Source organism: Argiope bruennichi, chromosome 1 (assembly GCF_947563725.1).
Source record: "Argiope bruennichi chromosome 1, qqArgBrue1.1, whole genome shotgun sequence".
NCBI lineage: Eukaryota > Metazoa > Arthropoda > Arachnida > Araneae > Araneidae > Argiope > Argiope bruennichi.
The window spans coordinates 30,703,884-30,757,979 of record NC_079151.1 but is presented as its reverse complement, the minus strand read 5'-3'; the positions used below and the strand labels follow the sequence as shown (position 1 = coordinate 30,757,979).

General features: G+C 29.8%; 2 protein-coding genes across 3 annotated transcripts; both read left to right on the top strand.

Annotated features, from left to right (window-relative positions):
• The first annotated feature begins 8,217 nt into the window (after positions 1–8,217).
• LOC129967970 (transcriptional repressor CTCF-like) lies at positions 8,218–30,664 on the top strand. 2 transcript variants are annotated; one of them, XM_056081927.1, is made up of 14 exons: positions 8,218–8,305; positions 12,288–12,526; positions 13,627–13,908; positions 14,046–14,153; positions 15,185–15,454; positions 16,398–16,700; positions 17,989–18,600; positions 20,043–20,309; positions 21,871–22,104; positions 23,512–23,722; positions 24,230–24,319; positions 25,187–25,342; positions 26,367–26,530; positions 28,231–30,664. In XM_056081927.1, the coding sequence occupies exons 2-14, from the start codon at positions 12,290–12,292 to the stop codon at positions 28,345–28,347; spliced, it is 3,051 nt and encodes a 1,016-aa protein (XP_055937902.1). In that variant the 5' UTR covers positions 8,218–8,305; positions 12,288–12,289; the 3' UTR covers positions 28,348–30,664. The 2 variants fall into 2 exon arrangements, with proteins under 2 accessions (XP_055937902.1, XP_055937901.1); XM_056081926.1 differs by lacking the exon at positions 8,218–8,305 and adding an exon at positions 10,478–10,558.
• An 18,955-nt stretch (positions 30,665–49,619) lies between these two features.
• Positions 49,620–50,228, top strand: LOC129972189 (uncharacterized). Its single transcript, XM_056086222.1, has one exon. It carries the CDS (start codon positions 49,620–49,622, stop codon positions 50,226–50,228), a length of 609 nt encoding a protein of 202 aa, XP_055942197.1.
• The last annotated feature ends 3,868 nt before the right edge of the window (positions 50,229–54,096 follow it).

Below are 54,096 nucleotides of genomic sequence, written 5' to 3'. Positions count from 1 at the left end.
TGTACACAAACTGCAGAAGCATAACCACACTGTCTATTTCGCTCCACCTAATTAAAGGCATTCCGCTTAAATTTGAATGACTGTGATTTTATCACCGAGACAGAAGTAGTGGGAACTGATGTTGAATCCTAACGGCCATCACCGGCCACGGTACAACCCTTCCTATGGGAACCACGTCCCGTCATTGATATGAGGTAGCCGATCTCCACCATTTCTGTACTCACCAGGGGGACGAGAACCAACCACTATACCGAAAGCTTCACATCCTCATTTCTGAAATGCCCCCCACTCAGTGAGAGCTGCAGAAGTATAATCAAGCTGACGAATTCCCTGTTAAGAACGAGGTAAAAAGAAATGAAAAAAAAAAAAAAACACGAAGACTGATAAAAGTTTTATTTTTCTTTAAATTTCCTTTACCTGGAGGTATGAGATGGATTTCAGTAAAACTAGCATGATTTGTGGACGGAACAAAATTATGCTATTTTAAGTGCAATAATTTGGAATTATCAGTAATTACTGAGGGCGAATAATCGCATTTGGCTTTTTACAAGGTTAGACATTGTATGAGGTGCTACAAGATTCAGCAACTTGTTTAAATATGTTGGAATTTCATTAAAATAATCGGCAGTGGTCTCACAAAAACCTTCTCGTGGAAAAGTGTTATGCCAGAGAAGGTCTTGCATGGTATTAGCGTACAATAGTTAACTTTGGCATGAATATTACTTTTTTATTGAATCTATCTTGTTGTCATTGGCGAGTTTAATCCCGGCTTGCTGTTAATAGTATCAGAAAATCCATTTTATGTTTCAAACACGTTTTCCCCAACCGATTGAAACAAAAATTTGACACAAAACTGCAATTGTAGTTACAAAATTCCGTATCAAATTCGATATATTTTAGTCGGCAAGTCTTTGAGTTATCACATTTACATGTTTCCGAAAGTACAGAAAGACAGACGGTCAACCCCCTGTTTGATTTGGCTCAAAATTTGTAAAGGCGTCTATAGTATGGATGTTAAATCTGTGCACCAAATTTTATCCATCTAGCTTTCTTCGTTTTATAGTTATCGTGTTAAATTATATTCGAACAGCCGGACAGACAGACTTCCTCTGAATGGATTTTGTTCAAAATTTCATAGAAATACCAAATTTCATCCGTCTAACGTTTTTGAATTATCTTTGTCACAGACAGACAGACAGACAGACATTTTCTAAGAATGCGTTTTTTCGAATTCGGGGAAGTCTAAAACGTGGAGATTCATGTCAAATCTCGTGTACGAATTTTTTGTGGCAACTACTATACTTTCTCTATACTACGTATACATGAAAGTAAAAAAACATGGAAGTATTTATTGGACATATGACACTTTTCTAAATACAACCCTTTACATGAATGTGTTCTCATCGAACCAGATTTAGATCTGCAAAGAAAAGTATTTATATTTTAAACTGTCTTAAAAAAGATTTCAGATTTAAATATGACTTAGAAGCATAGAGCAATATGGTGCATTTGACCATTCAGAAATATCTGTCCTAAAGATCACTTTAATTTGGATATAAGCTCAATAAATAAAAATGCAGATTTAGTGCATCAGTTTAAAGATCTGTCAATTAGTTCTCAATTAAAATACGTTTTTATTTACATATTATTAAATAATATTGAAACTAATATTTAAAACAATGATAGCTTTTTGTCTCAGAAACATTTGACATAACGTGTAATAAAATCTCTTACTGTATTACTTGTTTTTCGTAGTTTTAATTATAATGATTGCTTATGATTTCCTTTACAAGATCAATTTTTTTTCTCGATCATTGCTTTAGTTCTCAAGTTATTTAAACAAACCACAATAATTTGGTGAGATTTTAGAACTCGATAATCTTTTGCCAATCATTTGGTCATAAATATATTGAACCTAATTTATTTTGAGTATTGCGGTTTGTTGTTTGAAAAATTTCGAATTCATTTGTCGTACCGTATTTTTAGGTTCAACCACGCGCAACTGTATGTAATATGGAATATTGTTTCAGTTAAGTATATAAGCAACTAAAGGATACACAACAAAATATTGAAGAAAAATGAGAATTTCTCTTACCAGAGGATGAATGCTGTTTGATTCTCCCCATCCTATTGGGCGCAGAAATGATGTGAGATTAGTTAGTCCCTACCGATGATGGGACGTGCATACTACGGGAGGGGTTGTACCGTGGCCGATCATTCATAATTTCCCTTGCCTTTGGGCGGGTCGAAATAGCTGTTTATGATTATCGGAGGGCGAATTTTAATTTCATAATTGGTTTTGAAAACTACAATGTCTGTACAATTAATACAGTTTAAAAATGAGTTTAACTTTAAAGCAATTACAGTTTGAATATTCTTAGCTTCAAATAAAATAAAATGTATTGTCTATTTTAATTAATTTACATATTTTATATTTATGTTTCTTAAATCAGGAATTTGCTATAAGTTTGAATACGGGGGAGGGGGGATGGTCTATCCTACCAATTTCCCAGCACTTCTGCAAATACCACTAAATTATTGGTTAAAAAAAAAGATTGAAATTTGGCCACGATACTACGCAATTTAATTCCAATCATGCTTCATTCCCTCTTTAGTCAAAAAAATATACTGCTGTTATTGATATTCTGTTTTCATAAACAAATATTCTGGATCTAAAATAAAATTCTGTAGATAATCATCCGTCTGAACTTTCGAAAATAAATATAAAACATTTCCTCCTCTATTGTTGAAGGGTCTCTTGGTCGAAGCAATTATCAGAATTGCATCGTTGCCCGAGGAGCATCAGGTGCAAGGGGATGCTCTCGTACCCCCCCCCCGCCCAACCTACTTGGCTTTCCAATAAATTTCCAATTAGGGGGTAAAAATTCTGTAACACATGATGGGGCACAGCCTTCGAGATCTGATGGTATGGTGTATTATAAGATGGCGAACTTTAATCAAAGCGACAGGTAGTTTAACCATCCCAAATCGGAATATTAGAGTCAGTAAATAGTGAAAATAAAAGCTTTTTGATATGTTACTTTTTAAAGCTGATTGTGGTACAGAAAGCGTCGGTTCATCTAAGTGATAGAAATGAACAGAAGAAGGAAATATAAAAACAGTCAGGAGATATGGTTGAAGATAAATATTATTGCTGTTGCTTTGTGTTTGAATATATTTGGATAATATTGCTAATTGCGGTTGTTAATGTAAATGTTGCAAATTTTGTAAATGTTTACAACAGAATTCCGCGTGATGTTATAATGAACTATCGGAAGTGGTCTCACCAAAACTTTCTCGCATACCCTCTCATGAAGGTGTTTCCCTGAGAAAGCATTAGATGGTTACGGAATATTAACCCTTTATTTACCTATGGTATTTTAAAGTACCGTTTAAACCCGGCTGATATCTTTACAATATGACTATTTTTTCTAACAGTATTTGAAAGAACACGCAGAACGTATTTCCAATAGAAAGCAGTAGATATAAACTAAAAATAGTATTAAAATATTTTATTATTAATTTAATTAATTAAATTATTTCAATTATTTTTAAAAAAAATTTCTTCTCCCTGGGTTTATTCTGTACTGAAAATTAACTTAATGTTCAAAAATAAATTTGAAAAGCTGATGGTAAAATAATTCGTTAAATAAAAGAGTAACCTTTGGCGCGAATTTAGTATTTTGATTGATTAAAAATGCTGCAGTCGAGTTTGGTTGGCGAGTTATTTAGCAATTAATCCCTGGCATGTGGTTAATAGTATCCATAAACCAAATATGTGTTTTAGACACGTTTTTCCCGACCGATTGAAACAAAGATTTGACACAAAACTACGACTGTATTCACAAATTGCCATACCAAGTTTGATATATTTAAGTCATTTGTTTCTTTATCTCGTTTACATACGAAAGTACAGACCGACAGACGATCAATCCCTTGTTGGATTTGGCTCAAAATTTGACAGATGTCTACATTGTAAATGCTAAATCTGTGTACCGAATTTTATCTATCTAGTTCTCTTCGTTTTTTAATTATCGTATTATCTTAATATTCGAACAGTCGGACAAACGGATTTCCTCCGATCAGATTGTACGAAAAATTTAACAGAAACCTGGAAATTTGATACGAAGACTGTATACCAAATTTCAACAGTGTAGCTCAAAGTTTTTTTGTCTGTCACAGACAGACGGACATTTTTCAAAAATGGGCTTTACGAACTCAGGGAGTTCGAAAAATTCTTCAAAATCTCGAGTTCATATTTTTTTAAAACAATTATTATGCTTTCTCTATATTACGCATACGACAAAGTAAAAACGAATTTAGATTAAAGAAAAGAATTCGAAGTGAAAGAATTTTGAATTTTTGTTTAATTCTCAATACCCGATAGTTGTTGAGACCCAAAATTAAGAAGCGTGGCCATTTCATAATTTGTAATGTACTTTGAGGTCTAAAGCAGATCACATTTAAATAACATGAAGGAATTTACTTCCGAAAATTTTCTCCAGTTTGGGAGCAGCCCACTTGATCGGTAGGCCCATCTCTTGGCACATCTTGAAAATCTTCAAAGATTTGACTTTCGGTATGACCTCCGATTTGGGAGCTGACAACTTGTCTGGTAAATCCATAACTTGGCACATTTTGAAAATCAATATTGATTTCACTATAGAAATCGTTGTCTTGTGCAATGATGGCTGTAACAGCTTCATACTCAAGGCAGTAAATTTATTATTTTTGAAATGCAGAACATGAAGACATCACATACTTAATTAAAAGCAGCAAAATAAAAGGAAAGAAAAAAAAAAAAAAAACGCCGCGGCAGCTACAACAAGTAACGTAGCCATAATAAAGTTTTTAATGAGTAGTAAAAATAGCAGATTCCACAAATTACTAGATTTGCAAAATCATAACTGATTTCCAACAGAAAACATCAGATTTCTTCTGTTACTGTATTTTTGACCTTGTTTCATATTGTTGGTTGAATAAACATCATTACTATTGTTTCAATAATAGATATTGTAATTTTTTTTATGATTATTTCAAGAAATTGTGTTATGATTTAACAATGAAGACTCTGTTAGATGAGATACAAAGTATCTGAAATGGAAAGGCGATTAATGTTAAATTTAATGAAATATTGTATACAGTTCCTTTAGAAACTTAACGACATTTCTTTTTGAATTTTCAGAAAATTTTCAGAACAATTCATTAACATGGATATTGTATAGAACATCCCACATTTTGAAAAAATTAATTGAGAATAAGAGAATGAATGAATGCAAAATTTGGATTAATTTTTAAAATTAGTTAATACGTTTCAGTTTTTCCTGTTATTGCAGAATTTTCTTTAATAAATAAATATATACTCTATAAGAAATCTATCTGTTTACCGGTACGTGTATATATAATAATTCAAAAATCTCAAATTCCTAAGAGAACCAGGGGAGGGACTGTCGCACTTGTGCATCATACAAGCATCGAATTATAGCTTCTTATATGTTAAATTTAAAATTTCAAAGACATTATAATTCAATGTAAAAAGATGTACGATTATCTCTAGTATTCTATAGATTCTCAATTTAATCATGAACGTTTTCGAAACAGAAGGCATCATCTAATTAGATTACGAAAGAAAGAAATAAGTTAAAATAAAATTCTGATTTTTTTTTTTTTTAAAAAAAAACGCTTATGTCTTTCAATACTTTCTTACCATAGACTAATTTTCTATTTTAGGATATTATTTATTAGATGATGATAGGCATGCAGTCAAATCATATAACCATTTAACAGGGAAAGATTCATGTTTTGGTTCTGTTTTTGTTTCTATATAGAGGGTAGCCAATTTCCTTACTAATGAATGAGGATGCTTCAGCAGGTGATTGGAGGTACTATAAATATTTTCTTCTAATTTGACATGGACATCATAGTGACTTTGTGGAAGAATTTCGACTTTTTGACAGGAGGGTTGTTCTTCAGGACCAGATTCCACGAAAGATCTGTTAACTTATTAAATTTGTGGAAGATGAAACATTCTCCGGTAGTGTCGAGTGGAAGTATAATGAGATGATTGTCGATTCTCATGCCATCATAGCTGTCAAACAAGGTTGAATGCAATAAAGTCCACTTCAAAATGACCTTTGTGTTAACAGTTATAAACATGGCATTAAAACAACGAAAACTGAATGTGTCCAATGTAATGGAAAAAAAAATTGCATTTGGTTAGAAATTGGTTAGATGTTATAAAATGAACAAAGATAAAGTATTCTAATTATTAAAAATTCGAAGTCTAGATTTTAAGGAATCTTTACATTTCGAGCCTTCCTGAGTTCGAAAAACACATTTATGGAGTTATGTATGTCTGTTGGATACGATAACTTGAAAAGGCTTTGAGATAGAAGACTGAGGTATGTCGGTTTTATACGAAAATAAAGGAACCCGATCCGTTTACCGAAAGTTCGTTTTTGTGTCTTTTCAAGCCTAAGTGAGTCATATAATTATAAAATTCTGAACGAAATCCATGAAAGGGTTAATTACTTGTCGGTCGCGTTTACATAAATTCGCATGCAAACGCAATAGTTAAAAAAAAAAAAATCAACGTTCTACATAAATGAAATTTGTTATATGATCTTGTTACTTATAGCTCTGCATCACATTTTTAATTTTAATTGATTGAAAAAGAGGATTCCAAACTGCATACTTGATTTTCTTTACTAAATTTCGAAACATAATTTGCAATTTATTTACTGCAATAATAAGTTCAGTTTGTTTGTCTATTTCCGTCATTATAGTTATTTACCATATTATTTTAAAAATGTGTTATGTCTACTCTGCTATTCATTTGTGTTCAACGTTATGATTCATCTATATTAAGAAAATTATAAAATTTAGCGATCTGTGTAAAAAATGATAATAATAAATGTTGGATTTGCTAGAAGAATAATGAAGAACGAAAGAATCATAACGAAATTATTCTGCGAAGATTCATCTAAATACAACCTTATTTAAATACTATTCCCGATTTCCAAAAGTTTAATCTTAAAAATGACATAAACAATTAAATATTTGGTTTCCATGGAGCTCGAGTAAATTTCCCATTTTTGGCCTCCCTATTCGCTATATTACTGAAGTTTAGATTTTAATCCAGTTATGAATCCTGGATTTGGAAGGCCTAGGGCAAATAATAAATGCAGCATTGTTCTGAAGATACGAATGCTGATGATCATTTAAAAAAAAGTTTCTGCATTTTTAGATTATTTGATGGAATGGGTATTAACCCAAAGTTGAAAAATTCCTTGGGGCCCTAAATGGGATGAACTTTAATTAATTAATTTTATTACCAATATGGAGGATTGTTATGCCAGTTTTTAGATTAAAATTTAGTAGAAAACAGAATGAAAATAAAAATTGATACTAAAGCAATTGATAAATTTTAGTAATATTTCACATTAAAATAAAAATACTCTAGAGTTCAGACATCTGGACTAAATATTTATTATCAAAAAATTACTTAAAATATTGGATCGCTGCAATCTCACAACATATCAACAGAAGTTCACAAAATATACTGACAAGCGGTGAAACAAATTCAATCAGACTGGAAAAAGAGCAAAATTGCCAAACAAATGGCCAAATATCGCCCAAATTCAACATAATATTTTTATATTTAGCTGCAAGAATTGAAGAAGGATTCTAAGATGGTATCATGAAATCATTAAGCATTTGATCTCAGTCAAAGAAAAAAAAAAGATTATTGTTTTAAATTTCAAGAATTATTGTTGGTAAATAAATGCATACAAAGTTATGAGACAGAAGTGTAGGCAAACACATTAGTTTTATTTATTTATTTATTATTATTTTTTAGAGTCATCATGCTAATGTATATTGCAGGCAGCAACCATTGTTCCGAAGCGTCAAAATGTTTGTGAAGTAAAAAAAAAAATTGAATATTTATTTAAGTATGCTTAAATTTCCCACTAGACGACAGTTTAAACATGAAATATTATTGCAAAAATTTTACAAATTTGTAATTTTTCCTTATAAAATTTTATTTGTTAATAGCCATATGAAATTATGTAGAAATAGTATCGATGTTTTAGATACTCTTTTTTAAGATAATATTAAACATTACTATAGTGTCTCTGTAAAATTAAATAATTTTAAATATTATTAAAATTTAAATTTACTTTAATGATTCGATGAAAAATACGATTACAAGGTCATCGATTGCGTAAGACCGATCGATAACAAATTTCTCATGGAGGTAGAATTCGCTAACGCCATCCAGTGTTAAGTTTTGTCAAAATTTTAGGTAAGATACCTTATAATATTAATTTCATAACCAATTATGTGTTATTTTATCATTATAAATTTAGCTTTTGACAGCTTAAGACCTTTGCATTATGTTGGAAAGCTAATTAAAATGCGTTGAGGTTTGAATGAACAAGTTAGCGTCAGAAAATTTCACGCATTGTAATGCTACCTTTCATTTCACAATTCAACATCCCTTTTTATAAAAAGTTTCATTTTGGCCGGTTTCGTGTCTGAAATATAAGTTTCACTGTGTTTAATGTTTATGAATATTTATCTTTAACACTTACTTTGTTTTTACTTTAATTTTAAACATGCATTTAACGGTTCGAGAACCACTAAAATTGTCAATATGGCGCACACTCTTGATAGTAGCGAAATGATCGTTTATCTAAAATACCCAGCCTTTGGGCTGAAAAATAGATGGCGCTAATTGCGAGAAAAAACGCATGGCGCTGTGTGGATGTAATATCATCCTAAATCATACATAAATAAGAGTAAAATTGGATGAAATTTATTTTACCATTAATTGTAGGCGAATGACACCATTACTAAAACAAACGCGGAATTACTCTAAGTACAGAAAACATGGCGACCTACGTATCTGTATATGTTGCTAAATCATTATCGATTTTTTTTTTTTAGATTTCAAAATTATTATCACATTATAAATCATTATTATTCAACAATTCAGAAATAAACCGACCACAAAATAATTGAAATATCAAAATTATAGAGCATTTATAACCATTAGGATGAATATAACAGCATTCAACTTAAAATACTGTTTACGTTATACTTTATTTTACTTTTTCAAAATTGAATCATTAATCAGTATTAATGTAATATATTTATTCAAACATTTTAATATAACATGATAATAAGTTGAATTTTGCAATTATAATAGGTGCATCTGGAACACAACAGGAAATTCCTTGTTTAAGTTTTTAATTTAAATACACAGAAGTATCCGTCACATTAAAAATATGCAATACTTAAGAATATTATATCGCACAGACATAATTTAAATTACATAAGCTGAAGCTAGCATCTGATAGAATATTATCTATACTGCATAATTAAATCATTAATCTTTTAAGAGGTCTAACTGCTCAGTGTACTAATTTTAAATTGATGAATTTTAAAAGGCATTTACTAAAATAGGTGTGTTATATTTTTGTTTTCAAATTGTTTTTTTAACAGTGAGAAAGGATATTTTTGTATAAATGTTTTGTTTGATATTTTGAAAATTTTCAATATTTATATAATCAACTTCAAATTCAAGATCATTGATCATGCATTTTAGAATTTCATTTAGTTTGGTTGACAAGACACTTAACAGTTTCATTCTATCAGGAAAAATATTTATGAATAAACTTTATTAAATTTGATTGATAACAGAGAAAAAATATTATAGTGATATTATGTATAATATTATCAAGATTAATTTAATCTAAATGATATACAATACTCTTTACAGTTTTGAAGCAAAATTTTGAATATTCTACTTCCATAATTATCAATGATATTTTAATATAGAATAAAATGTGATCATTTAATATAATTTGTTTGTCTACTTGTAATTGTAAATAATTGCAGTTATATTTGAATATTTCAATTTTTTTTAATAATTTTATTGCAACTTCATTATGAAGCTGCCATGAATTCTTAAAATTTAATTATCTAACTTCGTCATTTTCATTCTGTTTCTTTTATTAACGTTAATGTTAGCTGTTAATTGCTAACCAGCATTGAAACCTATCATTAGTTATTTGCTATGTAAAGGTAAGACAATTTATTTTTTAGTACATTAAGTGGTTATATCATATATGAGCTGATAGTTATTTATCTGTATATTTTTTTATTAGATATTAAAAAGATATTTGTATTAATATTCCTTGAAATGGTTTTAAAATCTAATTTATCATATAAATCATGCCTAAAACCATTATATCAGCGTGCAGTAAACATTTAGCTAATCCATAATTTCAGACACAGAATGTTTAAAGGTAAAATAAGAATAAATGAAATATTTCATTATTTTTCTATTTTTTTCTGTTTTAATAAATATTGAAGATTGTATTAAAAGCTTTTATCCTTTGGTGCAAGGCTGCAGTTTATTCAGATTGTTTTTATTCCGTTCTTACTAAAACAAACTAGACAGTTCCTATGTTTAACTTGTTAATCAAGCATGACACATTACTTGGAAATTTGGATTTCAATGTTCTTATAATTGGATTTTATCATTCTTAAGGTTGGTTATTTTCTTTTTATATAATAATTCTCTAGTGCTTTTAATATTTGAAGTATATATTATATAAATGTATTCATTTCATTGTTCAATTAATCCATTTGTTCAATTCATTTTAATAATCCTATAATCAGACATTATTTTTCCTTTATAATGTTTTATTAAAAAATAAGTTTTGAAATTATTTGTATTTTTAAAAATTATTCTTAATGATAAGTCTGATTTGGAACTTAATATGTTGTAGTTTTGTCCAGCGAGTGATATGAAATTATTTAAATAAAATATCTAATCCTTAGACTTTTCCATTTTTTTTCTAATTTGCATTTTATTTAGGTGATTTTTATAAGGAAATTTTTATGTATTGTAAGTAAACATTCATTTTTTTATATTCATACTTAAAAAAATATTTCTAAGTACAGTTAGAGACCTATATCCTAAATTATGTTATGAAATTTATTTCCATTTTTTGACTTCTAAATCTGGAATTAAAATGAACAATGAGCAGGAATAGTCCAAGCAAGAGCTAAACTTGACGCAAAAATTATTTCTTGGCTGTCAAATAATTTATTACATTTAATAAATAATTTATTACATTTTTCTATGTATTAAATAGGAATGTACAAACGGTATAATGCAGTAGGGACATAAGGAAAATACAAAAATGTTAAATAATTAAATTATTTTTATAAAGTTAATATTTCAATCAATAAAAAAATTATTAATAAATCAAAAAATAATTGTTTCACGAATTTGTCAAATACATCTTGATTTATGAATTAATGGAACATATGCTTTTTTTACTTCATGTTTTTCATTGTCGTATAGCAGATTCGTACATTATCATCATAATTTGTTTTATGGTTTATTGAGATCAAATTGATTAAATATCTAAGGACATTAATATTAGATCTGAAATAGTTTTTAATTTTTGAAAAAGATCTTTCTGCAAATACTATGAGGATTGTTAAGACCTATGACAAAGTTTAGATAGAATTCAAATAAATTATTTTGAAATAAATGGGACTATGCAAGGCAAAATTCAATGGCATATTAATAGTCCAATGTTGTAAATTCATTATTCAATTAGAAGAGAAACTTAAAATATCTAACTCTGCCTTGATGTATATGAAGGACTTGCAAATTGCATGATAATATTCAAAATTATATGCATTCTGTATTAAAACACACACATTTCCCTTGTAAAATTGGTTAGCATATTAGGTCTTGTGCACTTGCACCATTCATGCCTTGGCTATGAATACTGGAAGTAATGGGAAGTTGGGGATATATAACTTTGCCATAACAAACCCAAAGATTAAACTACAATTTTTAATTCAATAAATTAGATTCAATGATGAAATATTTTATTTATTTAATAAACACATTCTTAATAGAGACTTTCTGATGGAATCTTAGTAAGAGTGCATTAATTTATATAATTTTATGCAGATTGTTATGACGGACTTTTGATTATTGTTTGGAATGAGAATCTAAATAGGAACCTTATTATCTATTTATCCAAATAGATTGAAATCTTATTTAAATGTGAATGATCTATATTTAGGGAACAATTTAGCTCCATTTTTCAATCACTGTCTCTCCTTTTATTTGTGGGTTCTAATTTTTTAAATTGCATATTAATTAATGAAAATTCTTCCTTTGTAATAAAATTAATAGATTTTTAATAATTTTTAAAGTAATTTTGGATTTTTAAAATCTTTTTTTTTTCTAGGAATGGATGAAAACGCTAGTGAACCAGAAGGTGGTGAAACCATTACAGACATTCAAAATTATTTGGCATCTTTCAATAAAGAAATTCAAGATGGAGGAACTGCAGGATCATCCACCGCTGCAGCTGCTTTGGAATCTACAACAGAAGGAACTGCTGCAGAAGGCAGTACAGAAACAGCTTTCTTCGTTGCTGCTCCTGGTACAGCAGCTGGAGAAGGATTCCAGTTTGAGCAAGCTGAGGTCTGGATAAATTTAGATTTGTTTTCAGATTTTATTTTTCTTATAAATTTTGTATTGGCTATTTATTTATCTTGCTGTATGAAATGCTGTATGCTGTAGATGAATTCACATTAATATTTGTTTGTTAAATTGTTGAAATATTGATAAGTAATGGATATTTTAATATAGTGATTCCTATAAAGTTTTAATTCACTGGGCTCTTGTATAGGAATAAAATATGTATTCAGAATTCTAAATGGATCTTGTTATGAATGATTCTCCAACATTTTCATTTGTCCTAACATTTCATTTTCGCTGATTTTGAGTTATAACTGAAAGTGCCCGACTTAAAACACATTTTTATTCGTATTACCAACTAAAAAAAATAGTGATTTCCCACTGAGGCAAGTATATAAACAGTCTGAATGTACTTCTTGCCTTGAGAGAATCAACAAATTTTGTCTGATTTTACATCCGCATAATCAGTATATATATAACATGATATAATGTGCATTTATAAGGTAGTGGTATCACATTACTACAAAAGACAGTGTGCAATTTAAGGTAATTTAGCCCGATACTTAAATTTTTAATGGTGCTATGATGTCATGTGACTTTATTAAGTAGGTGTATACAATAAAGAGAACTAATAAACTAATAACTAAAGGTTTTTTTGTTATGTAACACAATTTAATGTTTAAAAATGCATTATTGAGAAGATTATGAACATTAAGTTGTGTATAAGAGATTTAATTGAAATTACAACCGGCAATCTTAATGAACCAATTGGACACCAAAAACTGTTAACATTAGAGACATTATATGCTGAACTTCTGTTAATAATCTTCATTTTTTTCAGGGTGATTTGTTTCCTTTTATTTATGAGATTCTTGATACAGAATCACAAACTTTTATAAATTATTAAATGATATTAATAATTCCAAAGTTGAAAATAATAAAAGAAGTATAGAATTTATTAATTGAAAAATTGATAAATCAAATGTTGAAAAAGATAAGATGGTGAGAAAAATTATCTAATCTTATTTGATATGCCAGCCATTTAAAAAATTAAGTGTTAAGTGAAGAATTGTAAATATTTTTAATGAAAAACATGTTTGCAGGCTCCTTTTGGAACTACCTATTATACATCTTCTGATGGAACATATTATGCTACCACTACAGGAGACCCTAATCAAGCAAGCACTCTGGCATTTGCTACTCAGGCAGATGGTACCACTGTTTTGCCAGTAGCTGGACAAAGAACTGCATACCGTACTGTAAGCACAGGCGATCATGCTGGCTTACAGCAGATTGTATTAGCTGTAAGCGAAGCTAATTCAGCTGCTGGTACCAGTGGCACTCGGCAAGAGATAGTAGCCATTCCTGCGTCTCTAGCTCCACAGGTATACTAAATGCTTCATGGCCTTCTTTTTTATATATTGATTTTGCAATTTTAAAATTTTGAGTCTTGTTATATTTTTGCATATCCATTTATGCACTAAATGATAAGATTCTATATCTTTTATTGATATATTACTAGGCTATTGGTAATACTGCACAAGTTGGGGACCAACAGGCTTTTGTAGCAATGCAAGCTACATCGTCTCATGATGGACAGATAGAAGAGACCCAATCTGTTCAAAATCAAGTAAAGAAAATTTAAAATCAATTATGCATTACCATTTTGCAATAACTATTTGCTAATATTTTATTGAATAGTACTTACTTTTTAAATCAAAATATACAATGAATTTTAATTCCACAAATGTCCCAACCTTTGAGTAGGTAAAATACATGTAACAAAACAATGTTTGTTTAGCAATATGGGGTTGAAAATGAAAAGTACTACCAAAAAAACAACAAAACTGCTGAGAAAATTAAAAGAAAGCACTTTACATCCATAATATTACAGCATGTGCAAAAATGTTTAACTGGTCTAGAGACTTTTGTTTCATGAACAGTTACAGCAGCAACTGAGTTTTGCAATTAGGTTTCTATTTTCAATTGAAATCTCATAGACACTATATTTTCCTGCTTTGCTTGTATTTATTTACATTTACTTGTTCTGCCTATACTTTTCATATCCAACTCCATATTGTTTTATGAAAAATGCTTCTTTATATGTTTTTTATTTACCCTTTAAGTCGTGGGCCCATAAATTCAGGGACACCCTCTGTAATTTATGCAAATACAAGATCATTAAGTTATGTTTTTCCTAAATGATAAACTCCATTATGAATGTAATAAACTGTAAAAGAATGCGGCACATCTTTTTTTATATAATTTCTGCCATTATATATATATATTCCAATTTTTTTCCCCAATATCTTTTTCTTTCTCTTTTTTTCTTTTTTATTTCAATTAGTGAAAACTAATAAACTAATATTCTTTTCTATGCCAAAGTGCTTAAAATTTGTATTGCCCTTTTATAATTTCTTTTATTTGAAACATTATTTTTCAGTCCTGGCTTTTTCCATTTAGAAGTTTTTTCATGTATTAATGTAACTGTGTAAAATGAAAAACAAATGCCTGTAATTAATAAGAGCACCAGATAAAAAAAAAATTATTTATGCTTAATAGGTTTTTAAAAAAAAAATTATGATTATGAAAATTGAATTTCTTTGAATTAAAATTATTTTAAAATAAAAATTTGTAATATCTTTTTAATTTACTACTTAGGGGCAGTTGGCTACCTTAGTGACATCTGATGATGGAGGCCAGGTAGATTCTAAATCTGGTTTATCTCAAGTACAGACTATTCGCATGATTTTAAGAAATGCAGATGGGACAGAGACGGAACAGAATGTTCCAGTCTCTTCCTCTCGTGTGCCAACCTTGCTCACAAATGATGGACAAGAAGTGCAACTGAGTGATGAGAATCAATTGCAGATGATATCAACAATTGTAGAACAAGCTGCATCCAGTGGACTGGCTGATGGAAATAATCAGGTAATCTTACATTCCTGTTAAAGTAACAGATGATGAGTACACTAATATTTATTCAGTAAATGACTAAAATATAGGGATATTTATTCATAAAGTAATGATTAGAATGATAATTATTCATAAAACATTAGTTACAGTAATAGATATTCATGTTTGTATTTACAATATTTTGATTATTCACAGAAACCCAAAACCTTTTTATTGTGATGAATGCCACGGGGGCCATTATAAATAATATATTTAATATATAATAGATTTAAAAAGAATTCTTTTGATTGATGATTTCTATTGATTATTAATGAGTAAAGGAAACTGCAAGGTTCCTGGAGTTTATTCATTAGTTGGAAAGTCAGTATGTTATTGTTTTATCTATACTATACCAAAATCATTAACCCCGTGAGTGACAAAATTAGCTTTTTCTATTTTCCATATGTTCAAAAGCATGTAATTATATTTTTTGAAACATCCTTGAATAAAGTATTCTCAATATTTAGATGTATTATTAAATTGAAGAAAGTACAGTTCAGTGGCTTTATAAGTTTGTTTTTCTAGCCTGAAAGCTATAAAGAGGAAAACAGTTGTTCATTTAGGGATTGAATAAAAGATTTCAACTACTTTTATAAATTGTGCTGAATAAAAATCCAATTTGACATAATTGAATCTTTATCTAGTATTGTTAGTATATATGATATATATAGTACTTGTGTATTAACTACTTGTTCTATGTGAAAAAAAAAGAGATTTTTTAAAGTTTTCTACCAGTTTTATGTAACTGAATAGCAATTATTATAGTATGTAAGAATTGAATAAGAAATTCATTTATCCTGGAAAAAACTTTTTTTTTTATTATCTTCTGTTAAAAAATAGTTATTGAATATTTCATATGTATTAAATTTCTTAAAAGACTTAAACTAATTATTGCCTTTAAATCTTTTGTTCATTCTAGGTTATTCTCAATGTTGGTAATGCTTACCAAGCTGTAACAGTAGTGCCCACTAATGGGGCATCAGGAGAAGTTAGTTATATGTTCATTGTGGCTCAGTCTGATGATGATAAAGACCCTACTAAAGAGATGGATCTTGACATGTCTGTGTACGATTTTAATGAAGGAGAAAAACATGGAGAAATAGTTGCTGAAGAAGTTGCACCGGATGGCACAAAGACAAGGACTATTCGAATTACTCAGAAGAAAAGCCAGATAGTTACACAAGCTCACATGTGTAATTATTGTAATTACACTAGTCCCAAGGTTTGTGCTGTTGTAACTTTTATTTTGACTGGCATTTTATGGATACATTTAAATAATTTAAAGTGAAGAGTTTATGTATTAATTTTCTTCTTATAGGAAGCAAATGCCTTTCTTAATGGATATTTTCGTATCTTTGTAATATAATACCTGTTTGTCACAGTAAAGTTTCTTTCAATTCTGATTTTATTAACATTTTTCATTTTTTCCTTTCTATTTATTCAAATTATAAACATTTAACGACTTTGAATAATGTAGAAGTGAATATATTTGTTTTAGTTTAATGTCAGTTATTTCTGATCATACACTAGTTTTTTACCTCCATTTCTAAAAAATAAAATAAAAGCAGAAATTCTTATTTGCATTTAATTAACGGAATACCATATGTAGCTGTTTGTTTGTTTTTATATATATACTGATTATTTGATTTAGAGGATTAGGACATTCTGTGAAAAATTAATCGTATTTTAATCTGCTTACATATTTTTAACTTCATTCATTTGAATTTCTAAGTGATTTTTGAGTTCTCTTATCATATAGTTTAAGAATATTTGTGAACAAATTATTTATTAAAACCTTCAGTTAAAAAAAAAAAAAATCCTTTTTTTTATCATTAATTTTCTCCATCCTTTTAATGTAATTAAGTAATTTTTTAAAATTGTTTGAATATTTAAATTATTAAAAGGATTGATCCTTATTGGAATTATTTAATTCTATAAAACTTTAGAGGATGTATTTCATTTTTATTTTATGCCATGTTATTGTTTCATTGTATAAACTTTATATTTTTTGACATATTTTCTGGGTTCTTTCACCTCATCTGGTGAACTAGTGCGGCATGTTCACTATCGTCATATCCATGTAAAGCCCCACCATTACACAGAGTGTGATTATGCTTGTGTTGAGCTCAGCAAACTTATTTTAAGTTTACCAGCTAAATTAATCTCAGATCTTTTATTCATAAGAGCAACAAGAAAATATTTGTTTACCTTCAAATTGAATTTTTAAGGCCATTTTTAATAATAAATTTTACTCTACTTTTTCTCTTACCATACAATTTTCTAAATTCTTTATTTCTCTTATTTGACTGTCTTTATTATTAAGAGGCATATCACTTAAATACGGTAATTTTTGTAATGCAAATTTCTGACATTTGCAATATTATATTAAATACATTACATCATATTTCTTTATAAAATTGATTTTTATAAACATTCTTGCATTACTTTATTTAATTTTCTAGTTTATTTTACTTGGAGTAATAACTTAATACTTACCATTTGTATTTTAGCGGTATCTACTGTCTCGTCATATGAAGTCCCATTCAGAGGAACGACCCCATAAATGTGGTGTGTGTGAACGTGGCTTTAAGACATTAGCTTCTCTTCAGAACCATGTCAATACCCATACAGGTACTCGCCCACATTGCTGTCGTGATTGTGATGCTTCTTTCACCACATCTGGTGAACTAGTGCGGCATGTTCGCTATCGTCATACCCATGAAAAGCCCCACCGTTGCACAGAGTGTGATTATGCTAGTGTCGAGCTCAGCAAACTCAAGAGGCATATGCGTTGTCATACTGGAGAGCGACCATATCAATGTCCACACTGTACATATGCCAGTCCTGATATGTATAAATTGAAACGTCATTTACGAATCCACACTGGTGAAAAACCATATGAATGTGATGTTTGCCAGGCACGGTTCACACAGTCAAACAGTTTAAAAGCACATAAATTGATCCATTCTGGTAATAAGCCGTCCTTCCATTGCGATTTCTGTCCCACAACCTGTGGTCGCAAAACGGACTTAAGAATACACATGCAGAAGCTTCACACCAGTGATAAACCCTTGAAATGCAAGAGATGTGGAAAGACTTTTCCTGATAGGTACTCTTATAAGGTAAGGAAGGTGTTTTTCCTTTTATTTCTATAACAGTAAGTTATAATTTATCTGTATATTTGAAATATTGGATATTCATATATTAATTAATTCTGTGCATTCTGTATTATTACTGTGATGAAAAATTCAAGTACAAAAACTGATGTAGAAAGAATAAACACTGGAAGATGGAACAAGAGGCTACTTTTTTTTTTTTTTTTATAGTAGATTTGGTGTAACAATGCTATAGATTTCTTCTCAATTTAATATTCAGTAAAAAAAAATATTTTTATGTTTTGCTAAATAATGGCCTGAAAAAATAATTAGATGATTCAAAAATTTGCCAAATTACATTCCCCCCCCCTCTCTGGATGTTTTAGGTATGGCTTTAATTAGAATCTGAAGTATCTTACTATACTTAGAATCTAACAAAACTTGCAAATTTTTTCATATTATGTTTGTATTTGCTTGTATATAAGGTAAATATTAATATAAATAAGCAGAAATACTATGTATAAATCATGCATTAAATGGGAGGATAAAAAAATAAGAAAATGCATTTGATATTCATGTTATTTACTTTATATTTACTGCTCTATTATAAAATTAAATAAAATATAGCAAAATTGAAGTATAAATTTAAAATTCAGGATTTATGCTTACTGTGCTCTTGCACTTTTATGCTTCCAGAATTGTTGCAATCATAGGCATGCTGTGGTAAATTATTGTGGTAATGTGCTGACTCATTTTGAGAATATTTTAAAATTGGAAAAAGTATCATTTCTATTTATTTAATCGACAAAATCAAAGAATTAGCCACAGTCATAGCTTAAATTTCACTGATTTTTATTTCATGAAATGGTTCATGACCCTACGGAAGTCATCAGTAGTTGCCCCCCCCCCCCGACCATTTTTGAGAGAAATTGCAAAATACTTTCACTGTACATTCTATATGAGAAAAAACAATAATCAAACTAGGCTGAACCACTGTATTGATTTTGCTTATTTTTATTTCATATGAAAATTCATGAGCCCTAATTATATCATAAATCCTCACCAGTGTGCCTCCCCCATTATTTAAAGAAATCTCAGAATGGAATCTTGACACAGATCCTAGCTTGAACTATTAGAGCATTATTGTCAATTTATTTTACTATTTAGTATGTATAGCTTATTAGTCAGAATGTTTTATCATAAATGATAAGTTCATCAAAATTAATTGGTCTTGCTAGATTAATGATATTAATATGATTGGTAAACTGTTGGTAGTTGAATATTCTAGTGTTTACATATAGTATTTTCGATATTTTGAACTCTGTTATTGAATAATTTCCAAGTTTTATAATATTTAACAAGATTCAGTCTATTAGTGTGAGGCTCATTTTGATTATATTTTATTGTTAAAAAATTATTTTATAAAACATTAGAAACAAAAGTATTTATTAGTTTTCCTATTCCCGTAGCTTCACTCTAAAACTCATGAAGGTGAAAAGTGCTTCAAGTGTGATCTCTGCCCATATGCTTCTATTTCTCAGCGTCATCTAGAGTCTCATATGTTAATCCATACTGACCAAAAGCCTTTCCGATGTGATGAATGTGATCAAGCTTTCAGACAAAAACAACTGTTAAGACGGCACAAAAACTTGTATCACGATCCAAATTATGTTGCCCCTGCTCCCAAAGAAAAGACCAATGAATGTTCAGAATGTGGAAAAGCATTTAGACATAAAGTAAATAGAAGATTAATTCTATTTTCCTTGAAATCCTCCTATTATCAAACTATCCTTTTCATTGTTTCATGTTTGCTTGTCAAGGAGCAAAAGATTTTAAATGATTTTTTTTACTCTATTTTTCTGAAATTAAATTCATTCTGTTTTATATTTATATTAATTCTTTTTACATTTAAATATTTGTATTATATTGCATTTGTTTACATATATTGTACTTTTTTTTTGTCTATATTATCCTTGCATTAAATACATCCTTTTTAAAATCTTATCTTACAAAATCTATAAGCTTGTTTCTATTATTTGCATAAATTTTGGTGAGTAATTTTGGTATCATTGAATTCATTAAACTTTCAACACCACCATAAAATAAAATAAAAAGGTACTTATGTTAAATTCAATGAACTGTCCAGTCAGGCCAAATTTCTTAAAATTTGTGGACGAACATTTCGTCTTCACTAAATAAAATAAAAAGTTGCAATTTTCAAAATCAGATCATATTGAAATTCAAACTTTGGGGTATACAGACAGCATTTTCAAGTCTTATAAGGCTTCAGACTTCTGTGTTAAATGGAGATGTGACCATTTCAAGTCAAATTATTGGAATAATCATATTAAGAATAATCTGTTCTATTGGCTGATCTTCGTGATTATTATCATCAAATATCTTGGATTAACTATCAACAGAATTCAGTTCAAGTGTTCTGTATTTGTTCACATATTCTTATCTATAAAATTTTCAAGTGTCACCAAGAAAATAAAAAATTAAAATCCACCCAGTTTTGTGTCAAAGTTCTATACTCAAATGTTGTACTGAAAATATTATGTAGCTTGTTGTCACTTCCAATTAAAATAATTTTTATTAAAATATTTATAACTTTTTTCATATATGTTATGTTTCTATAATGAACTTGAGTCAATCTAATATTTATTAAATATTATAACTTTCAACACTATATTGATGAATTGGTATTTTTGCATCAGTTTGATTGTGGAAATTATTAAATGTGTCATTACTTTTTTATATCCCAAAGATTGTGATTTTTTTCACCTGTTACTCAATGTAAGTTTCATTGTAGTTGGAATAACCCTTTCTATTCAATAATATAACTCATATAATATATGAAAACTAGATAAGGGCTCGAATGTAATTTTATTATATGTCTGTTCTTCAAAGTGACATAGCAACAGGAAGGATATGAGTTCCAAGTGAAAATTTTTGGGATGGGAATAAACTGTTCCAGTAACTTATTAGTGCATTAGTGCATTTTAACTTATTAGTGCTTTTAAAATCCAAATACAGAGCCAAGTCCTTTAATCTTATCAACTATAAATGCTAATTCTAACATAAGAGAATATTTGAACATGATTTCAAAATAAAACAATTGAATTAATGTAATCTCTCTTGAACGTTTGAATGATGCTCTATTTACAATGTAGTTAGAAAAGATAACATTCAAAGCTTGTTAAAGTTATATATAAATAACAGATTTAGAAAAACTAGTAATCTTGCGTTTTAGATATTAAATATGGAAGATACAAATAATTCCTTATCTTTGTGCAGGGAAATCTTATTCGACATTTGGCTATTCACGATCCAGAAGCATCCATGGCTGAAAAAGAGGAAGCTTTAAGGATTGGTGAGCCCAAAGGTCCTGGTGAACAACCTGACGGTGAAGAGGAAGAGGTTTATTACATGGAAGAAGAGGATGAAGAAGATGTGGATGCTCCACCATTCTCTGGTGCAGTTACCATTTCAGACCAGGGTACAGTTCAACAAACTGAAGATGGACAACAGGTAAGAATAATTCATACTTATCCTTTTATTGTGATTAAACAAAATTTTATAAGCAGTCTATTCTTTTTACCTTTACTAATTTTAGGTTTTAAAATGTTATGAGATATTCTTTTAATCATTTGCACTTATATATTGATTTTGATTCAATATTTTAAAGGTGTATAATTTTAACATACTTCATCGATTTCTTATGAAAATAATTAGAAAAAAAATACAGATTAATTTTTAAGACTGAAATTAACTAAGAATTATATTTCCAAATCGTAAAATGAGCCTTTACACTTATATATGCATAACTTTGCTTTAATTATTCCGAGTAAAGGTATGATCCAGGGTTTTATGTATTAGAAGATATTCATTAGGACTAAATTATATTTTTTATAGTATAAATGTTGTATATTTTTCATTGGGTGTTTTCCCAATATTTATTCATATGATGGCCAGCTCTATAAGTCAATTATTGCAATATTAAATCTTTTATGTGCAATTTTGATATTTATGATATATGAATATAGCAATAACACATCTCACTTTTAAGTTATTTTCAAAAATAAGTTTTACTGGAACTTCTTTAAAACAGTGAACAATATAAAATACATTAAAATAATTACTTTCTATCAGGGAAAAAATTCTTCTGGAATTGGTAGATAAAATACTTTTATGAAATAAAACTATTTATGTTAATGATTTGCATCTGGATTAGTAAATATATATATTGCAATGTTATTATTTCTAAAATATAGTATTTGTCAGCCTCAACTATATATAATAGAAATTAATAAGACCTCTTTAATAATAATATTATTTTCATGATAAATATAATATTTTTGGTAATACGAAATAGAATATAAGCTTCATGAAAAGTAGGCTATATGTTTGATAAGAGAAAAAGAAATAGACAAATGCAGTTTATGAATACATATGCTATTCATTATGTATATTATAAGTTTATTGATTAATGTGCATTGCTGATGATTTTGTTAAGTAAGTTTTACTTCTTTTCATCATTTTTGAAAAATAAAAACAGTTAAAAATTGTATTTTTATTGGATGCAAGTACCTTTTTAAATCTTTTTTTTCTGCCTCTTCCTTAACATTGCTGAATTGTAAAGAATGCATATATGTTCTTTCTTAAGCCATGGTAATTCTTTTGGTGCTTGATCCATCACTTTGGGGGAATTATTTATATTCATTTAGTATGTTGCTGCTAACGGTGGCTAAATCTATTTAGATTTCCATAAACTAAATATGTATATGAACTGAGATTGTTTAGCAACACTTTAAATTTCCAGCACCATTTAAGAAAGACATAATTTTTGATTTATATGATTTAGGTTTAAGAAGTGCTTCTTATCTGCTCAATAAACATCCCTTTATTGTTACTTATATTTAAAATTTATATTTCTAGGTAGTTGTATTTGAAGTAATTCAACTTCATCCTCCTGCATCTGATCAGCCGGTCACTGAACTTCAGCCAGCAGCCACGACTAGCAACGGTGAAACTACTATATTGCCAACTTTACAGGAAACTCCTGAGGAAGAAGAAGACTGTTATGTAAGTGCGGTTGCAGAAGTTCTTGGACAGGTGGCTGCACAACAAACCCCTGCATCTCCAGCAAGTATGTAGTTTTTTCATATTTTATTTTGGAGATTTTTACATTGATTTAAAAATTAATTGTAATCTAGATATTTTGGGTGTCCAGTTTTTTAAAAAAAATCTTTCTATTACTGTTACATTTCTCTTAATATGTTTGTTTAAATTACAACTAAAAATAAAAATTAACTTGGTAGAAGTTTTCAGGAAAGTTAATTTCTTAAAAATTGAACTTTAAATAATTTTTGGAATTTTATAAGATTTATATAAATTTTTTTGATGCTGTAACTGTATGCCAATAATATCACATACACTTACATAGGGTTGTAGCAAACTTAAGTTGAACATTTTAATAGGTTAGTATTTTGAATCATCCTTCAATAAAATTTTGAAGTGTTGTTTAGGTATTAAACTTTCTTCTTCATTCATTAATATCTTTAATTGTGATACTTTTATATCTAAATGAATAGATCAATCAATTAGACAGTCTTACTTATCAAATGTCGCTTTTATGTACTCTTTAAAATTATAGCTCCTGCAACACCAGCTCGACGTAGAGGTAGACCCAGAAAAACTCCTGCACCTGCTACACCTGTGACTGAATTACTTAAACAAGTGAAAGGTAAATTATTATTTCTCTTCTGGTTTTATCAAAAATTTTCTCAACTCTGCTATTGAAATGGGCCTTTGAAGTTTTAGTAATTTTTTGTACATTTTAATATAAATGGTTTTGTATACAATCTTATGAATGTTCTGGAAAAATATAGAGAATTAGTAGTGCCTGACTGTAACTTAAATCTTTGCGATCAATGGATCATGTTTTCAGAAACCAGTTGTACTGAAAATTTTCCATGTATCAAACTTTGGTGCATGCTGCATCATTGATGTAAAATATCAAACTGTTTTTTTTTTTTTGAAAGTATGGAGAGAAAAGAACTCTTGAAAACATGTCTTTGTTAAAAGGCTTATTTCCTAAGGGTTTTAACTTTTTTTATCTTCAAAGAAACTTGCTAATTCATTTAATTTCAATATAAGAATGGAAAAAACGTTTTAGTTATAATTTATCTGCAGATATCCAATTATTATGATAAGCACTGAACTTACTAGAACATTTAAAAATGATGCATAATTAAGGATATATTTTATAAATAGGAAAACAAAGTATTAAATAATAACAAAAAGAAAAGGAATGTAGTTTCATATATTGTTTTATAAAATATTAAGAAAAATTTCCTTAAATCAAGATTATTATTATTATAAATTTTTCTAAATAATATCAATAAATTGGACTGAAACTTTTATCTTTTTGTTAAATTAATGTAGTTACTCTAATTATATGTCTGATTATATATCGTTTTATGTATTTTAATTATAGCGATTTTAATTACACATTTACTTATTAAATTATTAAAAATTCTGGCATTCTCTTTCTTTATTTAATTTTAGATATTTATTGTAATACTGTTCAATTTAATGATGTTTCTTTCAGTTGAAGAAATTAAAGAAGATTCTGTTAAAGAAACCCCATCTGCTCGAGGTCGTAAGCGCAAGGTAACGGAAGTTGCTGAACCACCACCTGTAGAGATACCAGTTGAAACTCCTAAAAGAGGAGGAAGGCCTTTGCGTTCTTGTCGGATGAGGAAAGGTTAGTTATTATATTAATAATAAAAGTGACATAGGGTTGTAAAAATTAGAAAGCATTAAAATTTTTTAAAGTTGAAGACACTTTTTTATATGTGGTGATGAAGCGATAGATACTTAGCCAGATAAAATTAATCTTGATAGAAAATTAAATGTATCATTTTTGCTTACTTTACTATGCTTAAAATAAAAAAAAATTCTGCTATAAAGCATCATTTATATAGTTTTCAAAGAATTGATCTAAATGAATTTAAAATGAAAATATGTATAATCAACATTTTAGTAAACAATTTTCGTTTTTACGAATTTAATATTACTGATGAAAACTCATTTTAAAGTTATAAATTAAAGATAGTATTAGTATATTACTGAATAATATTGAGAGTAATAATTAAATTCCAAAATTAATCATAAAATGAAAAAAAAATTATTGTATAGTTTGCATGAAAATTATACATTATTTATTTTATATGATTTATGCTCATGTAGCATGATGTCATGTAATTAAAACTATTTAATTTTTCTATGTTTCACTTTATTGTCTGTAAATATTTAATCCCGCATTATGTGAAGAATAATGTTAGTGAATTTTTTCACAAGTAAAATATGCTCCAAGTTTTCATTAGAATTGACTGCATCTTTAAAAAAAATAGAATAGCTTCTTCACATATTTCTTCATCTTTGCTTAAATTAGCACCAGATAATATGTCTTCTAATGATGCTTCAATTGTGAATAATTCCAAATTCATGATATTGTTATCATAGTTTATATACTCCTTGATAGTTTTCTTCAATACCAGAAACAATATGTAACCAAAGTACATTATGCTTTATAAATGAAGTTCTTTATCATTATAATGGCAGCACATAAATTGAGATTATGATAAAATGACACATAAATATTAATGAGTTAAAAATTATCAATGATGCTTTATCGTATTTATAAAATTTCATAAGAATCTACATTAAAATGTTAAAATCCATGCATTTTTTTTGTTTGTGATTTAGAAAATAAATTTTCTTTGCAGATGATTCCCAAAATGTTTCTGAACCTGTATCTGCTTCTGTTGTGCCTGAAGAAATGGAAGACCTTCCTGAATCTGAGGAGCTTGCTCGAAGAGAAGCAGAACAAGAAAGGAGAAGACTAGAACAAAAGCAGAAAGATATGGCAGAATGCTTTGGATTCAATGAGGTAGAAATTTGCTTTAATTTTTCAATGTACATTATAGTATATAAAGTATATAACAATTTACGGTAGCATTTCTAATCTTTTGAGACTCAATTACTTTTATCTAACACCTTTATAGTCTGATAAATTAGCTTTTCAAATGAATAGGATTGTTTTTTTTTTTTTTTTAAATATTTACTTGAATCTTGGGAATTTTTTTTAATCCCTGGAATTTTAAGAATACTTATGCCATAAGCATGAATAATCAATTTTTGGAATGGTTATGGAAATCGCCAAAGCCAGCTGTGCCATTTAAAGGATAATGACAAAAGTAAATAATGTTTTTTTTTTTCCTCTTAACAATAAATGCTAAATTACAAAAAAATGTTTTTATCTTGCATATAATTCAATTAAAATCCCCAAAAAAAAAAACTTTTTTTGTGTATGAATAAGACTTGTGGTCCTGAAGTATCTGTCCTCAGTCAAGCATTTAATCAGGATGATTATTTGGAAGATTTCTGTCATCAATTAGGATAATTTCTGCCTCAATAAGAACATACATATAATAGATAAAGTGTGGAGACCAGGTAATAGATTATTGTTGAAAAAAATCGCTTATTTTATTGTTGGAGAAGCTTTGATTAAATGTGCCCTACCTGGACATTGATGCAAAAGAAAGTATTGTTAAGAGTTGGACTATTTTATACTCAATATTTGCTTTATATTTAAGCAAAGTTATTATCTTGCATACACCATGGAAAGTATTCCTGACAATAATATTTGTGGTTTCTAAAAGTTTTAGGAAAATTAAATATAGCAAAGCCTTTTTAGTGGATCATTTGTTGCTCTGAAAAGACTTATTAACTAGGACAATATGTTATTTTAATTTAGTTCAAAATACAATGAACTACTTACTTTAGCCAACAATATAGTCTTATTAAAATATAATCACATTATCATATTATTTTGCCTATAATATGAGAACAGTAAACAATATATGACTAAATTCAATATTGATAAATTTTATAATTCTGTATTAAATAATTGAATGCCAGTCTATAATAATTGCCAATAATTTAAATTTATGATAATTTCTATTTCTAAATTTTTACGGCAGAATATATAACAATGAAATAAAATCCATGTTATTTTATATGCTTTATTTGATGGATATATTACAATATACCGAAATTAAAATGTCCAAATTCATAGCAATAGCCCCGATTCCATTCCTTCCTTGCTGTTGTAGGAAAGTTTGCAAAAAAATTTTTAAATTTTTTTGTTTGTCATGCCATTTGATTTCAAATGATTTTATTTTTACCTCCATGGCACTGATTCATCTTTATGTGCTAAGGGTATTTTTAGACTTTTAGACACGAGACAAGGAAGAAACACTGTCATATGAATATTAAATGTTTTAGGTTACAATGGTCTTATATCTTGAATGGTAAAAATTGCCTTAAACTCATTTATAGAATCAATCTGAATATCTCTCAATTCACATCTTATGAGGTTTTACGGTTATTTAGAAGAAAAATCTTTATTATGTACACTGAGCTTCCATATATATATTTTTTGTGTTTTCTCTTTTAACACTGTCCCACCAACTAAAATTTTGAAAATTTCTCAATAAATAAAAAATTTCAATCAAATATTAAAATGAATGCTCCTTAATGATGATTTTTTCCCATTGTATTGAAATAATATATTTTCATTTCCTAAAGGATGAAGAAGAGACCGAAACAATACTGGCTATGCCAGCTGTTCCTGGTAGTCAGTCGATGAATGTGATGGAAGATGGCACCTTGCTTGTTAACCTTCCCAACCATACCGGAACATAACATCTTCCCTCATAAACATTTTACACGCACGATCTCTTTGGAAGGCCGAGCATGTTTTGACGCACCTCCTGACTCTGCAATTCTCTATCAATCCGAGATAAACTCTCCATAACTCGAGCACCAGTTATTCGTCTTTTATTTGTAAATAAACGTTTTCCGAACTGGAAGAGGGAACTTGCACCTTGATGAAACAGGTGTGACAAGTCATATGTGTGCGTAAGTGGACTGAATGGGTGAATGAACATGCATTTGAGAGTTAATATTCTGTTTTTATCATTTGTCTGTTAGTTACATTTGAGAAATTTGAATTTATTATGTATTTGTGCTTATTGTTTTTTTTTAACAATCTATTATTTTATTGCTTGTAAATTTTTTCCACCATATTTTTAAGGCTCATAGAGATTCTTTTTTTTTTTTTTTTTTTTTTGAGATGTATGTACAGTACAGTGTCGATAGTATGAGGATCAGTTATTGCCAAAGCTGATTCTGAACTTAATAAATTATATATTTTAAACTTTTTGTGTCAAAACTAGAAAAAATGTGATAAATTTTTCTTAGTAATGTGTTGATTTTTTTTCTTTTTCATTATTGCAAATTTTGGGCTTCCTTGACCTCTTTTTCATTGTGATTGTTGTTGAGATCAGGGTTGTCTATAAAATTTTTCAGAATATTGACATGTTTTCATACATGAAATTAATACAGATATATGTATTAATAAATTTTGATGAGATTATTTTTCTGTTATATAAGTGTGTTCACTTTTTTGTTGCAATTTATTGCAAATGTAGCTATTGTACAGGTTTTATAACTTTTTTGAAAATTAAAAAGCATACAATTTTTTAACATATAAATTTATATGAAAGCTCTATTATGAAAAACGGAATTACAAATGAGTGCAAACATTTTTTCAAATTGAAATGTAATCATAGATTTTTTAAATCTTTTATTTATATGAATTATCGACATTTTGCTGTACTTATTATCTTATGTATATTTACATGATAATTTTCACTTCAAATATAAATATTTCGTATAAGATTTGATTCTTTTACTTTGATTTCTTTATTAAAAATTAATATTTTTCATATGATGTACATGTTAAAAGAGAAAAAAAATATTTGTTGTATAAAAGAATATTTGAGTGGCATAAATTTGTTAAATGTTATTTTTCCCTGTGCTTGATATTTTAATGTTTACATGAATGAATTTAATGAACTTTTGTGTAAACTTAAAATCTTTTCTGACAATAGGCTCAATTTCACGAGTCAATAAATAACATAGTGATCAGTATTTATATGTTTATACATTAGAAAATTTTTTTATGTGCTGTCTATGAAAAATACTGTGATGTGAAACTAGATAAAACAAAAAAACAGTGAATAAATCCATATTCCTTGTGAGATGACATGGCTGTTTGTAAATTAGTAGTTTCCAAAAGTGTGTTAACTCTGCATTTGAAACTCGACTGTGTTATTTTTAAATTGTATTAGCATTGTCTAATACTACATAGTTTCTGGAAATCGTTAAATTTAAATTAAAAATAATCATGTGAAGTATAACTAAATAAATTGCAATTCTTTAAGTTTAATTATGTATTTTAGTATATTTTTTTAATTTAGTTAAAAAATTTCCCAACTTTAAATCATAAGTTATCAGTATAAAATAATTCATATTTATATGGCAAATATTATTGAATAATATTTTTGAAAGTATTAAATAAGTGTGAATATTTTATATTGAGAATTTTGCATTAATTTAAAAATCTTGTGTTTATTTATGTTTAAATAATCTAGCTATGTTTTATTATTTCCATATTCTTATAAAACTGTTCAGCATAAACTTAATTAGTAAATATTTTGCTTATTTAAAGATTTGGATAGTTTTATTTATATTATTTGTATTTTCTTGTTAAAAACATTATATGCAGTGTTATTCGTGTCCATCACCACACAATCAACACAAATTACCTTGCAGCCATTTGTCCTTAATAGGAGATTATAATTTTTTAAAAATTGTACTTTGTTGCAATACATTTTCGTGTATTGCGAATTAATCAAATTTGTTTGTAAAATAACTATTTTTGATTCGGTATCTTATTCTGAATGTAAATATGATTAAAAGATTATTTCCTAATTAATATGAATGAATTAAGAGGGTGGTTTTAGCTCATTTAGATTTATTTTGTGATGTCATGAAATGGTATTCCCACTGACTGCTGTTCTTTAGTGAAGGCGCTACTCTTCTATTTTCTGAAGAGTTTCATGTAGACAGTGATTCGTGCATGTAAATTCCATAATAAAGTATCTTTTCACATTGATTCTTTCTTTAATCATTGTGATTTTTACTACTTTTTAGTAATAACATTGAATGAAACTTGAAACATAGTTTTGTATTAAACTGGCAGAAGTAATCTCGTTGAAACTTTTTCGCATATTCCATAATAAATATACTCCACCCAGTTGAACCTTGAGCTTGTCTTTGTTTATTTTTACTTTAATGTAAATATTTCTGATTTTTATTATCAATTTCTCACACATATATATGTTTTTTGCTTCGTAGTCCCTTCAGGACCAGTGAGTAAAGAACGAATCGTTCTCACAGGACCGAGCGCTCTGAACTGAAGCGTCGCCAAGAGCCCACTCAATTTCCGCAGTTAAGCCTAATTTTACAAAAAATTCATATAAAATCATCATTTAATGTAATGATTTCAATTTTTCAAATAACATTTATAATATACTACTACTTTATATGTATTAATATAAAGACTAATATTAGTAGAAATGAGTGAAATAAGCAAAACATTTAACTTTTAACTATACCCACGATAATGAATACTATACACATGAAAACAAAGTTATAAATATACAAATTGTATAATATTTCATTCTCACCCCCAGCAATAGACATTTGAATGCACTTTCCCTTATTCTCCTAGCGAAAAAAAAAAAATCAAAGCAATCAATAAGAACATCGGAATCCCTTTAAATCACACATGCACTTTCAGTGAGTGGTTTGTTTATACCAATAAATCTATCAAATTTAGAAACGCAGAACTGAAACGAATGCCTGCCTGCGTATGAAGGTCCAATGCCATACATTTAGACTGTTAAGTGTTTCAGTCTTTTAATAATGGGAAGGCGAAATAGATCAAAACATACAAAATACTATGTAGCGATCTCGAAATTGCAAACAGCAAATCTATTCCCCCTACATAAATCAATAAACATTCCATTCTTTCTCCACTCAGTCAAAATATATATATAAAAAACACAACAACAACAAAAAAAAAACAGCAAAATGAATTATGGCTCTTTAAATGCCCAATTCTCTTCAAAGAAAAGAACACGTGCAACTGCTTACATGTTTAAATACGCCTGATCAAGTAAAAAAACAAACTCAGAACCGAAAGCGCATATTGAAGACAACACTCTGTGAGATGTTCTTCAAAATTATAACGCACTTCAACCACCATCTAGTATTTGAACATTTAAATAAAACGTTCCAAATAGAAATCGCACCGGCTTGATCGTGGGCCCATAGAGACGGAAAGACTCATCGCGTATATCATACCGTGGACCGCGAAGGGAGATTCGCGTGTTTACGTATCACGATCATGGTCCTGAACGGCTTAGTATAGTGAAGAAAAACGATTATGCATTTTATACGCCTATTTATCGATTGATTTTGATTAAAAATTTGGCACAGACCTACAATTTTAGGAACAAGATCACATATTATCAAATATTATTTTTCTAATCATTACATATTTGAGTCATTGTGTTTACATGCACACAGTAGGATAGAATGAGAGATGGTTAATGTGTAGACGAATCTTGCTCAGGATTTTATATGAATCGACACAGTAGATGTTTATCCATACATTCTCTATGTTTTATAATTATTGTATTCTTTTGCACCTGGATAGATAGATACACAGTTTTCCTGTGAATGAATTTTGTTCGAAATTTAAAAATAATTTGCAGTGTTATTGCAAATTAAACGTTCATCTGTCTCGCTGAAAGAGTTTTTGAGTGGGTCGTGGTGGCCCGGTGGTAAGATCTCGGCTTCTAAGCCGTAGGGTTTCAGGTTCGAGACCCCATTCCACCGAAGAACCGCCGTGTAAGGGGGGCTTGCACGATAAATCTGTCAGGGCCAAACGTCCTTCCGTTGGTGTATAGAGGGGAGTGCCAGCTCAGGTGTCGTCCTCGTCATCTGACTGCGGTTCAAAACGACGAGGTTTGTCCCAAAATAGCCCTAGTGGTGCTTTAAACGGGACGTTAATATAATTAAGCTAAACTACGAAATCTTTTTTGAGTTATTGTTTTCAGTGGCAGAGAAACATAATCTCCAAAATGTGTTTTTCGGACTTGAGGTATGGAGATTCGTCGAAATCCTGATTCGGATTTTATTTTTTTGATGATTACAGATTTTTTTTTCCTTCTCTATATTCATTGGAACCTAGTGTAACAAGTATAATTCGTTCTCGAATTTTACTTGTAATTATTTAATGAAATACCTATTAAACGAAACAATTTTTTTTCCATAAGAATTTATGTAATATTTGCTTTTGCTCACGTGGTACGGAAGTTTAGAGAGAGAAATGCCAGCTCGAGTATGATGCCCTCATATGAATTATGAATTACCCTTCAAAAGTTTGACAGTGGTGTAGTGACCGAATGCTGAAAAGGAATAGGTGCCTCAGTCCCTAATCTTAGAATCACAATGGAGATGAAATATTTCTGTGTTTTTATCACTTTTTAAAGGGAAATAATATGAGAAGGCGAAAAAATAATGTTATGCTCCGAATGTCAGGTAATGTCGTTACGCTACTGAATTACTAGTTCAGAATGGTGTATTAATAACTAAACAAAACTTTTTATGTAAAACCTTTATGTTAAATCTTTTAAACCTTAAACAACCTTACCTAAGCGGGTCATTTGCAAGTCTCAATAAGTCTACTCAAAATATTTCCTAAAATATAAAAAAAATGACTAAAAATATACAAAAAAAAATTATTATTATTTTTCTTAAAACAATTTCTTTGAAGGAAGGCTTTTTAGTTTTAAATACTGGTAAAAGATGGCATTGAAAATTTAATTTCAGCTCCACAAATTTGGGGATCTGAATCACCTCGCATAATTTATCAGAGTTTCAACGAAATTTCGATTAATCGAAGAATTTATAGTAAAGAGCAGCTTTTACAAGTTTCCGATGTATAATAATTTAGATATATTTCATAAGAATAGCAAAACTTAACTATAGTTAAAGCATAGAATGAATTATGACGATTTTCTTAGTTATGAGATGGAAAAAAAAAAAAAAAATGTGCGTTTATTGCTGTTCAAACCCTTTTAAGCGAATACCATAAAATTTTTTATTGTATTCAATAAATATGCTGCATATTTATTGTAATCAATAAATATGCTGATTAGCTTGGTAATTTGCGCATTAACGGCTTTCGAGCTATAACGGTAACATATGCATGAACATTCCTAAATGAAGACAATAATTACAAAATCATAGTACTGCGAAAAATTTAAATATTCCTATGATCTATTTTTTTTTAAATTTCACTTTGTCTTTCGTGGTAACTGTAACTTCACTTTCTTATACCCTATATGAGTTGACTGAACGCGAGTTCGCAAATTGTAAGTCTATGGCAAAGGATACCGACGTGCTCTGATTGGTTTAAGCCTTGGCATCTTTTTGACAATGTTTTGCACTCATAATAATGTAGTTTTCGCTTATTTGGCTCACACCTTGTACCTTTCATTAGTTTTATGGAAGATACGAGTGAATATCAACACGATCTAATTTTTATTATTATAATTGTTTTCTCTAAATATTACTAGTAATACTACTAATACTAATTATTAATAATAATAATAAATATTATTAATAATATTAGTAATACAAGTAACTAATGTTGTTAATGCACAGAAGTATAAAAACTAAATGAAAGTAATTACTCAACATATGATGCAGCAAAGAAATAATTCTTATTTTTCTATGATTTTCGTACCTTTATTCGATAATTTATGCAGTCATTGAAACTTGTTGCTGAACTTTTGTTATTTTCCCATCAACTACATATGGGAAGATGATTACTTAATGCCTAAAACATATAAATATGTAAGCTTTAACGGAATATGTGATTCCGTAGCTAATTTTTTTTAATTATATCAAAATAATATTAAGAAGAAACACACACAAAAATATTTTTAATAAATTGCAATTTTTATATTTCCTGAATTTAGGTTTCAGGATTTGATCCTTTCTGCTGTATATGTGTTCCAGATTAATATTACATATAAACCGTAAAAAATAGGAAACGGGGATAAATTCACAAATTTTATTTATTTTTATAAAAATATATTTCGGTATGGCATCTTTTTGGCGAAACATTGCCAAAAAGATGCCAAGGCTTAAACCAATCAGAGCACGTCGGTATCCTTTGTCATAGATTTAGTTTGTACAATTTGCGAACTCGCTGACTGAACAGAATCTTATGCCCTTAGTTTTCAATAAAAGGAGAAATTCACGTATTAAAAATTTGCTGAACCAATAGAAAAGGTTTGAATTTCATTGCAACAACGAAAAATATTATTGAAAAATATTTTGAGAAAAGAACTACCAAAATTCGAGGGGAGAAAATTACACGAGAACAAGAAGACAATTTTTTGTCAATTGTAAAATAATATAAAAATTATTTTGTGCCATATCATTTTCGAATGTTATCATAAATAAAAGCAAACATCTTGCTTGATTCAATAAAATTTAAAAACAAATAAATCCGAAGTGCATGATTCTTCATTCCATTGTATATTTTTGCCACGTTTCATAGCTCTAGATCTAAGAGTCCAACCTATAGAGCTTTAACATATATTCTGCTCAATTAGAAGTAGAGATATTTTAATATACATTTCAAAATAAAAGCAATAATGTTCCGTTAAATCTGTTCAACCCGTCTAAAAGTGTTTTTCTGTACCAGCAAGTTCTCAAAAGACAAAAGCGAAGACATGGCTTTTCTCTTTGCCTTCCAAATGCTTATTTTTTTTCACATTGTTCAGCTAAAACAGAGAGATAACACGCTGTATGCTTTTTTTTAAACTAGAATTTAATTGCAGCTTGGGAAAGAAGACATGTCTTCTGATATTGTCTTTCAATGTTCTCCTTTTTGGAAAACAAGTTTATTTCTATCTATCTATCTTTCTTTTTTTTTACGTAAGAAGCCGCGCAATCTTACAGTAGAGTAGCCCTGCAATTTAAGCAAATGTCAAATTCATTCGGCTCTTATATCTGGTGCCAAGTTCAAATTATTTCTGTTTCTTGTATACAAATCAAAATTTTCGCGACTACAGGATTTTATTATTTGGTTTTATCGAGTGATTGAATAGGCAACCGTATCCAAATTGAAAACCAACAAATATTCAAATTGAAAAAGAAAAGGAAATTACCAATTTTTTTTAACCTTAATTTATGTTTTCATGAATTTCATTTGAAGAGCTGAAGACCCTCTTTGACTAAACATTCTCCACTTTTGATGAGTTGGTTACTGTTGCTTCTTTTCAGTCAAATGAATTTATTTGCTGAAAAGGAGAAAAGTACGATGCGGAGAACTAGTTGCAGAGAAATATTAGGTTTGTTATAAATACGACTACACTGACGTTTGCCAACCTATCTAAATATATTCATCTGATATCCTACAATATTCAGCTAGTCAGCAGACTAGCCATCTACAGAAACTAAACTGCTGTTGTAGAAGTTCTTAAATAAGTTAAAAGAAAATTAGCCCATATAATTTTGTTTGCTCTACAACAGTTTTTTTTCTCCTTTTCTTAATCTTTACTTCTAAATGCGCTTTTATTGATACATCTTCGTCTTCTACTTTACAGGGAATGTCGGAGTTCTGGCCATTATAATATAACGTATCGTTAATATATCTAATTTTGAATTGTAATATTCAATGCTCCATTAATTCCAAGTGCTCCATTAAAGTGTGGAAGCAAGAGTTTACCGCATTTTAACTAGGTAATGTGCATATTATCGGCTTCTGTATCGGTGAAGTTCAAAAATTTTGTTTCTCTCATTTGATTTCCCTGCACCTTCACCCTTTTCCTCCACATTTCGTTGGGTTTCGCCAGCTAATGGTCGTCGCCGGTTACTTTTATTTCTCATAATTTACGTCGGCTGCCATTACGTAGCATAGCTAATTCTGTTTTCAAATTGGTTTCTGCCTGTTAGTGCGTAAATTTTCGTTGTTATTTTTTTAAAGCAGAAAATTTAGCTCCAAGTATGCACTTGGAACTAAAAGTATGCTCCAAGTAAAACTTGTGCGAACCAATCGAAAACTTGAATAAAACCATGTAAAACTTGCTCCAAGTATATAAGCATCAAACTGGTGAGTAAAATGAAGAAAAGCTTCTTCGCAAACTTTTTCGGTGAATATTCAAAATATAAAAGTATTTTAGTGACAAAATGAGAGTATGATTCCATAATTGGAGATGTAAAGCGAATATAAGTATCCAAAAGAAAGTAACATCTCGAGATTATCGAATAATTCAAAGGTATGATGTGTTTGTTGACTGTGTAAGGCTGTGAAAAACTCATTGAGTCACAGATGCGAGAGAAAGTATAAAAAGGTTTGTTTATGCCAAAGAATTGTTTGACATTTTATACTCCACTCATTTGTCAATTGACCATGGTGGAAGAGACAGTTTGATCAAACAATTAAACACATTTTATAAAAACATAACCCATGTCAAACCTACTTTAGCGAGTGCCTAATAGGTAATGCTCAGATTATCTAGGTAATTTGAAAAACAAAACAATTTTCCACACTTTAATGGATTATCCTAATTAATGTGCAGATTATATAAATAATCTGCAGATTAGCTTATTTCTTCAGCTTAGCTGTAACACATAGAATAAATAGAACTTATATAAGACTATTAAGATAAGAAAGCTTTAATTTTAACACTTTTATCTAAATTTGATAATACTGAAATGTACTTTGTTGAAGGAATCGCGAGCTTCAAATTTTACATTGAGATTTAATTAGAATTAACATAATTAATATTCCCTTCCGAATCAGGTAGTCACCAAAGGGGCTGGTATATGATAAAACTCATATCAAAAATCAATAATTTTTAAAGTTTACAAGCTAATTTCGAAATGAAGTTAAATTAACAAATCAAAAAGAGTTAAAAATATTCAAATTTCTGAATAAAATGAATGATTAATTATTAATAGGCTAAAAAGCAAGATAATTGGTAAGTGCATTTCTTCAATTTGAGATGAAATTATCTGTACAAACAAAGATGATTAGTCAAGGGAAAAATTATCTTAAATATATTTCAAAGGATAATCTGGAATGAAATGAAAATTTATTAAAGTACATTTAATCTCCGAGGAGAAAAGAAAATTGTACGTTAAAGGGTTTTCTCACCAACCTTTTCGATGATAATTTCTATATGATGTCTAACATTTAACACGGAAGTGAAATTCGTGTTCTGAAATTCTTCAGTTCACTTAAGTTCAGTTACACTTTTGAGTTTTCAAAATTCATCTGCGCACGAATAGACATACTGACAGACATGCAACTCGATGATGAAATTGATTCAATATCTGAAATATATTTATAATTCTAGTGCTAAAACTATATACTAATATTCATCTATCTACTTTGTTGCGTTTTTACTTTCTCGTACACGAAGCACAAAAGTATGGAAATCGTCAGCAATTTCGAACTCGAGATTTTGACAAATCAAGCTTCCTTCAGATCGAAAAACACATTTTTGGAATTATGTCTCACTGTCTGTCTGTAAACACGATAATACAAAACCTCTTTGAATTAAGCGGATTCAATTTTGGCATATAGACTTTACACTACATATGCAGATATCTATTAAGTAATTCCATCAAGACGAAGTCCAATTGCCTACATTGAAGTGAACACGAGAATTATAAAACTCAAAGATCTAGATAAATGAAATATGGTGCACAGGTTAAGCATCTAAAACATAAATTCTTATCAAATTTTGAACCAAATCTGCCGATGGGTTAACCATCTATGGTACCATATTTTCGCACTGCACGTAAACTCGATAACTTAACTCAGAAATGCAATGACATAAATATATGATTTTGTGACTACAACTGAAGTTCTATGTCAAATTTTGGCTTCAGTCGGTCGAAAATAGGTGTCCAAAATACCCATTTGGTTTTCTGGTACTTGTGTATTAACCTCATTCCAGTGATTATCTGCCAAAGATCACACGCTAATGAGTTCTTTTGTTATTATTATTCCCCAAGTGTATTTATTGAAGAATATGTGAAAAAGTTTAGTTTTGTTATCTTAATTTGTTATCTTATTATAATATCTCTTTGTTATCTTAATAGTCTTATATATGTTCTATTTATTCTATGTGTTACAGCTAAGCTGAAGAAATAAACTAATCTGCAGATTATCTAGATAATCTACACAGTTACTAGGAAAATCCATTAAAGTGTGGAAAATTGTTTCGTTTTTCAAATTACCTAGATAATCTGCACATAACCTATTGGTTTAGCTATCGTTTCATGCATGCACAGATAGATAGATAGACAGATATAGTTGTTGGATTTAATCTAAGATTTGATGCAAAAATCACATGCAAAATTTTATTGGTTTTGCTACTTCCAATTTTAAATTCACAGACTCACGTTTTTTTTTTTTTTTTTTTTTTTCCGATTTGGAAAAATCTAAAACAGTTTCCATCAATTATTCATAATCAAATTCTTGATAAATTCTTATTTTCATACTTTGCATATAAGAAAGAAACACTTATAGTAATAATAATAATAATAATAATAAATAATACAACACGAATGTTTTGACTGTTCACGTATTATTTCAAAATTTATGAGAATTCGATTTTCAATTGTTAAATGGTATTTCCATATTTGTTAAAAATTCTTAGATCTAAGATCTTCAGATCATTTATTAGATTTCTGTTATATATTATCAAAACTGCTAACAATTTTTATTCCTAGTAAGCAATATAACTCAAAAGAAAAAAAAAATCAAAATGAGAAGGCTGGGAATCATTTAAAATCTACCTATAATATTTTTATAAAAATATAATCTCGGAAACAAATTCATTTTGTCAATATTTTATTTCTTTGCAACTTAAGCTTTAAACTTTAATAAACAGATTTCTCCTTTTATTTCAAAAGACAACATATAACTTGAGGAATCCACTTTCCAGGTATTACGCACCAAGTTTCGTTAATATTGAAAAATAACTTTTAGTTTCATTTAATATTCTGAAAGCAAAACTTCCAACCCGCCACTCCCGGGGAACATGAATGAGAAGGATAACTTTTATATAGAAAGTTTAACATTCTTATAAAGCCGTGGAAAATTTAATAAATGCGAAGCCGCCTCGAAACTTAATTCGGGCAAAGAAGCAATCCCGATCTTCGTGGGGCTATTCCCCCAGAAATGTTATAAAAACACCACAGAAGGAGCTTGAGTGGGATAACCAAAAGAGATCATTTTTCAAATCTCAGCGATATAAAGCACCTATTTTTCATCCCTGGATGTCTTTTATGTACTTAAAACAGCCCTTCCCTTTACATAGACCGAGATTCACCGTCCTTAAAACCCCACCTTTCCAAAATATTTCTCCGCCGATGAAAAATGGCTGGCTTCCGTTCCGAAATGACAGCAAGTATTTTGTTTCTTTGACGAGCTTTATAAAACGCGAACGACTTTGTCATCAAACGGCGATACGAGCGAAATAAAGGGCAAAATTCAATTTAGATTACAAACGACCAGAAATAGGAGGCTTGAGCCATTTTTTACGCAGGACAGAATCAATTTCCTCCCCTTTTCATAAGCTTTTGAGGAGTATAAAAGGGTAAAACTCATTTGATTTTTTTCCCCCGCAGAAAGATTCAATTTACGAAATTGAAAGAGAGAGTGAGATTACCCACCCCCTCCTCTCCACACCTCGTTATGTATATTCTTACTGAAGAAATATACAAGCATATATATTTGCTGCCTTCAGCACAGCACCAAAGATCTCATCAAAAAAAGATCAGTATCTCATTACAGAAACGCGCGTCATATGCGTTTGTCTGTGGCCCCAGCGTCTTGGGTTATATCAATTTCTCTAAACGTAATGATCTTCCCTAGAATGTAAGTATATGCACACGGAGCTCTCATTTACTTTAAAACTTAATCAATATATTCGAAGTGGAAAGATACAGTTCGGATTTGGAAAAATCGGAATGCTCACTGTTTCGATTTTCTTGCAACTTCACAGCTTATTATTTGAGAAATATATACGCCGGAGTCCTGGCCTAGGGGCAACGCGTCTTCCCCGTCCCTGGTTTGAATTCCTGATTCGGCTATGGTAGTTCTTTATCCTGTGTTCTATCTGTGAGGTGTGTGAAAGAGCCCCCTTGTAAAACGGCGTTGTGCAAGTGAGTGTTATTTTCATATGAGATAAAGTCAGACATCTGCCCTCCGTGCTCAGGGGTGTTTAGAAGATACTGCACCCCTCTTTCCCCGATGTCTTGGACTTGGTTTGAATTGGTGTTCAATTCATTTTTGTACATTTTTGGAATTATGTCTATCTGTCTGTGAACACTATAATTCATAAACACTTTGAGCTAAATAGGTGAAATTTAGATGTGGCCTAACAATAAATTAAGGGATGTTTATCAAATTTTGAACGGAATCTGTTCCCAGTTAGTCTACGTTTTGGCTGTTAGAGTGCAAGAGAACGCTATGACAACAAAGTATGAAAATTTAGATGAAGTTTGGTACATAGTTTTAGCATCGTAATTGTAGATCAATATAAACTCTGACTTAAATCCGTCAATCTTATTACATATTTGTTGGTTTGTACTTGTGCTTGCATGTAAACTCAATAACTCAGACTTGCAATGACAAATAAATGAAATTTGGTATTTGATCTAGTCATTAAAATTGTTGATATGTGTCGATTTTTCGTTTTAATCTTCCCAAAAAATCAGGCGTAAGAATGTATAAAATGTAGTCTTATACATTTAGTTTCTTATGTTTTGTAGTTTTCTTCACTACGAAGCTCGAAATGCTAATCTGCAGGACTCTGAAAATAAAAATCTGAGCATTCGGGGTATTCATGATCTTGTAGAATGGCCATTTCGGGAGTTGATGGGAGAGTGCGGGGAAAAACACTTTTATTAGAGGGTGCACTAAAAAGTTTCGGGAAAACTACTTTCCATGATTTTTTTTAATTAGATACTATAATTTTTTCCATGATTTGACACATTCAAGATCATTTAGGGATTAATGTCTGAAAATTTGATAGTAAATGAGATGATGTACTTAATTTATTATTGAAATAAGATTCATACGAAAGATCAAATTAGTTCCCCAGAAATCTAAAATTCATTTCCGGAATTTAATGAAATAAATGTTTAAATTTCTAGCATCAGATGCCTGATCCAATTAGCTCGGAACTGAAATATTCGAAAGGGCACGTAATTTATTTTAAATCAAGCGATATTAGTAAAGTGACAAGTCGAATTACTTAAAAAGCAATTTGTCTGGGAGGATTAATAATGAATTAAATTATCGATTCCTGCGGCTGGAAACGAAGTAAAAAATGAAGCCGCAGCATCATTAATATTCAAAATCGTTTAAAATCGGACGAAATTTTGGCGATGCGGAGAGCGTTTTTAAAATTGTCTCTTTAATTCTTGTCAATTTGTATTGTCTTTTGAACTTTCAAAGTGGGGGTGGGGGTGGAGATTTTAATACATCTTCAATTTGAAGATTATTCTGTCTAAGTAAATTCTGGAAGAAATGTCGAAAGAGAGAACGAAACTTTTTCGACATATCTGAAAGTGACAGGCTTGTGTTTCGTTGAAAATGCATAAAAAAAAGATAACTGTTAATAATATGAATTTTAAGAGAGGAGAAAAAAATCTGATGATATTAATTCTGTCGAAAGCGGCACCTGTCAGTGGCATGGGGAACACCAGAACTTCATTATATTTTTGAAAGAATTGTTTTTATTTCTTAGTTGCGCTAAGTATATAGATTGAAAGTTCTTTTTTTTTCCCGCTAAAAGATTTGATCATAAATTTTCGATGAACTTTCGCATTTTATATTTTTTTGGGGTAAGAAAAACATATTTTTGAGCTATATTTATATGCCTACCTGTATAGGTGTGAAAATGATATCTAAAAGAATAGTCTTATGTATAGGATGTAATCATAACAACAAAACTATTTATCTGTTCATTATTTTTGCTTCCTCGAATAAGAAGTATAATATTGTAATTGTCAAAAAATTCAAATTCTAGATTTTGACGAATCTCCACATTTTAGATCTACTTACTTTTGAAAAATACGTTTCTGGGATTATGTCTGTCCATCAGTCTGTCTATGACAAATATAATTCAAAAACTTTAAGACAGATGAAATTTTGTATATAGTCTTTACACCAAATTTGTCAAACCTATCAAATTTTGAATAAAATCCATTCAGAGGTAATCAATCTGTCCAGTGTTCAAAATATAAATTAACATGATAACCAGAATTTGTAACCAGAAACACCAGAAAAGCTCTATGGATAAAATTCAGTAAACATATTTAACATACATACCATAGACATCAATCAAAGTTTGAGTCATATTTATCAAGGGGTTAATCGTTTGTTGGTCTGTACTTTCAGAAGCACGTAAACCCGATCATTCAGAAATGCAATGATTTAAATATACGAAATTTGGTACGCGATTTTGTTATTACAATTGTAATTCTGTGTTAAATTTTGATTTTAATCAGTCTGGAAAAACGGGTCTTAAACACCAATTTGATTTTATGTTACTGTTAACTGCATTCCAGGGTTTAATCTCAAAAAAAAAAAAAAAAAAAAAAAAAAACACCTCACCAAGAATGATATGATATATATTCAGTAAAAATGCTAAATTCACACTAAAGGTTACTATTTCGTAATTATTTTAAGCCAATGCCATGTAAATCATTCTCTGCTTTACCTAAGTCTACAATTTTTTTGGTACTGGAGGAGAATAATATCTTTATTAAAATATTGAGGAAACCATTTCAAGTAGATACTTTCTCGAATACGAAGCGAAAGTATTGTCATCGTGAAAAAGTTTGACTTCGAGATTTTGACGAATCTTCACGTCTCAACTTTCCCTGAATTCGAAAAACACAATCTTGGAATTATGTCTGTCAGTCTGCCTGAGAATACGATAAATAAAAAAGGTTTAAGATAGAAGGAGAGAAGTTGGCATATGATCTTTACGCCAAATTTGTAAACATCTGTCCAATTTTGAAAGAAATCCATTCAAAGGATATCTATCTATGCCAAAGTAAGCTGATATGGTGATTGCAAAATAAAATTGGCAAGATGGGAAAAATGTTGTACACATCTAAAATGCAGATTTGCATCGATTTTGGAATCAAATCAGACAAGTGGTTGACAATCCATTGATTAAAAAAAAGGATTTAGGTAAAAGAAATTTGAATCCCAATTATAGCATAAAAAATATCGATTCTTATCAAATTTTGAGCCACATGTATCGATTGTCTTTTGGTTTGTACTTTCGCATACATATAAATGCATTAACTCAAAAATGCAATGATTCCAATGAATGTAATTTGCGATCATGTGATTACAGTTGTAGTTCTAGGTTAAATTTTGGTTTTTAGTCAGTCGGAAAAAAATGTCCAGAATACACACTCGAATTTCAGGCACTTGCACATTAACCACATGCCAATGATTAATGGTTCTGAAAAACTCGTTGAAGATCATATGCTCTATTCGCACTAAAGATTGATATTTTATAACTATCGTTCTCCAATGGCAAGTAGTTAATGCAGAAGTACCGATTTTCTTTACTATACTACGAAACACACGACTCTCTTTTTTTGTACTCTGAAAATAAAAATCTGAGCACTCATGGCAATCATGGCCTTGTTCAAGGCCTACAATTTTATGCCGAGGGACAGGGACAGTATTGTTATTAAAGAGTACACGTGAAAGTTTTAGGAAGACAACTCCATCTAATTTGTTTAGTAAATTACATAGTATTTAAACAAAATCTTTCTTCTGCAGTTTTAAACCAAGGGAGAAAATCTCGCTACTAAATATTTGACGACGCGGTGAAAACGGTTTGAATTTCAAGGCAAAAATGTAATCCTTGGTTGTAAATTAGGACAAAAAAATATTTTTAAGAAATTGCCAAAATTTTGGAAAAATTCGCATGGCTATTAAATTGGTATCATTGAAAAGATAAATTTTTTTAAATGGTATAAAAGTAATTTTTGTGCAATACTATTTTTTGAAATAATTGCGAAAAATCGACAAAATTTCGCTTTCGTTTTAGTTAATTAAAATCAATCCTAATTAAAATGTCTGGTCATAAAAATTCGGCCGCCAACACACACACACACACACACACACACACACACACACACACACACACACACACACACACACACACACACACACACACACACTTTCATTTTTATTATGAGTAGAAAGTAGAAGGCATAGGAAATTATTTTGACTACTATATATTTGAGTTACCATTAAATTCATATTTTGCACACTTATCAAATAATTAATTCAGTCTACCTAACTATTTTAACTAATCATTCATCCAGTATTAATAGTTTAGCCATCGGGAAAGCAATATTCCTGACAAATAAGTTGATAGCCAAAGGCAGCTACTGTTCTATTAGGACTTCTAAATTGATATCTGTAGAATCTTACCCTCCGTATCCAAACTATCCGAGAAAGGGCCTTATCATATTAATATCTCGAAGAGGTAAAATCATATAAATGTAAATAATCTGATAATTGCGTAGTAGCCAATGACTCATCCGTTTTCTGTCATTGGATTGTGAAATATTTATCCTTTGATCTACGAAATTATTTAAGCTTCTAATTAGATGAAACATCCTTTAAATCCACAAGAGAAAGTAAAGGGTGAATAGATATCGAAGCGAGTTTAAGTGATTTTTAACATCAATTAATTATTAGTCTGAACTTAATTATAGATTTAAACATCGGAAATTCTCTAATTTGATGTAGAAATAAGGAATATAATTAATACGCGAAGGAAATAAATTTTGGTTTGTTAATGAATTTGTTTTAAACTGCATCTATTAATTTTGCATTGAGGGCAAACTAATAAAAGAATATAAGATAAATGATTTACATATTTTCTATTTAGAAAGCACAAAAATAAGTTGTATATTTCTACCAAAATTATCTTGTTATTAATCGTCTGCAGAAATATCGGCAATCATGACTGTTAAGGTACATGTTAAATTAAGCTGAAGTTCACAGAATGTTGTGGTTAGAGGCATAAACTCGGTTGTCCTTAGGGATTGCAATATCGGACCAAAATTTCAATACTGGTATTCGGTACTTTTTAGATCTTAATACCGGGATACCGGTTTTAATACCGTTATTGGAAATTTTACAAAAAGAAAGAAAACACATGTTTTTTTGTTTCTTAATGCCAGATTTATTAAAGATTGTAAATATCACAACAAATAATTTGTAGCTTGCAAGCTATAATAGTATATAAAGAATCACAAAAAAGTAAAGGAACATCTTATTTATTTAAATCACAAAAAAAGTGTAAATATCACTATTCAGTCTGTGGTACTATTACAAATTTTTGAAATGTGATCTTAAAAAACATAATGCATCCATTGTACTGTCATTAAGCCTGGAAAGTAATTTTGTGTAAAAATGACCAGCTGTCGAAAACGCTCTTTCAGCATCTACGCTAGTTGGTGGTACTGTTAATAATGCGTGATATACTTTTTCCAAGTATTTACCTCTAAATCCCTCATCTTCAATGGATGGTTCGTCGGATGGTTTTGGATATAGCTGATTTCTGTATTGTATTTTGGTTCGTTGAAATTTTTTTATTTATAGCTAATTCTAATTTTTGTTCAAGAGACAATTCCTTTTCACTATCGACATTAGTGTCATCATAATTTTCGATAACTGTACCGAATTCTTCTGAATGTGGATAGGTTTGTGGGTAAAAAAATTTAAGAAAATTTACTCTAAATTAAATCAGATTGGAATTGGTTCTTTTCTTTTCTTTTTCATTTTCATTTTTAAAATCATTATAATTATGTAAATACCATAAGACATTTTCTATTTCGGTATGACTTTCTTCTGTGCGATTTTTCAATATAATATATAATTCTTCAGATAGTGATGTGTGCAGTTCTTTCAGTGACTGCAACATGAAATTTATTGTTCCATTAGCTGTTAAGAAATTAGAATCTCTCTGACATAATGCCTCAATTGTCAGTTTTATTGGAATTAGAGCTGATATAGTTCTGGATATTAAGTCGAATTCATTATCTGAAAAATTAATTTACAGGTTTAAGTCGATTATTGCTTTTTGAATTGGATTTCTCAGTTTCAAAAATCGTTCCATCATTAGGAGTAAACTGTTCCAACGTGTTTTAGAATCTAATATTAACTTATATTCTGTTTTATTTTCAGTTAGTATATATTTTAGTAATATATCATTTTTATAGGGAAACGTTTAAATATCTTAACAATTTTTCGAACTTTATAAATTATAAGAAGTGATTCTTGATGGGTTAATATTTCATCCTCATTAGCAATATCTTCTTCAACAATTACATTGTCATTATCTTCATTGTCAATATCACTCTCACTCTCTTCAAACTTGGAATCCGAAGTTTCTATACCCACAGTATTTGGATTCTTCTGTTCTTTATTTTTTTGGAATAATACATCTATTACTCCTAATTGAATTCCATGTCCATAGCACAATTGCTGATTTGCACCAATCAACTTTCCAACTTTTTTCATAACTGTTGCTCCATCAGTCTTTATGGATACAGTATCTTTCGGGGATAATCCATGTTTCGCTAATTTAGATTTAAGCAATTAATTAAACCATTAATAAGTTAATTAATTTTGCCCGTTAAGGAGACATAAAAACAAAAACGTATGCTATTTTGCTATGTTCGCGATCCCTGAACAAATAGTGGAGACAATTTTAAAAATTTAGTAAAAACCGAAAAACCGGTATTTAAATTTGTGAATACCGGTATTACAAAATTGTACAAATGGTTCAAAATACCGGTATTCGGTATACCGGTATTGCAATCCCTAGTTGTCCTGTTTTGGAAAGGTGGCATTTAATTCTTCCAAAGCGTCACATTTCATAGTATTTTAATCGTCACAATCATACCCTTCAATACAAGTTTCGAATTCATGCCATTTAATGAATTTTTCAATGGCTATTGGGATGCCTTCGGATAGGTTTCGAAAAACTTATTAGTAGTAGATGCTAGGAAGTTATCCGTAATGATCCATGCTACACTTTAATGTTGTTATTTTTAAGTCTCGTTTCGAAGTAATACGAGAATTATGTTTTGAAATGGAGGTCGTAATTTTGAGCAACGGTTAGAACCAAGGCATTTGAACCGATATTCCACCACTTCTCGAAGCTTTCGTGTCATTAGGAAGAGATTTAATTCTCACAAATTCAATGTGCATCTGGGCCACTTACATGGCGATTCCGTAATGGAACCAACTTTCATACTTTGAACCCTATGGATCTGAAGCGAAGACCTTACTTTCAAGCCACCACGATTGGTTAACGTTTGAAAAAAAAAAAAAAAAACTATGAAATTCATTTGTTGCATCTTTTGAATTCTGTAGTCATGAAACAAATTAGTACAAACGAAAAATTTTCACATAGACAACTGTTTATCTCATTAGCTTTGTATTATTTCAGGGTTTTCCCATTTCCAATCAAAAAGAAATTATGAAAGAATATATAGAATAAAGGGAGGTAACCTTCTATGGAATAAACTTAGGAATAAATTCCTTTTACACCAAGCCCTTTCATTTTGAAACCATGTTTTGGTGATTATCACCCTATTATATAAATTTTGGCAAGAAAAAAATGTCGGAAATTGAACAAATTTCAAAAATTCAACCATTTCACCCAATTATAAAATTTTTATGCATCCAATTTATAAAATTTTGGTTTTTCTTTTCTGAAAGAATTCGTAGATATTTTACTACAGTATAGTTCTATTAATTTTATTAATTATTTTCTATTTATTATAGAGGATTCTCTTGATAATTGATTCCTAGTTTAGTTTAGTTATGTTAACGTCCCGTTTGAAGCAACACTAGGGCTATTTTGGGACCAATCTCGTCATTTTGAACCGCGGTCAGATGACGAGGACGCCACCTGAGCTGGCACCCCCTCTCCACACCAGCGGGAGGACGTTTGGTATGACGGATTTAACGTGCAACAGACCCTCTTACACGACGGTTCTTCGGTGGAATCGGGTCTCGAACCTGAAACCCTCCGGTTCCGAAGCCGAGACCTTACCAACACGCCACCTCGGCCCAATTGATTCCTAAGTGTTGAGAAAGAAAAAAATAAAGGAATAAAAAATTATCTATTTAATTAGCCCGTGAACCATGAATTGAGGAAACAGATATAGTGATTAATTTTCTCTTTATCTTGGAAAGACCATTAGATCCATTTTAGCGAACTTATAATTTCGATTGACACAAAGATCTAAAACTAACTTCCTCAGAATATTATATATAGTATGAATACCCGTAGCGGTTAATGATCTTTCTTTTAACTTGTTTTCTGAATTGCCAATAAAGCCAAGTTGTCGCCAAGGCTGCAAGATAATTATAGTAGTGCAGCATCATTTCTAGTGTGTTACATTAAAAATCTTGGGTAAGACATTAATTATTTTAACTAACTTTTTTCATTTATTTCTTGAAGAATTAAATAGATCTAAGGGTTATTTTTATAAAAGAGAGAAGAAATATTATGCTTTTATTTGTATATTGCAAAGTTTTTTTTTAAAAAAGTCTCTACATTTATCCTCGGTGATCGTTGATATTCTTAAGAAAAGAAATTCAGTTATATATACGCTTAACAATATAATAAAGAAAATAATTTTACTTGCAAAGATTAATTTCAGATTTTTTTAATAGCTGTATCTAGGATTCATTTTGCCACAAAATAATAATAATAAAACATTGGTGACTGTGCATGCATATCAAATATTTTTAATTTCTATTTGGCAACAACTTTGGAAGGTTTTTTACACGTGATACCCTTCTTATAAAAACCCGCGTCTGCTAGACGTTAACAATAATAAATTCTGGCTGTTCCAAAGAGGTTTTGTATTTCAAAACTGGTATTTCTGAGCTTTTAATGGCCACGTCAAGTGTTTCTCCTAGCAACCCCATTAGTAGCAATCGAAAAGCTTTTCAAAATGAGAAACCTAGAAAGAATTTCAAAATAGCCTTCGTGGGTAAGGCAGGTAGTGGACGGAATAGCCTCGCCTGGCGCATGAACAACTTGAACGATTCTGAACTTCCAGTCCTCCCATCTTTGCCTTGCCGAGAAGTTGTTCTGGAAGCTTCCACTCGATCTGCTATTAAGCATCAAGGTGAGGTATGTCTCCAGATTCGAATCGTGCCCCCAGAGGATCAGGGTTATGAGCGTCCTTTCTTCCATAGGCATGGTGGAATCAATGAGATTGATGTCGTTGTGTTCGTTGTCGATCTTGGGGACGAGACAAGTTCCGACGAATTCTATACATGGTATGAAAAAGTTCGGCGATATTCGGGACGACACATGCCTCCGTTTCTTATTGTAGGTAACAAAACAGATCTGAGACTTTTCGGTAGGGCCACACCATATACGTGGGGCGAAAACATGGCAAGTGTGTATTCAGCTCGAGAATATTTAGAATGCTCTGCAAAGACCAATTATCGAGTGGGAGATGTACTGGACGCCATCTTGAAGATTTTATTATAAACTCGAAACGAGTTTCTTTCGGGGGATCTTTTAAGTTTTGCTGACTTGTTGACAAAATTAATTGTAAATTATAATTTGCTGTTTTTAATATCGCCAAAGACTTCAGAAGCATGTTTTCTAGGTCTTTTTTTAAAACTATAACTGGATGTTTATAGAAGCACATTATTAAGAATGTAATCCAGTTGTTTACATTTACAACTGAGATTTTAAAAATAAAATGGATCCTAATCGATTTTTATGAAAATCCTTGTTTTTTCATTCTGTGTTACTTTATTGTGCATTATAAATTGTTTATTTTTTGCATCTTAATATGAAAAGTTTTTGCTTACTATGAGAATTGCTTCTAAATGAGAAACCATTATCATTAACTTACGATTCTCATTCTGATTAAAAGTTAAGGTAATTTTTAAACTTTTAAAATTACCTTATATTTTTATAAAATACAAAGTAAAGTAATAGCACCTAGATTTAATAAGTGTTATTTTTTACATGATCTCAACTTATAATAAAGAAAAGGGGAAAGATGAGTTTCAGAATTCAGCACTGATCTACTTTGGAAATTGGAAGTTCCCCTGGGGAGTATCTTTTTTTTCCAAGTTTTAATTAAAAATTGAGTTTTGTCTTTTCTCGCTGTCAATGTATACTCCGTTCCAGCCAAAGCCATACTGAATCAACGATGGACCGCTAGAAATCAATCCCATTCAATACGGAAGTACAGTTCGCCTCTTGTCGATGCTGTTAAAAGTGTTCGACACCTTGACACCAATATACTCCAGGCTGCGCTCATCTGCGAGTCAAATACATAGCCAAAAATCCCAGCCACCAAACTGGTTCATTGAAATTCGCCCCTCCATTTTTTTTAACATTTCAGCTTATTAAATAATGGTAAATCAAGGCAACAAAATCAACACCAATATATTAATACGCTAGATCAAAAGATCGTCAAGTTGGAGCAGCTGATGAAGTGAAAAGAATGACAAATGAATAGATGGAATTAAATGAGGTTCAAATTACTCCTATGATCATTCCATTTAGAGCGGAATGTTTATCAAAGTTTATATATTCTTTAACCCTTCGCACTCGGATGGTGCCTCTCACTTACCATTCGAGACGGTGCATCAGTGTGATATTTTATTTTTTAATTTTAGTTGTAAAAAAGGCCTACAGACTGGTAAAAGGATTAATTTATTCAGGGAAATTCAGTTTAAGACAATTGTGTGAATTTATTTTTTGTGTAATAAACAAGTCCATGTATTAAGTGAATAATTATGCATCGAATTACTTTTTCGAAGGCAAAGGGTTAATTGTATGTTTTACAGACAGCGACAGACAGCAGTTTTGGGAAAAAAAAACCTGGCCTGATGCAATTTAAAGACTTCATAGTCTGCTTTTGTCGACCCTACAAAATAATTTTTTAGTCTTGTTGCCCTTTCTTCTTACAGAAACTCCCGAAAATATTATTACATGATATTCATTTTTGCATCATTTTAAAATACAAGAAATTGTCTCTTTAGCGATATTAATTGTTCTGCGAATTTTTTTCAGGATTTTGTATTTTTGCACAATTTTTAACAATATTCATCGCAGCACTGGAATTTAAACCGTTGTATTTGTTTCCTCACATATTTAATCACGTGATTTGCTTCCGTTGTTGGAAGCTAAATAAGGATTCTGTTTACTGTAATTTCATTTCCTTATTACAAAAATTAATGAGAATCTTGGAAGATAGTCGAGCTAGGCAATAACACTTTTAACCATTTAAAGGGCCATTTTTTTATGTCATGGTGTATTAAAATATTTTTAGGATTGTGATTGGTTTAAGAAAAGTGACTCATTTAGCTTATTAGATAATTATCAATTAACCAAATTAATTAAAAGAAATTTAGTTACAAAGCAAGACATACCATTTTGTGTGAGATAAGGAAATGAGGCATCTTTATGTCTGATTGAAAAATTTGTCAAAACTACATACAAAGATTGATGAATTTAGTGGAAAGCATACTTCCCATGGCCCTAGAAAGAGTTAATGATAATATGACGTGACTGGACTGGACTTGACGGTATTAGGAGGGTTTAGATATACAATGGACAAAGCATGTATGAGACTATTAAAATAAAACTGCTTTATACTACAACTGATGTACAATTTGATGTTTATTATCTTACTTTGAACTCGTGAATATCTGCTTGTTAAAGAGAGATAGTTAACGCAATGAATTTTCAAGGTGAATCGCATAATGACATTTCGTTCGGTTGAAAACCATTATTCATTTCAGTATCCCGAAAGCACCATTTTTCGGCATTTATACCTCGCTAAGGGGTAAAACGAGGCAAGATGAGAGCGTTTTCAGAGTTCTTAGCCATTCTTTCACCTTGAATTCAGCCCTATTAGATGCTTTCCGTTCAGTGCCCCCACCCCCGAAGTGTATGCGTTATATAGTTTCTGTTATTTTAACTCATAATTGCATATTGATTGCTTATACGATTAGTTCAGAGGTTAAAAAGCTTCCAGGAGTCGCACGAAGAATAAAATTAAATGCGAAGGAAATTATCTAGCGTTTTAGTCTCGAAATATAAGCAAAAAATTCAATAACAAATAAACTTTTTTTTTTTAACAAAGTATTATTGTTTTATGGAAAAGTAAATTAGCAAATTTTAAGATTTTAATAATTTTTATTTATTCACCATAATTTTATGCGCGAGACTCTTATAATAAATAAAAACTGCTCTAAAGTATTTTATTGTGAATTAGTATTTTTTACCGGTATTATTACGAGTTATCCGCAGTTCCTACGCTCCCTAAGTGTGTGTATAATGAGTTCACCTTATTGTTAAGTGTAAACATTTCCTCCTGTCATCTTATCTCTCACCCTTATTTGACTAATGAATGCATTCTGGCGCATGCGCAAAAGTGCAAGTGGTTTTAAATCCAAAAATGAACAGTAGCTGATACGTTTTACATCTTCAACAGACGCGAAGTCGCCAATCTCAAAATACAAAGAAAGCTAATGACGTAAGGTAAATGAAATTTGTTAAATGGTCTTAGCGATAAAATTTTGTATTTGTATTTAATTTTTATCTAATCTATCAAAGAAAAGAGATTATAAAACTCATATCCGATTCTTTTCAAGATAGGATGGAAGTAAGCACAAAGCATGGCATATTATAGAAATATACGATAAAGTCGCGGCTAGAACAATCTTTCAGCTTCTTGTAGCCTTACTATAACAATATTGTGATAATTGCTTGTGCCCTTTGAATTTGTTGCCAAAAGGAATTCAAACAAGCAATCTCATTTGTTCTTCTAGCAACCCCATTCACTGCATTATTTACCTCGTCGGTCATCTTGATTTTTGACTGTAGCGACTTGGTATAATTGGCATTCTTAGAGATGTGTAGGAAGCTATCAAAGTAGATGTTATTTGTTGCATTATCTGAGAAACGCTTCTTTTAGACTCTTCGCATTTTTATTTGTCATCTTTAGTCGCAGCGATTTATCTAGGTTATTCGTTTAGAAATGTATCTGTGTTATATTGCTCTCTTTGGGAATTATATATGTTTAAACAAACCCATGCATTAGACGAGCAATTTTTTGTTGTTGTTGAAATTACTAAAACCCTTGTTACTTGACTTGCGCATGCAGTAAAATTAAAAAGAAAAAAAAATCGAAATAAGAAACTTGCAAATTATTTGGATAGGTTGGTTTAATGAAAAAATGAGATATTTAAATTAAAACCCAATCATTAATATAGTTAAAGTTTAAAGAGGAGTTGAAGTAATTTTTAAAACTAAAACTAATTCCAAGGGAATATAAATTGAATATAAGGAATCTGAGGGCAATACTTCCAATATTTCAGTGTCAATTTAA

Excerpts from the sequence above, each read along its gene's own strand:
- LOC129972189 (XM_056086222.1), top strand. The coding sequence starts at position 49,620 with ATGGCCACGTCAAGTGTTTCTCCTAGCAACCCCATTAGTAGCAATCGA.
- LOC129967970 (XM_056081927.1), top strand. The coding sequence starts at position 12,290 with ATGGATGAAAACGCTAGTGAACCAGAAGGTGGTGAAACCATTACAGAC. Across the intron at positions 14,154-15,184 it reads CCCAATCTGTTCAAAATCAA|GGGCAGTTGGCTACCTTAGT; the intron begins GTAAAGAAAATT and ends TTTACTACTTAG. Across the intron at positions 26,531-28,230 it reads AATGCTTTGGATTCAATGAG|GATGAAGAAGAGACCGAAAC; the intron begins GTAGAAATTTGC and ends CATTTCCTAAAG.